The sequence below is a fragment of the Portunus trituberculatus genome, chromosome 15, assembly GCF_017591435.1.
Source record: "Portunus trituberculatus isolate SZX2019 chromosome 15, ASM1759143v1, whole genome shotgun sequence".
Taxonomy (NCBI): domain Eukaryota; kingdom Metazoa; phylum Arthropoda; class Malacostraca; order Decapoda; family Portunidae; genus Portunus; species Portunus trituberculatus.
The window spans coordinates 19,306,390-19,378,478 of NC_059269.1; the positions used below are offsets into that span (position 1 = coordinate 19,306,390).

At 40.4% G+C, this 72,089-nt stretch overlaps 1 long non-coding RNA gene across 1 annotated transcript; it reads left to right on the plus strand.

Annotated features, from left to right (window-relative positions):
• The first annotated feature begins 1,130 nt into the window (after nucleotides 1-1,130).
• Nucleotides 1,131-34,860, plus strand: LOC123504093. The gene is made up of 3 exons (XR_006674699.1): nucleotides 1,131-1,467; nucleotides 23,479-23,565; nucleotides 34,793-34,860. It is a non-coding gene; the product is annotated as an uncharacterized LOC123504093 (long non-coding RNA).
• Nucleotides 34,861-72,089: the final 37,229 nt, after the last annotated feature.

Here is a 72,089-nt window from a genome sequence, read left to right on the forward strand (position 1 = left end):
TTAAGGCAAGACCACCAACCAACACATCCAGCGTCTTTCTTCCCACTCAATATGCGCTGATCTGTTTGTTGGCTTTCGATCACTTTTCAATGCGTCGTTAGCAGTTACATGTGGTTATGATAACGACAGTATATAATAGTTACAAAAGCAGCAGTCAGAAGTTAATGGCCTCAATTGTAATAGTTCTTGCGTTTATATGCTGCCTTGTTATTTACTATCGTTATTTGTCATTTACTCGGTCATGGTGAGGTAATGATATTGACGAGAGGGGCGGTGGTGCAAGTGGACGGTGAATAAAGGGGTGTGGCGATGTTAATGGTGGAGAATGGGTAGTCAAGGTTGTACAACTTACTATCTATCCTGTTTTGCTTCTATATCCTTCCTCCCTTGTAAAGAATTCTGTAAGCTGATGAAGACAAATTTTATATCTCCTACATAGATGTGCAACAAACAAACAGTTAGTTCTTCAGAGTTTAGTGGTAAGAATATTCATAAACGACGATCATAGCAGTGAATAAATAACTCTGTTTTATCATCACTAAGTAGTTAAGTAGTTGTTAGTTAGTATGTTGTGAGTCATCATATAATGTACCCCTCCCTCCTCCCTATCCTTGCTTGTCTCAGCTATAGCGATCAAAAAAACTAACAACAGCGGGGCATAAGCTGCGGTAGAGTGGTTGGGTTGTGTTGGGAGAACGGGCAGGACCGGGACAGCAGCGGAACAAAGAACGGCGGGATGAGTTCCCACACACCGCCAGCAGTGCTCTCCTTAATGTACGTAGTGTTGCTTCATGAACTGCATTTCACTTTGGTTTCTTTTTGCGATACGTGTCAGTTACAATGAGATACGTAGAGTGAGTGTGTAGAATGAGGAAATGATAGATATGTTATGTTAGCATGTCCTTTGTTTTTCCTATACTCCCTTTCTGTCTGACGTCACGTCTTTCCTCTCAGTCCTCGCTCGCCGCCGCCTCAGGCGACATGCCACGCCTCCTGCCTCTCGTTTCGCTCGGTTTACACTTGTTGTGTATTGTGCTACCGTAAATACACTTTCATAATGGACTCAGGTGTCTCCATGCTACCCCTGTTTTACGACAAAAAAAAAAAAAACTACCACAATGTGTTGGGAAAAGAGGCAGCTGGCAACATGTACACGCCTAGATTAGAGTTACCACCTCTCACCAAGACATGAGTCGAGTATTTTGCCTTTAAATATCCCTCTAATACTATTGCTTTGTTTCGTAAATGCGTAAAAAATAAGACGTAATATCGACATCCAACCGCTACGTCTAATTAATCCGACTTTTACGAAGTGATAGTTTTGTTTGATTTATTTAGAACATGTTAAGCTTGTGGTAAACCCCGGGCTTATGGAGTGCTGGAACCCATCACGAGACCTCTAACTGCCGGTGAGGTGTTACGGTGTAACAAGAGGAACTCGGAGGAATTGTTCGGCGGACTGTTAAGGTAAAGGCATTTATGTTTTGCTGTTTGTATCATCTCTAAAGTGTTCGTATGCGCTCGAATCTGGCGGCGACAAATTCTAGTTAGTATCTGATTGAAGTGGATGGTATAGTATGTATGTAATAACTATAATTATAATGATTGTCTGGCCGTGAGATAGCCAAGCCCTGCCACACTAAATTACTCCTCGTTGCCGCTGTCGTCGGATAATTTTGCGACTTATTATATAATGTATTTCGGTCCTTTTGTGTGCTTTAGTTGAGCTTGCCCGGTCTGGCTGACTACTACGTCTTGCGACATCACACACCAAAGAGCTCAGAAGGTAATTAACTCCAGTTCACACGGTAATCGGAAAAAGTTGTGGGATCTGATCAAGTTCCCGCGGTTTCATTCTTTTGCCCCATGATTGGTTACGCCTTTCCTCGTAGCACCAATCACCAAGCAGCACTGTTTGTTGTCTTCCTTTCATACATTGCTGCTAAATTCCTGCATGAACACTTGATATTTAAAAGTACGTAATGCCCGAAGGTTGTCAATTGTCTCTGAAGCTACGTAAAGTCACAAAAAGATCCCAAAACCTCGTAAAAGGAGGTGGCTGCTGTTGCTATTACCGCCTTCCTCACCATCTCTCTCTCTCTCTCTCTCTCTCTCTCTCTCTCTCTCTACATCGACCAAGCCCGAGACTGCCAGAGGGAAGAAGGTATCACCACCCGGCATTACGACTCCTTTCGCCTCCACAATTACAAGTATCGTCGCAAAGGAGTCATGGTCCGGCGGCATTATGTGGTGTCCGCCAGGCTCCGCCTCGGTTACAGGCCGGTGTGGGAGGTCGCTGGCCTGCCAGACGTACCTCACTTCTCTTCCTGCCCCATGTGTGGTGCCCTCGACAGTAACACCTTGGAACACCATTGTCTCCACTGCCCTGAGGTCGAGGGTCTGCTGCCCAGAGGTGTTCCGCTTGTTGAGGTGTGTCGTCACCTCCTGAAGGGGGATACCTAGGACGTCGTCCTCGCGCGGTTCCCGAAGTTTGGCGGATGTCACTGTTTTGTTTTCTTATGTTTCCCTGTTTTTCACCTGCTTTATTTTCGTACTTTGTAAAATTTGTACTTTTCCAAGTTTTGTAATGTTTCTTTGTATTTCACTTTCGGTTTCTGTAATCGTACTTAGTCTTTTGAGCGCAATAAATTAAATCAAATCAAATCTCTCTCTCTCTCTCTCTCTCTCTCTCTCTCTCTCTCTCTCTCTCTCTCTCTCTCTCTCTCTCTCTCTCTCTCTCTCTCTTTCTGAGAGAGAGAGAGAGAGAGAGAGAGAGAGAGAGAGAGAGAGAGAGAGAGAATTTTAATTCCACTTGCATACAGAAAGTGCAGTGTGTGTGTGTGTGTGTGTGTGTTGCGTCGTTGGAATTTCCTATAGTTTCCAGCTTAGCATTTTACGGCTGCCTGTTCCTGCGTCTCATTGTTTCCCAGATGCTGTAAAAGGAACACTTCTCTTGGCTAACTCTGGTCCCGCACTTCCTGCTCTTGAATATAACGCTTTAGGCTCTTAACTGCAAGGCTTGAAAACACACACACACACACACACACACATACACACACACACACACACACACACACACACACACACACACACACACACACACACACAACGCTTTAGGCTGTTAACTGTAAGGCTTGAAAACACACACACACACACACACACACACACACACACACACACACACACACACACACACACACACACACAGTATCGTGGAATACCACTATAATATTTTTCAATCAGGTGAAGGTACGGATAAGAAATCCTTAAAATATGGAATATATTACTTGGGAATAGATATATTTCCTTGTGTTGTATCGTTTCAACATGGAGAAGCAAGTCAGTGCTAATGATCACACTCGACATGAACAGCTCTCTCTCAGGTGGAAGATTTCAAAGTGCCCTAAGTAATTGTGTGGCTGGGAGGGAAGAGGAAGGCTACAGGGAACACTTCGCTCACCCCACCACTCAGCTTTCTTTGCGTGTCTTCTGCTGCCTTTCATTATTTTGGAGTATTCTTTAGAAATGGAGACTGCGAACCACCTCCCTTCTCTTCTCATTTAAGCAAGATCTTATCGTAGTGAAGACACCACCGCGCATTTCATTATACCGGGATCAAGGAAATGGAAGGAGAGAGAGAGAGAGAGAGAGAGAGAGAGAGAGAGAGAGAGAGAGAGAGAGAGTCAAGAGGTTCACCCCCAATGCAATGCAACGTAAGTCATGGTGAAACTTGCTGGTGGTGACGTGACAAAGAAAGCAGATTAGTTTCTTTATCATGAAGGAAGTTGTGTGCTTGTGTGCAGGTAATTGCTTGGAGTGTGAAGGACGTCTGGTAACTACTGTGATGAGTTATTGAGGAGCTGTGTTGGCGGTGATAAGAAATCTGAGTGAGAGGTTTGCGTAAAAAGCTTTCAAAAATATATCTAGTTTTAACCATGTGTTCTTTATTATCGCTTATTACCAGCTTTTTGACTGCAGTTTAAGTTTAGTCATTCTGAGATCTCACTGATAGCTAACAGAGATAAAATCATTGATGCCTTTAATTAAGATCACGTAGTAATTTTGATGTTTATACAATCAATCTATACAAAACTACTGACACTACTCACTGGAGGTATATTGTAATTAAGTCAGAGTTAAAGAAATTTATTTTGTACCAGGATTTTGTTACATGCCATTTCCATCACTTCCTCCCTTCTCCATCTACTCATTTATCCTCCTTCTCCTCCTCCTCCTCCTCCTCCTCCTCCTCCTCCTCCTCCTCCTCCTCCTCCTCCTCCTCCTCTTCCTCCTCTTCCCCACCTCCTATTATTCCTCCTTATCTCTTTCGAACATATAATAGTAAAAGACCATACCTGATACAATAGATAGCCTGCTGCAGTCTTTCTTCAGTACTGTTAACTCCTTCAATTCGATGACCCGTTTTCATATTCATTCTACCTATTACTGGCGATGTGGGGATTAAAATGATGAAGACTGGGGCTATTAATCTTCTGACCTTAATAAATCCCTCCTAATGTCAATAAAATCGTCTAGTCACACCCAAAACGCATGGTAAAAACGCGTCTCAGTAATGAAGAGGTTAAGAAAACGCGGTGTATAATATCAGTAGATCAACACGTCAGAGATTCTAACAATGATCTCTTTTTCTACGTATCTGCAGCGAGTTGCCTTCCTTCCCTTCGTCTCTCTCTGGGCCTGCATGCATCACATTTTAGGGCGAGTGTAGTGTATATATTTTTATGACCAATATTTTTTTTTCAATGCTGTATTGATTTCTTGTGTTGTTTCGGTAGTTTTTTGGGTGGAAAATGACGAATTTAAGATCTGAGGCAATAAATGGTCTTGTAAAGTAAGTAATTGATATTTTTTCTTAGTGTATGAATATTTCTATACCATATTGCTGTATGGATGAGTCCCTTTCAATGGAAGTGATGGAATTAAGAGGTTAAGAAAAAAAATATGCTGTAATTCCTTATGATTAATGGATCCAATTAAGTGAATCCGGTTATAGTTTGAAGAGATGTGCTACTTTTCATGTATCGCATATTAAAGGAGGAACAATGCCTATTTTCCCCGTGGCAACACACTTTGTTAGTTCGCAACACGGAACGAAATTCAGGACTGAGGCTTTGTGAATGTTGAAATGTATACAAACGTATGTCGTTTTCATAAGAGTTGGTAAATAGCAGTTAAAGATACGAGTTGGAGTAAATATTTAGCCATTACTTGATGCTGGCCCTGAGAGAGAGAGAGAGAGAGAGAGAGAGAGAGAGAGAGAGAGAGAGAGAGAGAGAGAGAGAGAGAATTACGCGTGTGTGTGTGTGTGTGTGTGTGTGTGTGTGTGTGTGTGTCAGTGTCAGTGTGTCCGTGTGTGCAGGTTACGAGGCCACATAATTTTGGTCTCTCCATACCATAATCGTTTCGAAGAAGTGCGATGGTAGTGTTTCTTTCGCTCATTTAGAAAGGATGGGTAAACTGTGATGAATATTTCTCAGAAGCTTCCTAAGAAAACCTTACCAGTAGAACATATTCGAGAGGAAAAGTGAGATATATTTTTTCTGCTTATTTTTGTTCAGGAATACTATTACTTATCTATTATCTTTGCGCGGTTCCACAGATAGTGTTAAAAAAATACTTAGAAATATATAATGTTAGATGTCCATGTAAATTTAAAAGTCATAAACTTAAGTAAGAAAGTAACGTGAAGTACCTCCATGAATTAACCTCTTCAGTAGCATGACGCATTACCCTATTCATTCTGGTGATTTTATACAGCTTCAGAAACTCGTGTGGGGATTAAAATAGCCAAGACTGTGACCATTAATCTTCTGACTGCCATAGACCCTTCCTAACCGTCTAGTCATACTCAAAACTCAAGGTAGAAATGCGTTCCAGTACTGAAGGGGTTAAGAAAGCAGTAAATTTCAAGAATACTATCCCTTTTTTATATTTTTCCCATAGGGCTTTTTCTTGAGTTGGCCAGGTTCGTGAGTCGCAAGTCGAGATTGTCCCGGGAAACTTTGGATCAGGTCATTTCTTTGTGAGTCTGAGGCACAACAGAGGAACGTGATTTGGGATGAGCCGCGAGGTATCTGTGTAGGAGGGGGGTCATGTTGAGCTGGCCCAGTGAGAGAGAGAGAGAGAGAGAGAGAGAGAGAGAGAGAGAGAGAGAGAGAGAGAGAGATACTAACTGACTGACTGACTGACTGACTGTAGAGTGAGTGAGTGAAAGTGAGAGTGCAGGAGAAATTGTTTATACCCCATCAGTCAACCTTTCTCAAACTAAACTTACCGACTTCTCACACTCCCTCCAAGTTCCATGAAACATCACTTCAGAAAATACAGAAGTTTATGGAAGGATCACTAAAAACAGTACCCCTATATGAAATCTTTTTTTTCCTTACTCTCTTCCTCCACTTAATCTCCCTGCACACTCCCTAACCCAAGAATTAGAAGGAACTGCGGTCTCTTACCCTCTCAGTCACCGCTCCCTGTGTTCACTGACTCATTACTTACTCCTTTTTTCCCCCCTTGATGGTTCCATAACTCTGCTCCCGGAACTGATGCGGACATTTGCACGTATTTCCCTTCCTTCATTAGATCAGCAGGAATGAATAATGAGAATTTCAGTTCCTCGTCCATCGTTTTCATCACCACTGTCGGATTGGATGAAGAGTCTGGGGATAACTTTTGCAGCGGCCCCCTCTGATGTTGTCTTCCCACTTTGGTTTTCTGCTGGACTTATTTTCTACTTTATTTTCTTTCATCAATTTTTACTTTTCTTTTTTTTCTCTTTGTCAACTTTTTCCTATATTCTCCTGTTTTCTTTCACTATTAAATTTGAGGGAAAACCAGCCAAAGGAAACAAAAGATTAAAAAAAATAAAAGGCACACTTGAAATGCCAGTTCCCTTAAATGTTGATAGAGAATTAGCCATAAGTCAAGGACAAATAAATGTCTTTTCTCCTTTTCTTTCAGTGTCAGCTTTTATCTATTTTCTCCTTTCCTTTCACTATCTAACCTGTTCTCGTTTCTTTTCTCTTACCAAAAGTCATATACTATATTTTTTTGCGTTTTCAGTGTCTCGTCCTCCTTTTCCTCTCCTTCTTCTTACTCTTCTTCCTTTTCCTCTTCCTTTTTCCTTTTCTTCTTCCTCCTTTTTCCTTTTGCTTTCCCTCTTCCTTTCTTCCTTCTCGTAATCATCTTACTGGTTCTTTTCTCTTCCTTCCCATCCCTAAAATCGTCCTCGTTTCTCGAATCCCAATAATCTTAGATCCATTCGTTACCCAAACTGTTACTGGTAATGGGAAAGTATGGCAGACTTTAGAAAATGTAAGACTTGCTGATAAAATTTATATGAAGAAATACTGTGTGTGTGGGGGGGGGGGGTATGAAACGTATAACTTGGCAAACTCGTAATGTATTATTTTCCACACATTTTTTTTTTCATCTAGCTTACTGAAAAAAAAACTTTCTTTAATGCTGGATGTTAATTTCCGTTTAATAGATATATAATTTTAAATAGGTAATAATTTTTTTTATGATGTTACTGCTTCACCACGTCAAGTCACTTCACATGGGTTGCCGAGAGATGCGTTTTTACATATCTTGACTCGTGTATGGCAGACAGCGAAAACTGACACGCACTGCAGCTTGAATGACATACACGCACACACGCACACACACACAAAAAAAATATATGATTACAGAATTGATTGATCCCATTAATATAACGGACTACAAGACAGCAGATCGTCCGTTACTAATATCATCATTCATACAGTAAACGTAACATCTGAAATGCATTGGTACACTTCACTGATTAGGATCGAGATATCATTGTAGATACACGAACGATTTGCAATATGAATGCGGTTTGTCAACAATAACCGTTCATTTTATACAAGAATTGTGGAGAAATAATAACAAGCTGGCCCAGAATCTGTAGAAACTAGTCCGCAACACGTGGCTTTGAAGCATAGAGAAGAAAAAGTACATGAGAGAAAAACAGATATCTTCATTTTTCCTTCAGTGATATTAACGGGCAGGCAAGGTAAGCGGGATTCAGCGATTATGACAGCCTAAGAATGATAACACACTCCATTTTCAAGCCAAGGAGATTTTAAGGGCAAAATGAGGAAGAAGTTGGTGGAGGGAGGCAAGGAAGAATGGAGTGGGAGGGAGGGAGGGACATGTAAGTTATGAGCAGCCTCAAGCATGTCTGGAGTGGTTAAAAACGAATTAGTGAATGCATGTCTTCCTTACGAGCTTCAAGACATTCTAAGCTATAATATTGAAAATCCAGAATTATTTTACTAAACCAGTTAATTAATTTCTACAGTGATTAATTTCTACAGTGATTTAGAGGTAATAACAAACAAAAGCTAAGTTTTAAATGCGCAAGTTGTACATTTGTGCATCACGAAGACTGGGTCTGGAAATTAGTTTAAAGGAGGAATTAATTAATTTCTACAGTGAATTAGTGGTAGTAGCAGACAGGAAGGTCTAGTTTTAGTTACGCCAGTAGTGCATTTGTGTGTCACGAAGACTGAGAGCATCTGCACGTAAATTAGATCTAGAAATTAGTTTGTGAAAGCAAGTAATGAATTTATAAGCAGACAGAAATGTTTAATCTCATCCGAAAAATTAACCATATATCTCTGCAGCACATAGCAGATCTGATGAAGGATTTTCACGTGAGTAAGGGGATTTAGTGATAATACCAGACAGAAAAGATTTAGTCTTACTCACGAAACGAGTCGTGCATCTTCGTGGCGGGAACCTAGACTTGCTCTGAAGGGCTGCACGTGCCTGGATTTGAACGGCACGGAAGACTCGGCTCTCTCTTTATATGAAGGATATTTCTGCCTTGAAAGAGCGTACGTCCCTTAAAAGGACTTTATTATCTCCTGCTCGATTTGATATCATTAATATATCAGAGAGAGAGAGAGAGAGAGAGAGAGAGAGAGAGAGAGAGAGAGTGTCTTTATCCTTTAAATCCCGTGACCCGGACACAAAGGACAGACTTTCTTTGTGCCTCGCCTTGATGCGCGCACGGGCTCGCGAGGGAATGAAGTGCTGACGAGGGGGACTCGAGGTGCTAAGCCGGAATACTGATGCAAATACAACTCTTGACAGATGAGAGCAAACCGTGACTGGGACCATTCGGTACGGACCCTCAGTATTCATATATATCTGCTTCAATATTCGTATGGGATTTGTCATTATCACCCTTCTCACCCTTCTCTCGCCATAATTCTTCTTCCCTCTATTTTTTCCCTGTTATCCAGTCCTTCCCTATTGTGATACAAGCACGTCACATACATAACAACAGCGATACATATAATGCGATGAGCAACATTTGTGGGTAGCAAAGGAATTAGAATCGGTTTCTTTCAGTATTGGAAATCAATTACACTACAGTAGGTTAATTTTTGTTATGGAAGTCAAGAAATATATTACTGATGTGGAATTCATTTTTACGAGTTTCGATTTAGTGTAGGCATTCAAATGTGTGGACACTTACCAAGGTTCAATTTCGTGGAAGGAGAGCGATAGGTATAACTGATTGTAAACTGTTTTTGATAAGTCTGGATTTAGTTCGGTCATTAAAGAATATATTCCTACTCCAGTGAGTATTGATAGATAGGTGCAGGAAGAGTTACGGAGTATATAAGATGTAGCTATGTGTGTCTTTGGTTTCCCTATTTATTAGTAGCTGGAAAATGGAAAATGGGGTAATGTATATATGTAAAATATTTATAGAAATCCTAGCTGTCTTGGACGTGTACTCTTGTTATGAAACTATGCCGTGCTGGAAGACGTGCGTGTTAGTGTTGATCAAATTGCTCATTCAAGGGAATACTCGCCTGTTGGTGCCGTGAATGCATTACAATATTTTGGAAAGACTCCGCCGAGCACCACAATTAAGAGGAAAGCCGTTTATCCAACCATGAAAATTAATTCCTCTCTGCAATAACGAAAATTTCGCCTCAATTGCTTCGTGTAGTATGAAATATCCTCATATGTATTTCATTCTCTCTCTCTCTCTCTCTCTCTCTCTCTCTCTCTCTCTCTCTCTCTCTCTCTCTCTCTCTCTCTCACACACACACACACACACACACACACGCGCGGCGCTCGCTAGTGTAGTGGGTCTCTCTCTCTCTCTCTCTCTCTCTCTCTCTCTCTCTCTCTCTCTCTCTCTCTCTCTCTCTCTCTCTCTCTCTCTCTCTCTCTCTCTCTCTCTCTCTCTCTCCACAGCGGACTCCATTATCTGACTTATTACAAAAAAAGCCTAAGTGATCAGATGACTTTCTCTTATCTGTCTCAGTGGTACTCTCACTCCCTAAGCTGAACCCTGTGTGGGAAGCAATGACTTTAATGCTACACCTGCTGGGCCACCATTGTCATTACGAAATCATTATGAAATCATTACGAGCAACTTCAGTACATCTTCTTGGCCTTTCAACTTCCAATTTCCGTCGTGGTGATGTTAGCGTTGTCTTTTCTCTCATATCGTGATGGGTTTAAAGTCCACAGTACACGTATGGTGCTGATAGTTACCTTTACACACATACATTGTACTACCTAGTCATTTTGTTTATGATGTTTATATTTGTTCAACACACACATACACACACTCACACACACTGCGGGTAGGGCTTTCAATGTGCTGGTAGACGGATAAGATGAAGAGCATATTTCAAGAAGAAGTATTAATGTTTAATTTGTATTGGTGGGTCCATTTAGAAATTAGTTGTGCAAAGAAATTTTCAGTTATTTGTGAGGGTTGTAGTGAAGTGAATGCAGATTGGGAGTTTCTTGAAACGAGCCTTCAGCTTGTTGTAGTTGTTGTTGTTGTTGTTGTTGTTATCATCATCATCATCATCATCATCATCATCATCACCATTATTATCATCATCATCATCATCAGCAGCAGCAGCAGCAGCAGCACTAATACTACTGTTATTGCAGTGACTACTACTACTACTACTACGACTACTACGACTACTACGACTACTACTACTACGACTATTACAACCACTACTACTACTACTACTACTACTACTACTACTACTACTACTACGACTACTACGACTACTACGGCTACTACTACTACTACTACTGCGCTGCTGCTACTGCTGCACTAAGCTAGGTATTTACCAGAAATAAGTAGATAAACTTAGAAACATGTTAAGATATCACCAGCAATATTCTTTATAAACCACCTTTCAGCTTTAATAATTAACATAATTTTTCTCTTTTTTCATCCCTGTCGCGGGCGAGGTACTGGTGTATCCTCTCCCTCTATTCATTATTCACTCATGACCCATTTGTTTACATTACTCCATCATCACAGGAACCGTTTCCCACGCCCGTGTAGTTGCTCTCTTGGGAGACTGCCAGCTCGGCCCTTACACACTCGTCTCCCTCTCCGCCTCTCCTCTCGTTCTCTGGTGCTGCTTGGCCCTGACCTCTCTGCTCTGGTGAAGTTGAGGCTCTTCTCGTGAATGTGAATCCGCTCTTGAAGCACACAGAAACATGTCCATTAGTCTTGCTGTGATGGGTCGTGGCGTGCAGCAGTTTGTTCCCTATTGTCTCTCTGTTAGTGACGAAGACTTATGTGATTATGGTAGCTCTATTACTACTGATGCTTCTACTTCTGCTACTGCTACTGCTATTGCTGCTACTACTGCTACAACTACTATAACTACTATTACTTATAACCTGTTAACACGTATCAGTCTCAAAACGTCATTCAAACTGAAGGTCCTTAGAGTGTAGGCTCCTCACAACACGAGGAAAAAAGCACGAAATTAAAAAGACTTGTCTGCCTACTTAACAGCCAAGAGTTTTGCTTTCCCAGCGCCATTAGTGAGAGATTATTCCATTACCTCCTAATGCATGATATAAAACATCCTCAAAACTGTCGTGTATCATAATATTAGAATAACTTTGAAGCGCATTTCGTCAGACAAGCTGGACAAAAGGCATGGAGTGAGGTGGTTGCTGCAAAGATTCGCTGATTGCTAGGTAAAAAAAAAAACAAGGGTACAGGATCCCAAGACCTGGGCTCGTTTTAAGAAGAAACTTAACGTAATTAAAACTCGATCCAGGAACCTAATTTTCGAACTCACATCACATAGACTTCAGAGACGTAATCCCAATTGAGCAGAATGGAGAAGGGAAAAGTAAAAAAAAAAAGAAATTATTTGAGTAAAGGTAATTGATATTTGCTTGAAAATCCGACAATCTCGTATATTCTTGTAGTACATAAAGAAAATGAGCCATACAGTGTACTTCCGCAGCGATACAAGCCTCTGTAAATACAAATGAAGTTTTAGAAAGATGCTTAATTATGAAAGTGCAGAGGAAGTAAGTCAGACGTAGTGATGAAGTATGAGAGTATAAAAGTCATTAATGTTAGCAATCTGGTATTAATTTTTGGAGAATTTTGATTAATCAGGCGGTGAAAGAAAAAAAAAGTATATTAATGAATTTTGAAAGTAAAAAATAGGACTTTAATACACTGGTTAACTCCTTTATGTAGTGTTGATTTCTGGAGAAGTTTGATTCCCCAGATGAAGAAAAAACTTGAAATTACAAAGTAAAAATACGCATCGGAGATACTGGCCGGTGATAAATATTTAAAGTGGATGGAATAAAGATTGGAATATGCAACACATTCTTTCCCCTCTGCCTTGACTGATGCGAGGGACGGAAACACGCTCGTGAAATTCGAAAGAGCAGTAAACGTGGAAATACAAGCATATTGAATAGACCACAAGGGAAGCAGTTAACTGACGGGATGAGAGAGATTGATGGCGGTCTGATAAAAGAGGCGAATTTTATGGAACAAACAACCTCACCATCATTGTAAAGACTGCTGTGATAGTTACCTTCATCCCTGCCTCTTCCTGTCCTTCCTCTCTCTTTCTCTTCCCTTTCCCTCCTCACATATTCACTCCTTCCAGCAAGTTGTCTATTGTATATACTGTAGAGGCTGCCGATTGGTGAGCAGCATGAACTATAGAAATCTCGCAGGTTCACGGCAGTTGATTGATTTTTTTTTTTATACCATGTGGGCTTTTCACGGGAATTTATGGGCTGAAGGGGATACTTGTTGAGGTGGAAACGCATCACATGGATTTGATTCACCTGCTGTCACTTTTCTCTGACTTTTTTTTTCGTTTTGGTCATATATCAATTTTGCTAATGTCTACTTTCCATTGACTTCCCATAATTTTTATTTTATTTTCTGCTGCTGTATACACTTCCCATTAATTGACCATCCTTATATAAACATTTGTGTACGTGATTCTTTGTCTTCCTATGCTTTCTGGGTGGCTGTGATTGGTGATCCACTGTGCCGTCACCGACCATCACCCGTGGCTGGACTAGACCCTTCCCTCGGCTCAATGAAGACCAGAGTGATAGCGGCGGTGCAGGAAATTTATTGAGGTTTTCGATGCATCAGTCTGGCATGTTTGTTGCTCGCAGATTGGAATAGAACATGTTTTAAGTGAATTTTGGAGCGACATCGGATGGAATCGTATCTTGACGGGGATAACAATGATGAGAGGTTGATGTTGACTCTGAATTGTAGAGAAGTGGGTGAAATATGTTACAATTCAAGTTTAGTAAGTCGTCTTTGTTTAAAGAAAGCTGAATGTTATTAGCTATTGAACACAGAGAAGGACTCGAAAAATCACGAATTGAGGTAAAAGCGATGATTATTTGAAGAGATATGAAATTAATACATGGTGCGAAAGTTCCTCTGAAATTAAAGTTATGGGGAAGGAAATTACGAAATGATGAGAAAAGTTACATATTTCAAGTGTAAAGTTATAAACTGCATATTCCATGTTCAAAATACTTAACATGAAACGATACTGTAATGTAATGCTAAATATAGTGATGCTGAATATAGTGATGCCAAATATTGTGATGCTGAATATAGTGATGCTGAATATAGTGAGGCTGAATATAGTGAGGCTGAATATAGTGATGCTGAATATAGTGATGCTGAATATAGTGATGCTAAATATAGTGATGCTGAATATAGTGATGCTGAATATAGTGATGCTAAATATAGTGATGCTGAATATAGTGATGCTGAATATAGTGATGCTAAATATCTAAGGATTTATAATGGAACTATCGATTAATTACTGTCTCTCACTTCTTCTCCCACAAAGACAATACTGTGAGCCAAGATCTAACTTTCAATCCTTTTACTACAGGCTTAGCATCGCAAGATGGAGCCGCCTAGTTCGTGAATACCCCTAAGCCCTTTCCTCCCCTCGCAGTAATCCATCACCTCGATATCCTTCAAACCAAACCCACTAATACCTAAATAAACCTCCCAATGCACAGGCGGCCGCTTCATCATAGTTTTTCACCGTGACAGACTTCCATTAGTCATTCGTAAGAAGTAATACCCACCAAATGACCACAATAATGGCTTGATTTTTCCCTAACACGCCAATTAAAACCAGTGGATTCCTAATGGGTGGCGCTTGTGACGTAACCAGCGTGCCTGCAGCATAGGAGCGAGCGAGGCGTGTATATCGGCAGCGTTTCGTAAGAGAAAGGTGGAATAATAAGGCCAGAACAGAGGCGTTCGCACCGAGACTGGCCAATTGAGGCAGGGATTGGCGAGGTGTGTGGAAATGAAAGAGCGAAACGCAGACCTTGCAACAGAGATCTGGGAACGCACACACACACACGCACACGCACAGGCACAGGCACAGGCACACGCACGCACGCACGCACGCACGCACACACGAGGATTAAAATAGAAAATGAAACGAAAACAAGAAAAAACCTTAAACTAAAAAAAGAAAAACGGCAAACATAGAAAGGTCTTGAAATGGGAGAGAGAGAGAGAGAGAGAGAGAGAGAGAGAGAGAGAGAGAGAGAGAGAGAGAGTGTGTGTGTGTGTGTGTGTGTGTGTGTGTGAGTGTGAGTGTGTGTATTTGTAGATTTCCACCAGAGAACTACGTACAACCTATTATCAAATTAAAAATAAAAAAAGTTCAGTCTGTCTGGAATAAGCTCTTCTCAGCTATTCATCGTGCTACATAAAAATCGTCGTTGATAAGTGCGATGAAAAACAGTTTTACTTTTGAAGAAACTCCGTGTCTTGGAGAGCGCACATTGATATGCCCTCAGTAAATTTAATAGTAATCCTGCGACTAAATTAATGAAGTTTACGAGTATTTGGCAAACAAGCCTTAATTAAATGAAAGTTGGAAGTTATCTTGTACTTTGAATATTTTACTACCAATGACAAAACTAGTGAGGGATATGTTTCTAAGGATAGTAATGTAAAACGCAAGAACACAAGAAAAAAAATGGCACACTGCAAGATATCATGAGCCCTACACTGGAATTAAACTCCGTAGCAAGTCTTTCGAAAGATCCACCTTACGGGAGAAAGAAAAATTTAATAGACGTTTTATGAATGCAGTGGAAGAAAAGAAAATAATCTGACTGAAGAAATAAGAAAAATAGCGCACATTGGAGAAATAAACTGCTGTGGCAATCGTTTACAAGAGCGACCGAAAGAGAAATAGGGCAAGTATTAAAAGATTAATAGATGTTTTATGAATGCAGTGGAAGAAAATGAAATGATGTGTGTGACTGAAGAAGTAAGAAAAAATACCGCACATTGGAGAATACTTACGTGGTGTGGCAATCCTTTACAAGAGCGACCGAAAGAGAAATAGGGCAAGTAGTAATTCTTTTAAGTTAAACGCAGTGGAGACTCAATCTCTAAATTAAGTCGCAAATCACGTACTTTAAAACATAAAATCGATGCACGCAATTCTTGGTAGTTAAACACATTTACTTATTCACGTGTTAATTATCTCTATGCAATGATTAAACTCGCGCCTCGGCAGTGTAATCGGGCCAGGGCTTGTGTCTAGGCTGGAGGGCAAATGGGCGGCCGGGGAAGTATTGCATGATAAACTGTAGCAACCAGAAAGCCAGAGTGAGTCGTATGTCTCCAGGTAAAAAGTTCCTCCTTAGCATATGACCTCGTCTTGACCTAGATGTAGCTCTCTCTCTCTCTCTCTCTCTCTCTCTCTCTCTCTCTCTCTCTCTCTCTCTCTCTCTCTCTCTCTCTCTCTCTCTCTCTCTCTCTCTCTCTCTCTCTCTCTCTCTCTCTCTGCCGGAAGACAGAGTTCGGTGCATGATTAGGCGTGGCAGAGCAAGGCTGGGCAAGGCAAGGCTGGGAAGAACGGGAGGTGGTCATAAGAATAGCAGAGGAGGAGGAGAGGAGAAACTAGAGTCCAGCTTTAAGTGGCGGGGACAGAACAAGCAAATGGAGCATCAGTAGAGAGAGAAAAAAGACTGAGAGAACCCCACATACTTTATAATACGTGGATGGTCGGCAGCCACTGCGGGGAAGGGGAGAAAAAATGGTAAGAGTGGGAAGGGAAACCATAAGGAGAAAGCGAAGTGTACGGTATTTGATATATGGCAGGGTAAAAACAGGAGTCTGTGGTTGTGAACTGTCTGGAAATGTGATGGATGGTGATGGTGTGGGTGTGTGGGTGGTTGTTGGAGTGGGTGTAGTGGTAGCCCTTGTCACCTTGAGGCCTTGACGTATGCGCGCAGTTGCGGCTTATTGCAAGGAAGGGGAAGGGAAGAGCATGTGTAGATAAATGCCTAATGAACAGAGAGAGAGAGAGAGAGAGAGAGAGAGAGAGAGAGAGAGAGAGAGAGAGAGAGAGAGACGCGCATCACATTGGTATGCATGGCCTGAGGGAAACACCCTTCTCGTTACAGTGTCGACCGGATGTTATATAATTAACTCCTGCCCCTCCTTTCCCTCCTGAAAGCTCCTGAAGGTTACTGACGCTGGGATAAGACGGAATATCTTACCTGAGGAGAGTTTGAGTGCCACCATTGACAATCCAACTTGCACGATTTTCCTAACATTAATATGATACCTGATTTTTTTATTTTTTTTATTTATACCATGTGGGGGTTTTCACGGGAATTTATGGGCTAAAGGGGATACTTTTTGGGTACCTCCTATCTCAAAGCCCACCCGTTAGGAAACCGTTGCCTTGAGCGAGGAAGCCCAACCTATACTCGAACCGTGGACAGGATTCGAACCCGTGCACTTGGAGACCCCTCGGACCCCAAAGCATGCATGGATCCATTGTATTATTTAAGGAGATAGAACTGAAGGTACTGAAGGTAATGGAAGTTAAGATGCTAGAGTGCTTCAGTTAGGTAAAAAAAAATCATAGGTTTTAAATGTTCTAATAATGTGATGCTGTTTGACTACCACACAAAAGATCTCATAAGTATGGACGCTGAAAGGTTTAAACGGAAATACAGTATGAGTAATTTATAAGTAAAAATACTAATGGTTGTGAAATATTCTAATGGTATAAAATTAAAAGATTTGACGAGAAGTATTAAGAATGTAGAAGCAAAATAAAACACAGCCAGTAGAAGGTTATAACGAAAATATGACTTGCCGCTAAAAGGTATGAACAAAAATATAACTTGATCCTTTACAAATAATACTTAAATTCCTGGTTCCAGTTTTCATCTCCCGTATCTCGTTTACATTTACCAGCACACCACGCAGTACTCAGAGAATGTGGGGGACAGTTGCGAGTATTTGTTCTTTCATACTGTCTGACTGTCACCCTTTGATCCTACTTTTAAGACTCAACTCTCATTCTTTTTTTCACCACCTTCGGGCACACGCTTCTGAACGAACAAAATCCACCGCCCAGGGGATACTGCTTACTATTTTACGCGTACAGCTGCTTTTTCTGTTCCACGTGATGATGTATTTCTGATTTTTCGTTAATTTGAACCCGCACCTTAAAACTTTTCAATTTTACGCGTACAGCTGCTTTTTCTGTTCCACGTGATGATGTATTTCTGATTTTTCGTTAATTTGAACCCGTACCTTCTCAAAACCTCTCAATTTTTCACGCACAGCTGTTCTTTCTGTTCCACGTGATGAATTTCTACCTGATTTTTCGTTAATTTGAACCCGCATCTTCTTAAAACTTCTCAATTTTTCGCGCAAAGCTGCTATTTCTCTTCCACGTGATGTATTTCTACTTGATTTTTCGTTGATATGAAGCCGCACCTTCTCAAAACCTCTAATTTCAACTGTTCATAAGAAAAGTTCGGTTCATGCACTCAGCACCACATCACACACTCGCTTGTTTTACGACGTATTTCAAAGCTTTCTGTCTTTTGTTTCAGTTATATTTTTCTGACCATAAATGCGATCCCTCACCTGTTACTCTAAGTCTTTGAAAATATTTTCCTCTTTACAAGGGATTTTATGTTTTGTGTTGATGTTCACGAACCTTCATCGTATCTACATTTGAATGAGTAAAACTAATTTCCTCTTAAAAGCTTGAATCAAATTTTTTTCTCATAACGCTTCCTGCCTTTTTTTTGTAGTTATTTTTTTTCTTTCGTCTTAAGTCTTCATTTTGTGGCTTATTTTGACAGTATTGACTTTTGTTTGGTTTATATATAAGCTTTAATGAGTCCTTGGAAACATCATCTATAGGAATATTAGTCTTTTGAACAGGAAGTTTTGAAATGTTTATCTGACACGTTCTTAAAGGTGTTCCGTTGATATTCTTTGTTATGGAGTCATCCCGGAACATCAATGTTTTTTTTCTTCACTATTTCTCATTTATAGAAGATTTAAATGTTCATTCCCGTAAGTTCTCCGTTTCCGTGTTCATCTGTCTGCATTTTTCCAGTTGAGTTTGTTTAATGTTTTTTTTTTCCACCCTTACCTTTGACCGTCGCTAAATACAGCTTCCTCTTCTCTGGAAAGGTAATATCCTTCCACACCATTATTTATTTAATGTTGAAATACAAGTTTCGTAAATTTATTTCCATAAGACAGATTATTGTTTCTCTCCTCTATTTTTCACATCACGTTTCCCTTTCCCCTTTTCATCTGAACATCTTACTACACACCATATTCTATTCCATCTGCACCTCATTTTATATTCCATTATATTATTCCCTTCACCTGCATGATTCACCCATTCCTGGACAGGGTCTTTAAACAATGCCTTTGTAATACGTGCCTTTCTGTTCTGCTTGATATGGTGTTGTGAAGTTTGGTGCAATGTGGTTAGTGCGTTGGCTGCCGCCCCTGCTACTGTGAGTTATGTATTATGTACAGAATATATAACGATGTAATTTAGAATACAAAGTGTCGTGCATTAATATTTTTTGTTTGAATTTTTGTTTGAAGAAATTTTCAAATGATGATCTTTTTATGCGACAAAACAATTACTGAACTAGTAGTGTTAACTGTATATTTTAACAAAAACTACAGAATAAACAGCATATCTTAGTGAATACGGCTAATAGTGTACGCTGAAAAAATGGGATTAATAATATAAATTACCGAACCCAAAGAACTGACAGTGTATAGTGCTGAAACCCACTAATTAGCATATATAAATTAGGAAAAACCTCAGAATTCACAACAAGTATTGCCAAAAACCTTATATTTATCAGTATATATTGGTAAATAAAAAAAATAAAAAAAACACATACCAGTAAGTAGTTAGCCCAACGATTTCGCAGGTCACGGGACAAGCCAGGCGACAAGGAGTAGAATAAAGATGAAACATTCAAATGGTAAAGTGAAAGCGAAGCAAACATGAGCAAACTAGTGCATCCATTGTCAGATTTACTTGCTTAAATGGACAAAGAACCTCAGTACCTAACAGGACGGCTAAATTTGGTTGTCTATATAAAACACGTACCTTCATAACCTCCCCACACCCACCCAAAGAGTCTCGAAACCTAACAGGACGGCTAAATTTGGTTGTCTATGTAAAACACGTATCTTCATAATCTCCCTCACACCCACCCATATTGCGTCAACTCATTTTTATGACCGATGACTATTCGTGTAGTTTTATGATCCTAACACGAACCTATTTGGAAATTAAATGCAATCACTGACGTCATTTACTGGCATTGCGTCGTATCCGGCAGCTCTCTCTGGTCAACACTTTCTCTTACTCACCACATCACCAGCAGGTCATATCTACGTAATGGTGTAGAGAAAATAGAAAATTAATTCATGGTCGACTTTGCGTATTAAAGTGAATGGTGTGTACTTGAAGCATGAAGGGGAACAATAAATCTGTCTTTGATTATAATTAGGCCACACTCAAGGCTGCCATTAGAGCCAATGTGCGTGTATTAATGGCGGGTATTTCATCATTGTATTATTGTCCGTTCTGTTGTTATTAATGGTGGTGGTGGTGGTGGTGATGGTGTATTGTTTTCATATTCTTTTTCTTCTTGTTCTTGTTTTCTTCCTCGTTTTTCTCTTTTTTTCTTTACAGTCAGTGCTCTCATGTACTGCAACGACTACTGCTACTACTACTACTACTACTACTACTACTACTACTACTACTACTACTACTACTACTACTACTACTACTACTACTACAATAATCCCAACACAGTAACAAGCAATGGTTCTCTCCTAATTGTTCAGTTTGTAACCGCAGGGAGCAAGGATTAGCGAGGGGGCAGCGGAACCCTAGGGAGACAGGCAGGTAGGGTACGAAGGACGGAAGCATGTTGTGTGCTGTCCCTCGTTACTGCCTCACTGAAGAACATTAGGCGAGGCGTTGGGTGTTGGTGAGTGAGGCCCGAAATATGGCTCTGGTCGGGTAGTGGTGGTGGTGGTGGTGGTGGTTGTGGTGTTCAAAGGCCTCGGGTTTGTGCCGCCCAGGACGAGGAGCGGAAAATATTGCTGGCATAAATATCTGCGGTTACTGAAAGTGTAAACATGTGAGTGTGGCCCAAGGGGGCGTGGGAGGGGGGGGCTCACATTTTTCACATTGGTCGAACGAAGCCTTTTTGTTTGCTTGTTGTTTGTTTCATGTGTTTAGTAATGGCTGATGTGTTTTTTGTTTTAGTTAGTCATTATGGTTAGAGTCAGGTGTGTGTGTGTGTGTGTGTGTATGTGTGTGTGTGTGTGTGTGTGTGTGTGTGTGTGTGTTTGTGTGTGTGTGTATGTACGCGTGTGTGTGCGCGTGTTTGTGTGTTGTGTGAGTGAGTGTGTATGTGTGTGTGTGTGTGTGTGTGTGTGTGTGTGTGTGTGTGTGTGTGTGAGAGAGAGAGAGAGAGAGAGAGAGAGAGAGAGAGAGAGAGAGAGAGAGAGAGAGAAGGTGTTGGTGGTGTCAGAGAGTCTGTTCTGTTTTTCTGTGATCTGGATGTTGTTTTTCCTCCTTCAATCGGTCTACCTATTTTTTTGGTGGTCCCGTCTGCCTATTTCTGCGTCTTTTAGTCTTTGTTTGTCTGCTCGTGTGTCTGTGTTATCTATATAATTGTCTTCTTGTTTTTGTCTTACTGTCTGTGTTTTGTATGTTTCTTTTCCTCTTTGTCTGTCTCTCTGTCTGTCTTTGTTCTGCATATACATCTGTTCAGCTTTGTTCTTCCGTTTATCTGTGTGTGTGTGTGTGTGTGTGTGTGTGTGTGTGTTTGTGTTTGTGTTTTTGTTTCTGTCGCTTTATTCAACATGTTCATCTTTCTATCTGCCTATCCACCTCCGCGGTAGTCTGTCTATTCATCTAACCGTGTCTTTCTATCCGTCTATCTGTATTTTCGTCTGCCTGCATCTTTCCAGTTGTCCATCTGTCTGTATCTCTTTCCTTCCGTGTACATGTATCCATATTTTTCAGTGGTACATTAACTATTGATTGGCGGGTCATGTTTCACCACGGTTACTGCAGACTTCGCGTGTCCGGAAGCAATTTTACAAATCTTTCCCTTGTCTCAAAATATCACATGACATTACTATCCTTCACCATTGGTCTTTGTCGCTGGAGATTGTACGCAGCGGAGGCTCTCAATAAGTAAAAAAAATTCTACTGTCCTCTTTCACTAGCCGGTGCGCGTGGGGAAGGGAACCCGGGATCTCTTTTTGCCCTATTACTTGGGAAAGGTCCTTGAGTGTTTTGTGTTGACAACTTAGCTCAGTGTGTCCATCTCCTTGTGTATACTCTACCGTTTTGTTTTGCACTTCTCTTTGACTTGAGCTAAGACGCAATGTACTGATATACAAGAGAGAGAGCAAGAGCGAGAGAGAGCAAGAGCAAGAGAGAGCAAGAGCAAGAGAGAGCAAGAGAGACAGAGAGAGCAAGAGAGACAGAGAGAGCAAGAGAGACAGAGACAGACAGAGACAGAGACAGAGACAAGAGACAGAGACAGAGACAGAGACAGAGACAGAGACAGAGACAGAGACAGAGAGAGAGAGAGAGAGAGAGAGAGAGAGAGAGAGAGAGAGAGAGAGAGAGAGAGAGAGAGAGAGAGAGAGAGAGAGAGAGAGAGAATATTTCAGTGATATTTGTGACGTGAGACTTTTACATACGTGGACAGATATCACTTTTTTTTAGATCTATCACGGTGTGGCTGTCAGTCTATTGCACTCTCGCAGATGTGGCTGTGGACATTGATGTGTATATTTATTTATTTATGACGCGCGCAGGTTAGAGAAAAAATAAACAAATGAATAAATAGAATAAATAAAATGTAGTGTTTTTAATTGTCACTTTGTTTACGCTTGTGGTTTGTTTGAACACGTACGCATACAAGGTAACGTTATTTTCAGATTACTTTGCATTATGACGTGTTTTTAACCGCGTGGTAATGGCATTTGTTTGGTTCACAGGTGCGTGGTGCAAAGTAATGTTATTTTAGCCTGGAATTTTGTTTGTCTTCAGTCTTTGTCTATCCCCCAAATACAGTTTACTCTCGTTATCTGTACTGCTTTGTTCACGTTAGTGTGTGTGTGTGTGTGTGTGTGTGTGTGTGTGTGTGTGTGTGTGTGTGAGAAAGGCAACCGGAATTTAGACTTGCCATTATTGTCTCCCCCTTACTCCGTCCCCCGCCACATCCCCCCCCTCACACACACACACACACACACACACACACACACACACACACACACTTCAACCTAACCCAACCAGACACACCACACCATACCACATCACTACATACAACAAGATCGCTTTTTATATAATAAGAGAGAGAGAGAGAGAGAGAGAGAGAGAGAGAGAGAGAGAAAACGAAATTTAATAACCTTTTAGTTAACAATACATTTCCCCTGAAGAATATTTCCAAAAGACTGAGTGCTGGAAGGTCGCGAGCTCCGCCGTATCTGCCTCTCGCACCGCCAGGCAAGGGAGGCAGGAAACCAATGCCCACCGCACACTCCGACCGCCGCTGCTCCAGTGTGAACCCCTTATTCCGAAACAAAGAATCCAGTCCATAAAGAAATTATTGTTCGGTTCATTCCAAATGGGCAACTTTGTTTCTTTTATTTTCGCCTGTAGGGGAGAAGGGAAATTGATAAAAGAGTGCATGATTAATCTGGGAATTTAAAGTAGTGACTTCATTTCCTTAATTGGATTCCTTTTCTCTCAATAGATGGAGTGGAATGCTTCAGGCTCCCTGCCTCCCCTCCCCTTCAGCAGTTGCTGAACGAGGCAATACATGGCTCGACAAATACATCAGGTGGGTTAGCTTGTTGTATATGTTCGTATTTATCCTCCACAACTACGAGCTTCCACTGGGAATATTTTTATAGGGAGAAATTCACAGAAGTTAGTAGATACCGTGAGTTTGTAAGCAAGTACGTGAAGGGAGTGAATGTGTTCCATATGTGTGCGGCTATAATCCACGACGGAGAACCTACGCTGTGTATTTTTCTCATGGGGAGGAGATCAGAAGAAAACTTATCGAGGTAGTATGTTTTAGCTAGTCAGCAGTATAATACATCGGGTTAGCTATAGTTTGTTCCCTGTAGTGTTCGGATTTATAACCCCAGCAGTGCATTCTCTATAGGAAGGAATTCAGAAGGTAAGTTAGTAAGTACCGTGAGTTAGTTCGTAAGCAAGTTCTCCGCCACACACTGAAGGGGGCTTGGCAGATGCATTCGGATGTTTGTTTTGCGCGAACTGCACCCTCGAGATCTGGCCGTCAAGACCCATTTCTCTTCCACCCTGCTGGCTTGTAACTCGCCGCAACCGCTTGTTCGCGTTCCCCTTCCGCCAACATACAAAACACTAAGCCAACTGTGTGTGGAGGGAAGGTCACTGTGATTCTTCTCGTGGGATTTGAGCGAAGAGAGAGAGGGAGAAGGAGAGGGAGAGGGAGAGGGAGAGAGAGAGGGACAGGGACAGGAGGAAAAGGGAAGGGGGAAGGAATTGTAGGAGTCTGTTTGTGTGGATGTATATGTTGAGGAGGAGGAAACGGCGACACACTGGGTTTTATTGGCATTATTCACAATTTTCTTTATTCCTTTACCAGGAAATTAGTGTTTTTTCCCTTTTTTTTTTAGGTATTTTTCGTGGTAAATCCTGTTTGGTGATATATAGAGCGTATTATTTTCTTTTTGTAACCTGTTAGTGTGTGTGTGTGTGTGTGTGTGTGTGTGTGTGTGTGTGTGTGTGTGTGTGTGTGTGTCTGTGTCTGTGTCTGTGTGTGTGTGTGTGTGTGTGTGTACACACGAGTTTAATGCTCGAGGACATCCCAGGCATTTTTCACTCGCTGGAAAGAACAAACAGTATTTCCCAACCACACACGGAACGACAGATTTCTTCCGCCTCATTCTATTGCTTCTGGACTCTGGGAAGGAAGGAAGAAGGAGAGGAGAGGAGAGGAGAGAGAAAGGAAGGAGCAAATAAAAATGGCTGAGGTTGCGTAATTTCCAAGACTAGGTAGGTGGGTGGGAAGTGGGTGTGGAGGAGGCGGATGGATGGGAAGGTGAGTGAGTGAGTGAGTGGTGGGAAGAGAGAAGAAAGGTTTCTGTGGAGCTGGTCTATATACACTCCGGGAGCAGGGACTCTAGGCTTGCCAAACTGCCGTCCTTGTGGCTCCTAGCTTGATGTTGACTCGGGTTAATCGCTGCTGAGTTTGGAGGGCACAGTGCTTCGCCAGCTCATTGTGCCTGTACTTCCTCAGGTTGGGGTATTATGCCTCTGGAGTGTTTCCGCGCCGGGAGCACGGGAACGGGGCTTTGAGGAGCGGCCTTTGGGAAAGATTGCAAGGTGAAGATGGCGCTGCAAGGCTTGGCATAATAGCGCTGGTTTGTATCTCCGTGTTGTTGCGAGAGGGGACAAAGAACCTGGTGAGAGAGAGAGAGAGAGAGAGAGAGAGAGAGAGAGAGAGAGAGAGAGAGAGAGAGAGAGGGGAAACTTCAGAGTGTGGAGGCGACAAAATAAAAAAAAAAGTTTGTTTGGAGCAGGGGTGGTGGTGGTGGTGGCGCGAGGGACGGAGGTGGGCAGAGGCGCTTGGTAAATTAACTTGCACTCTCAGGAAAGGAAACAAAAGAAAACGTGTAAGAATTTTTAAGAAAGGGTGTTCGACAGAATGATAGAAAGAGAAAGTGAAAGCATATGAGGTGAATGAGAGAGAGAGAGAGAGAGAGAGAGAGAGAGAGAGAGAGAGAGAGAGAGAGAGAGAGAGAGAGAGAGAGAGAGAGAACCTTTTATCTTCAACACACAATCATTTCTCTCAAAGAGTTCAAACAAACAACAACAATATCCAGACACAGGCATAGAATGAGAGAGAGAGAGAGAGAGAGAGAGAGAGAGAGAGAGAGAGAGAGAGAGAGAGAGAGAGAGAGAGAGAGAGAGAATAGAGTAGGAAGGAGGAAGGAGAGGAGTTGAGACGTATCCAGAGCGACACGTAAGAAGACAAACAGAGACTAATAGTGTAGTGTTGGGAAGGAAAGAAATATAAGAAAAGTTTGGCCAAAAAATCAGCCTCTTTGTGGAAGCTGTGAAACTTTGGGAATTTGAGGTGAGGAGAAAAATTTAATATCGTCATCAGGGCTGCAGAAAATACAGAACCTCATTTAATAAGTGCTCTCTCTCTCTCTCTCTCTCTCTCTCTCTCTCTCTCTCTCTCTCTCTCTTATCTATGCGTCTTTCTTGTTGCTGGTTCGTTTTTCTTTAAATTTCCGTGTCCGTGTGTCTGCCCGTCCGTCAATCCGTCTGTCTGTCCGTCCGGCTGTAGAATGTTTTTCTTTGTCTGTGTCCGTCTGCCCTTCCGTCAGTCCGTCTGTCTGTAGTATGTTTTTCTTTATGTCTGTGTCCGTCTCTCTGTCCGTCCGTCAATCCGTCTGTCTGTCTGTCTGTCTGTCCGTCTGTAGTATGTGTGTGTCCGCCACTATTCGTTTCCCCAGCAGAGTTTTCTTTACAGTCTTTCCTTTCCGTTCCCGTTTTCTACGTCCATTCTTCCGCTGACGCTTTTTTTGGTCCTGACATTCGACATCCTTTGTCACCTGCAGGTCATATCTGTTGCCGCCCTTGTGTCGCCTTCAGACCACCTGCTCTCTCTCTCTCTCTCTCTCTCTCTCTCTCTCTCTCTCTCTCTCTCTCTCTCTCTCTCGTCCAGTAAGTTACAGGGTGGAGGGAAGAAAAAGGAGGTACACTGCAAGATATTTCTCCTCTTGTGCGACGAAGGGAGGAGTCACCAAGCTACTTTAAGTTACTTTGGCTCAGAGTAGAACACGAGGGGGAAGTGGAGCAAAGAAAAGTCACTGATTGGCAACCGTAAGTGTCCGGAAAGGGGAAGAGAATGACTGAAAGGAAGGAAGGAAGGAGGGGAGGAAGTAAGGGAAGCAGTAAAGAAAATGAAGGAAAAAGAGAAAAGGATGAGAGACAGAGAGAGAGAGAGAGAGAGAGAGAGAGAGAGAGAGAGAGAGAGAGGGGGGGAAGAAAAAAAGATCATTCGTCTTTGTGTGAGCGAGAAAGGGTGGAAAGTATATGATGATGAAAGGCGGACGTGAATGAACACATTATTTGTCGCTTTTACCGCTGTTGTTGTTGTCCTGGTTATTATTATTATTATTATTATTATTATTATTATTATTATTATTATTATTATTATTATTATTATTACCATTATTATCATTATCGAGCGCGTATGTCTTCCTTGATATCTCTTGACACTCATTAACCACTGTTCCGCTTCCATTCATTAACCACGATTCTTCTCACTAATGAACAAGTACCATTGATCACACGAGTGTCATCCCCACACTAACACGCTTCTCATCACCCACGAACACACACAGCGGGTATGAACTAGAACATTTTGTATCATATTCTTAAAAAAAAACTTACGCGTCACATCTCCATCACTTCAAGAACCTCTCGTTTACTGTTTTAGGTAGTGACAGATTAACAAGATTTCCACCGTCTTGAGAACCTGCTAATCATCTCTGTGATCTGGAAAAATACCCGCGGTGAGAGAGCAAAGGTTTCTGAATAATGACCTAAGTACTCGCTGCCACAAATCTTTCGCCAATCTCTCTCCACCGCTCCAGGTTTTCCGTGACCTTTAGCGCGTCCTGCCTTTCCAGTGCTGGTGGTATACATAGAAGTAATGTTTGCTCTCTGGTTACCTTATTATGATTTTTATTACTGGTATTTTCTACCGGCGTCTCTTACTGGTGTTTTTCTTGTGCGGTCACCGTTCACCTTGTTTACCGCTAATATATTTCAAGAATTTGTGTCTCATGCCACAAGGTTAAGGAAACGCGGCTGTAGTGTGTCCTGGCAAAGTGGCGGGAGTTGCTCTCTTGACCGCGATGGGTAGAGAGGTAAGACCTACGCTTCCTGGTTCCCGGAGCGACGCGCCCTACAGTGAACGTCGACTTTCTGGAGGAATAATAAGTTTCCCGCGAGGGATCAAAGCGGCTCGACATAAACAAACACGCGCGTATATATGAACGCACCTTTAATCTGTTTAATCATAGAGCGCAGTGCCTTTCTCATACGGAATTACCCGGGGAAATACAAATAACCTTTTACTTCCTCTTCCCACGTCTCTGCCACATTTGCTCCCATTGCCAGGCTATTTTGTTTCCTCACAACTCGGGCCTAGCGATAATGAAGTATAAGTTACCAGAGGATGTGACGTTAAGTACCTTGCTCGGTTAAACTTGGGACTTGGGTCAGTAGCAGGAGGGAGCTGGAATGGGGGTCATTGGTGGAGGGAACTGGAGGTTGGTGTGCAGCTGGCGGCGTCGGTAGAAGCGCGAGATGTTATTTAGAAGGGAACTCCGGGGATGTAGCGAGATGTAGGTGGAGTGTAACGTGGAAGACATCGGGTTCGAAATTGACGGGGCTGCAAGGATCAAATAGGTGAAATACAGCTTGGAAACTTGTTCGTCTGGGGAGGTGTAGCAGTTACCTTACACGCAATTACAGGCAGATGTGGATTTGCTAGGAGTTGTAACTGCTGGGCGAGGGGAAGTGGCGTGCGGTGGTGGTGGTGGTGGTGGTGGTGGTGGTAGCGGCGAAAGAGATGGGCAGGATAGGCTGGTCTGAAGTGTGTGGAGCGGGAACATACCATTTTTTCCCATCTGTTTGTTTCTTTGATGGTTGAAGGTTAGTAGTGCGCCTTGTTTTTTAATCGCCTTGGTACTGGTGTTTTATATCAAGCCTTTTCATGGAAGATAAGCAAAAGGCAGCTCGTGTCCATCGCTAACTTTCTCGGCAAGCTGAAGGTTATTAATGAGTTTTGGTGTTATTTACTTACATTTCGTATTCGAATTATGAACCAAAACTTACTTTGATACATACGAGTATTGTAAAAAAGGAAACTGACGATAATTGCGAGTGGTAGGCGTTCTAGGTTGCTAATGAGCCCTTGTTTTTAGTTGACTTCTTACTTGTGTTATGTATCAAGACACGGCTATGTATCAAGACTCGGCATAAAAGATACATGACACGCAGTAATACCAGGATTTAGTGTTCATTTATATTTCCTTTCATACTCGTGTTACGTATCTAGACTCACTGTGGTACAAGAGAGACACTTGCAGTAATAACAGAGTTTAACCTGCAACAATACGGAATGCTTGAAACTCTATAACCATTAGTGATACGAGAAACTTGACCCATATTGTATATATGTATACGAGTGCATTAATTAAGGATAACGGAAAGAAGGCTGATTTGATATTAATAGAAAAACAAATCATAGTACACGGTCAACACTTAATTAAGGGACTTACGTACTTACAGGTATACTCTTGTTGACTGAAGCCGCGGGTGTGATGCCTCGCGAGATGTAGTGCTGTGAAGTGTTGACGTTTCCTTATGATATCTTACAGGACTGCCATCATGAAGAGCCAGCGTATTCCTATCATGTCAGACAGACAGACAGACAGACAGACAGACAAACACAGACAGACACAGACAGACAGACAGAGAGAGAGAGAGAGAGAGAGAGAGAGAGAGAGAGAGAGAGAGAGAGAGAGAGAGATCCATTTCATGCGTATAAAAATACAAGTTAACATTAAGGGTAAGGAAAAAAATCGGATATTAAGATGAAAGGAAATGCCTTCATCTTTCAACTTGATTCAGAATGTATCCCATTTTGCTTTCCTCTCAGACTGGAAGAGTTCGTGGATCAAAGCAACACAGAAATGTTGTAGCAGTTGCTCAGTGTTCGCGTATGTGCTGCTGGGAAATAGAAATACCTCGGTCAGAAATGCATCACCTTCACTGGCAGGTTTAGGGCTAAAACACCGAACACTAGAAGCAACGTAATCCTCTACATTTAAATGCAACCATGAACCTTGTCAAATGTAATGCTTCTGCTTATGCCTTGATATTTATTTTTCACTCTCTATGTCCTCCAGTATGTACATATAATAAAAGATTCAGATCGTACTAGAGAAGCACGTTGTTCATCAAAACAAAATTCTGTGTCACTATTCTTATCATAGTTTTCTTTGGGGTCAATATGGTAGCAAAAAAGATTATCAGATAGCAAGTGAAGAGTAAGTTTAGAAATTAGCCAGCGATGAAAACTCTCTACGTCGCTACTTTTATTAAACAGTTTTTTCCAGTCAGTATGATAAGTGACAATTCTCAGATCATAAGAAGAAAGAATGTGACTACTTTTCGTTTTGTTTTCATTTACAGAAAAAGTTGGCTTCCGCTCGAACTCATTGTGTTGCTTTGTAATATAAGTTTTTTTTCCATATGCACTTGTATCTTGATGAGAAGCTTTCACTGACAACTATGTAAGTCGAGTGCACTTAAGTGTTGAAGGTACAACAGCAGCCTATATAGCAGTAGACAAGGCTAAAGCTGCTACGCCGTGGCCTGCAGAGCCAAGATCAAACTTTTCCAACCTGAAAACAAGTTGAAGGACTCTCGAACTTTTAACTTTTGTATCGTGCTTATAAAGTGGAGCAGGTGAGTTGTGTGTCCTTTACTTGTTAAGGCACTGAATAGGGCTCTTTTGAAAAGGTCGCAGTGTTCACGGAGGTAGAGTTGAAATCGTACCTCCTCTTACCAAACAGCTGTTGATATAATTGTGTTTCCTTGTTTATACCTTTCCTCAGCATAGTGCCTGGACACACCAATAAGCTTATGAGTGTGAGAGAAACAGATGCCTCCTTCTCAGGAGTCTGGCGTAAACCCTAACACGGATGACGTAACGTTGGTACCTTGTTGTTCCTGCAAAAATAGTAACTACAAATGTGTTTTTCAAATGCGTTTTGTTCGTCTATTTAAGTGAAAACTAGTATGTCAGTAGAAGAGAAGTTAAGTGATACATGAAAGGCTGTTCAGTTTGATAATTTGAAGTTTGTTTTCTGAAACGCTTTTGGAAAGATTAGATAACAAAAAACTAAGACATCAGACGTCACAAAATGAAATTATTAAATACTTTGTCATGTAGAATAAATGGTAAGAAATGAGCAGATGAAAAGATAAGAGATATAAGAACAAAAGCTGCTGTTTGAACCCTAAGGGAAGGTAGCCTGACTAGGTAAAGGGATGGGCAAACGGGAGGTGGAGAGATGAGATTGGAAACTTTGTAGCAAAACTTGGCTGAAACAGGAGAGTATGGCGACTTATGGCAGAAGATGGTCAGGAGGCCTTAACCCAACAGAAGTCTTGGCTGATGAAAAGGAAAATGGAAAGAAAGGAAGGAGTCAGGCAGACAGACTGACAGTAGTAGTAGTAGTAGTAGTAATAGTAGTAGGTGTAGGAGTAGTAGTAGTAGCAGTAGTAGTGTAATTCTTAGACTGATAGGCACACAGATAAGCAAACAGACAGACGGACAGAATAGTAATAATAACAGTAGTAGTATAATTTGTAGACACATAAAGTGGTAGTCAAATAGAATAGTAGTAGTAGTAGTAATAATATTATCACTTATAGACAAACAGACAAACGGAATGGATGTTAGTTAGTATTGTCGCTTAATAATATGACAGAGTAAAAAATAAAATGAATGGAAAATCAGAACAAGGAAATAGAAAACCATAAACAGTGTACGTTTCGGGAGGAGGTAGTGATCACGCGTCCAATCTTTTGTCCAGTCTCGCTTTGTCTTCTTTTTCCTTACTTTTCCCTTTAGGTGACCTGGCAAATGAACATCAGAGCGGTTGACTCACGGGAGCTTCAAGCGAGGGACACGTATTACTCCTTCCCGGATTACCTTCCAATTACAAGACTGCAAGAAACCTTTTTTTTTTCTAACTTAATTTCTGGCGTCGCTATGTAAGTCTTGCGCGCGAGGAAGTTGGGTTTAAGTGTGTTAGTCCTTTTGTGCTCTTATTTGCTTCCGATGTACTCGGGAACTTTGTGGATGCGGAAGTTGGGTAGTTGGATAGTTAGTTTAAGTACTGTTTGCTGGCGTGGGAATGCTGTACACACGGAAACCTGGTCTAAGTGAGATGGCTTTAGTTCCCTTATTTGCTTTTGGATTGTGAGTAGCCGAACCTTGCTTTAATAATAATTTATTTGGGGGTAAATTTTACAACCCAACCAGCTCACTTCTGGATTAAATGAATGTTTTCTGGTAGATCTCGACCGGTTTCGAATGAATACGCACTTTATATCCGTATGGATTTAATTCCCTTATTTGCTTAGGATATCGTGGGAAGTTTTCATTTAAGTAAGCAAAAATATGTTTCGTACTGGTAGAAAGGAACACACGCATACACGAGCATATAGTAGTATGTTTTTTTCTCTCCCTAATCTAATCTTTGACTACCAGACGTGCGTAACCTCTTCCTCTTAGCAGGAATATGAAGTATTTCTAATCGACACAGTGGCTTTTGTTCATTGTGGACGTGAGTTAATGAGGAGGTTGCTGGGAACGGAATTGAGGCGGTAATACCTAACCAGGAGATATCTTTTTTTGGATAGTGAGATGAGGAAGCAAGCGTAGGTTAATAACTACGCAAATACCTGGAAGTGTTAGTAGTAATAGTAGTTATCGTAGTAGTGTCGGTAATTATATTTATGGCGCTATTTCGCTGTAGTAAAAGGAATTATCGTGGTTCTTATGTTCTTTTAGTGCGATTAAAGCGTATAAATAGATGGTTGAGGTGTAACTCATATCGGAAATGTTCATAGGAGTATTAATTGAGTCTCATTAATTGCTTCTCTTTTATTTAATTGTATTGCCGGTCACTCTCTTGCGTCTCCGTGTCTTCCATCATTTCTCAGGTTACTGGCTTGATCTTTTCTCTCTTTCTTCCTGCACACGATATTATATTATTTTTTCACCTTTATCCTGGACACTTCACTAATGCAAGAGTTAGGCCGTTTACTCTCTTATCTCTTTCACTGGTAAAATCTAAAAGTGTTTGTCTCTCTTGTTTTCTGCTTACTATGTCTGCACATGATTTTCTATTCTTCACACCTTTATTCTGTCCGCTTCACTAATGCATTTCACTCTTCCCCCTTTCACTGGTAAAGCTTAAAAGTCTTTCCCTGTGTTTCTCTCCTTACTACGACTTGAACTAGGGGATTACCAAGGCATCGAAACTAAATGGGCTATTCTTTTTAAAAAACTCTTTTAGAAGACGCAATAAATTTAACTTTTCTCTATGTATTTTGTAACCAGCCTCCTTCACATGTAAAATATATTACCGTCATTTGGCTAAAAAAAATAATAGCTCCTCCCTTAATTACACAAGTTAATTACAACACGCAAACAACAGTATAGTATATACATAAATCAGATAAAACTATCAAAATTATCAACCAACAGATTTTGCATTATGTCAGTCATGGGGATGGAATTTTACCACCGTGTTTTGCTGCTTTATATCCTTCATGTGGGCGGCCAAAGCGTCCAAAGTCTGCTGGGGCTAGGTGTCCACTACTTACCTCAGCTGCTCCCTGCCCGACAGTGGTTGGGATGAAGGCACAGAAGCATGGAGACGTTTAAGTAACCTTTTGCTAGGTGGTGCTCCTTAATACTACTATATACAAGACATACGTGCAAAGACCTAGTGAATGTTCGTTGATGTCTGTCCTTCGGGGTTTGTAGTGTGTGTGTGTGTGTGTGTGTGTGTGTGCGCGTGCGTGCGTGCGTGCGTGTGTATTTTTTTTATGTACCTTCAAATATGGACACCCCATTACACAATCGCAATTTGAGCTTTTGATAGTTTCCATCAGTGAGCAAGGTATGTCGTAACTGAAATGTTTTAAGGCATGGCTAGTCTTGCTCTCTATCACCTAAAGGAATATGCTCCTGGTTCTTCCTACTGCTCCTGGTTCTTCCTATAACTTGACTTCTTTTAAGAGGGAGGTTTCAAGACATTTGTCCCTATCTTTTGGCTAATTCCTTTAACATTTTTAGGGATCCTGCAGTTTCAGTGGGCCTTTTTTTTTTAGTGTTTTGTTGTCCTTGGTAGGTCTCTCTCTTGTATGGAAAATAAAAAATTCGCCAGACAAAGTTCTCGCTGATTTGGTTTATAATTGATCGTGTGTACATAGTTAATGGATCTTAATTTTTATGAGAGTAAAGTTAATTTTGAGAGAAAGATAGTTATGCTGATTATTTTACCTTTTTTTTTTCTTCCTTCCCTTTTATCTAATTGCCTTTCCTCTCATTTTCTATATCCGTCCCGAGTTTCGTCCTCCTCCACGTGATTTTATTACTCGACATTTATCTGTATTGAATTCCATCTTCCTCGCTTGACTGCTTTCAAAAAGATCCTCGATATCGTCTTGCTGGGAGGAACGGCCGGCCTCACATCCATCCACCACACTCCTGAGCGATCTTGTTAATAATCTTGAAAGGAGAACATTAAGGTTAGTGAGGAAGAGAAAAAAAAGTACATGTAAATATCCTTTGATAGCTTGTCCAAAACAATGCACTTTTTCATGACAACACACTAAATACACATGTTTTTATACTCCTGGCAGTCGAAATCTCATTGATATGAAGAGAGAGAGTGGAAGCTCCTTCAGTTATTATTTCAACAATTTTTTTACCAGCGTCTTTCAGATAGCTTTTCCGTTCACTTGTTTGTATCCTCCATGATCATCAGACTTTCTGCCAGATCTGTCAATCTTATTTACTGATTCACTGCCTTGGCATATTGCTGTTAATTGCCCATTGTTTTATTTTCCACCGTATGGAGTTCAGATACACCAGGATTGTGTTATATTGGCTTTCAGCACGTGTATGTGCTCTTCTATACCTTTCGCATATATATGGCAGAATTTCTTTATTTTCGAGTAGAACAATCACATTTCAGATTTGTGTTTGTGCGCAAGGCATTGAAAGATTCGGTAAGGAAGGGTGTGGCTGGAGAAATAGGAAGTTCTAAAGGGAAAAGATCGATCATGCTCAGTCCTTGTTTGGATACCTCTTGTGTTCTTCCTGAACCTATTATTAGATTTTTTTTATATGATTATTTGTAGCGCCTTAGAACAACTTGATGTCTTTCACTTCCTTCTCACAGGTAACCCCGACAACGCCACGTCCTCCGTCCTCGTCGCTCCTTTCCTGAAGCGTGAGTAAGAACTTTGCTAGGTATTATTTTACTGTGTTTTCCATTTCTGTGATTTTAATTTACTGCTGTTTCGGGTTTCTAATGCTTTGATACATTCACTGCATGGAAGAATGCTGATATTGAGAGTGGGATAAAGAAAAGTTGGTCAAGAAACGTCTTATGGTTCCAAAGAAGCGAACTCTGATCAAGCGGACTCTAAGGCGAGTATATGAAGAACCTTATTTGTTGCAGAATTTTATGGTTACACGCACAGAGAATACTTATTTCAGCCAAACCCTAACGTAGCTCCTGATTCGGAATTTGGAAGGGAGATTGGAGGATGGGGTAGCTCCTTCCTGGGGGTCCTTAAGTGATACGGTGATGAGAGGGTGACAGTGGAATGATTGCATTGCTTGGTGATGGCGCGGTAGTATGGTAATGCTTACTTAATGCTTTAACAATGCAATTATCTGTGGTTGAGTGGCAGCGGCGTGGCGGTGGCGGGATAGCAGTAGTGGCGGCATGACGATGAATCCCATCAACATTCGTTAACAAATTTATTGCATAGATTACAGTCCATCAGAGAACAGTCACGGTTGCTGGCAATGGTAATGGTGGGTCTCTCCTCCGTGCAGTGCTGCCTATACATTACTTATTGGTTAAATCTGGCTGGAATGGCGCCGAAAAAAGTTTTAGCTGTAAATTACGTCGCAAAAGTTTACAAGTTGAAAAAATCTTAATATTATTAGGTGTCTAAAACCATCTTACTTATACCTAGTTTAGAGATCTGCACGAGTGATTCTCTTGTATAAGGAATGACCTGGCTAAGGACTAGAATCAGACAAAAGCAAAAGATTAGATGAGCCAATAAGTGGCTTGAAATCATCACCTTAAAATCACGAAATGAAGTAAAAGGAGTCTACAATATCTTGACATGAATTTCTTATTGTAATGGAATTGTGTAACCGTAATTTTGTTAGAGTTCTATTATTGAATCTCTTCGTTAAGTTGATTAAAGAATTATCATATATATATATTTTTTCTTTTATATTGATTCTATTAAGGTCCAAATCTTCGGTAAATATTCAAAATTTCTAGTTCCCAGAAAAGCTTTGTGATTTTGCAGAGCCATTTCTCAGTTAAAAAAGGTGAAAAAGGAAATTTACTGGCTTAAAAAAAACTCTCTTCCGACATCACAGGCAGGGCGCGTAGAAAAAACGAATGCGATTTAAAGTGAATTTACACAGGCAAAAAGCTTTCCCTTATAAGTTCAGCGAATGTTTCCAAGCCTTTATTAATTCTTTGCATTATTCATCTTGCTAATGTCCAAGTTTTTTTTTATCGTTTGGGTTTGTGCTCTCTTCAGTCCCTAACTTGTATAAAAAATCGTCCAAAGTTTCCGTTTCCAGAAAAGCGCAGTGATTTTGCAGAACCGTTCCTCAGGTAGAGAGATAAAAAGGAGGAAAAGAGAGAGGGAAAAAATATATATGAACTTGAAAAATCTTTTGCGACATCACAGGACTGGCGCTGAGAGACGAATGCAATTTATACGGAATTTAGGAAGGCAAAAGTGGCCGGAGTGTGTGAATTACTGACCTCTTAGCCATACCTAGAGAGCGATAGGCCAAGCGAAGCGTGACTAAAGAAATACACTAAGTTCTGTAAAAGATATAGGCAAGTGAGAACAATTAAATCTCATCTTGTTTTACACTAGGTTAATATGAGCCATAGAGAGAGAAAGATGCTTCGATAGATAGATGGATAGATAGATAGACAGAAAAGTGGATAGATAGATGGATATATAAATAGGAAAACGGGTAGATAGATAGATACATAGATGAATAGATAGATAGGTTGATAGTTTATTAAATCGACGCCCTCAGTTTCACACAATGATAACTGAACTAGAACCTTTTAAGCCTATAAGTGACAACGCTAATTAAACACAAGTATTTACAAGTAAATGTCTTTCCCATAGAACTTACCTTGTCTTGATATCAGTGTTCAGATATTAACCAAATATTAGGAATCTTACACACACACACACACACACACACAGGCCATGATGGTGTGGACTGGTTCAGTGTCGCATCGGCTCGCCTGAGTGAGCTAATCTGATCATGCAGCGCGATAATTCCAGCGCCTGTTACGTTGTTTAAACTTTAAAAGACTTTTCTGAGTTTGAAATATGCAAGCGTTTGTTGACTCCTATCAGGTGTGAGTTTGCTCTGCGTTAAGTTTTTGCCTCCATTTTTAACTTCCCTGGATACCTTTTTTTTTTCTCTCTCTTTTATTTTAAGTTTTCGCCACTATTATCGTCAGTTCCTAAGAGGTGGCAGTAAAAATCACCTTTTCTCTCATTCTCCTTGTGTAATGTCTCCATAATGTCTTCAATTCTCCCACCGGAAGGCTTCCTGTCCTCACATCCCTTGACGACAGTCGCTGTGTTAGCTGTGGTCACGACAGCGGTCCGCGCCCCCTCACGCGAGCTGCCACATGTGTAACCTTCATGCACGCACACTCTCTTGCGCCTGTTGCTGTTATTGTGTGCATGTGTGGGAAAATGGTAATAATGATATTAATAATGATAATAGTAATAATGATAATAATAATAATGATAGTAATGATAATAATAGTAAGGATAACAACAACAATAATAATAATAATAATAATAATAATAATAATAATAATAATAATAATAATGATAATAATAGTAAGGATAACAACAATAATAATAATAATAATAATAATAATAATAATAATAATAATAATAATAATAACAGTGATAATAATAACAATAATAATAATGATAATGATAATGGGTGGTTTATCTATGACGCAGTGGTAACACAGAAAACTTACATTTTTATTGAGGTAAGGGTAATCTTACTTAACTGTGTGTGTGTGTGTGTGTGTGTGTGTGTGTGTGTGTGTGTGTGTGTGTGTGTGTGTGTGTGTGTGTGTGTGTGTGTGTGTGTGTGTGTCTGTCATTTCCTTTTTTCCTGTATGTCCTTTCAATTTCATATATACGAGCGACACGAGGCAATGGAAATAAATCCCGACATGAGCTTTGATGTGCGGGACTTGAAAGGGCAGCATGACATACACCGTCCGCGGATGTCTTAATGATCGCAACTCAGGTCCCGGAGAGCTCGGCGTGGCCCGGGGTACAATTCTTGGATGAAGCTCTTAGTGGCCACTTTCCTCCCCTTGTTTGGCGTCCCTAGAGACCGGGGACGCGGAGCAAATTGCCCCATTTCCCTCTTCCTCCTCTCTTGGGAGCCAGAAGCAAGATCATAAAATGGTTGAGTTTTATATCTCTCGGGCAGAAGAAAAAGTACAGCAGAGCGACGATTTTGCTTAATTTTTACTTGAACCCTGGACGAAATATGCATGGGTGGATATACAAAACTTTGGAGCAGTAAATATCCTTCAAAGGAATGCCTTTACGGTCACCAAGCTCGTTGGAAGACATGTTCACTTTTTCATCAAAGGAAGAAGTCTGTTAATACATACGGTCATGAATCCTAACAGTCGCTTATAAACTGCACCTCATTTTTTTATTTGGGAACAATTCATGAGTATTTGTATTACGTAATGGGGCTACATGGACGTAATTTTACATCACTTAGACTTGGCAGTGAAATGCCTAAAAAAAATTGGTATTTACAGCAAATCATAAGACTGGTAGTGTCGACAAAAAAAAAAAAAAAAAAAAAAAAAAAAAAATAGAAAATGAGAGGGAATGTATTTTTCTCTTTGACCTGTTTAGCATCTGCTCCTAAAGGTATGAAAGCAACTAAATAATAAATTGTGTTTTGCTGGGATTTAGGCCAGTCATTCGAGGAGGAGAAACCAAAGCTACAGTAAAGGAATAACTGACAGAGGGTTCGAGGTGTTGGTTAACTCGTATGGCAAAAACATGAACAGAATAGTTATGATCTGACGGGATATAAATTATGATCACTTCAGCTAAAGGAGGAAATTTAGATCAGTAATACAAGATGAAGACAGGAGTTAAGTTTAACAGAATATAATACATAAGGGAATGAAGGCGCTGGGTAACTCATAGGAGAATTATGACCAAACTAGTGATAATATGAAGGGATAGGATTATTAACCCCCAAAGCCAAGTGGGAAGAGGATAAAGGTCAAGGTCTGGAATTAAGGCACATTCTCAGCAAGTCATTACCACATAACTGCACTTGATTTCAGGAGAAGCACCAAAGCAGTGGAATTGCAAAGACTTTAGGGAAGTGGTGGTGTAAAATTCATGAAACTCGATGGGATGAACTCTGATGCTTACGACACATCACTGAAAATCTTTTACCTTCCATTTTTTTTTCAAATGACGTGTCAGGATACGAAAAAAATATATATATATAAATAAAAAAAGAAATTCAAGCTTTTATTTAATTTTATTTTCATATTTTTTAAGTTCACCAAAATACACAACATCAGAAAGAAAAAAAAGTAAACAAAAATGCTGTTTTTCTTTCCTTCACATCGTCCATATTTTTCGTTCCCCCTTCTCTTTGTTTGTCATTCTCCCTCCTCACTTTTCCACCACTCGTTTCTAGGGCGTCCATCATGGAAAGCTGGGGGAGAAGTGCTACATAAGTTCAGGCTCACCTATGGGACATGGAGAGGAACCAACAGACGGTAACAAGTCCACCAGACGACAACAGATAATATGGAAATATGGCATTTTTTTAAAGCCCTGTTTCCTGTTCAGATTAGAATTATGGAGCCATGTGAAGAGGTAGATGCGGATTGTGGATAGGAGTGTGGAGAATGGAGGATAAGAAGATATATCAAAAGGCATGGTGTGTGTGGATAACAGGTGGTTAGAGAGAGAGAGAGAGAGAGAGAGAGAGAGAGAGAGAGAGAGAGAGAGAGAGAGAGAGAGAGAGAGAGAGAGAGACAGAGACAGAGACAGAGAGAGAAATGAGAATGTGCGTGTGTTTTCATACATGTTTGCTCGTGTTTGTACATGTAATGATGGTGCACGAGTACATGTTTCCACGTGTAGTACATCCGGTGCTTTTCTTTACCACAACTGAACTTGACAAATGGAAAAAAACAAAGCGTCATTGAAAGAGTGTACAGTCTTTTCCCTTGCCTAAGTAACTGCACCTCCACTTTAACGTTAAATTTAGTCATCGAATCTGCTCTTTTATTCGCCCTCAGTTTTTTTTACTTACGCTTGTCAACGAGAAGTGGGAGAAATTCTTGTTGACTGGCCCCAAATCTGCCTCGTGTTGGACATATGAGCGAATGGAGGTAACAACACAATGCCTCAAGGGATGATCCTTCTAACTCCAGACAGTGTGCTCTTCCCTGGTTCGGTTTGCCTTGGATGGTGGGCAGTAGTTGCTTGATGCTGTTGTTGGTTTTAAAGAACTTAAAATATTTTGGATATATATTTGATCGGTGTTTATATATGCAGGTAATCGCTCTCTCAGAACACTATTGTATATTTATAGAGTTTAGTTTTGTGTTAAATTATGCACCCCACGTCCTCTTGCAAGCTCTGATTCAGGTAGGTTTGGAAGACAAGAATATCAAGGAGAGGTCATTGGCATCTCATCGCTACTATTGATATTTTCTAATGATCCCATGAATAAAACTCGGCAGGTTAACTCTAAAATTTGGCCCAATGTTAAAATATATTGGCAAGAGTTCTGCTATAGCTCTGATTCAACTGGTTAGGAAAGCATTGGAATACCCAGAAATGGATATTGGAGTTTGATCATTTCTAGTTTCCCAAGGTTATCCCTGTCTGAGGGTACGGCCGATTAGGTGTTAAATCACGAACGACGACACTACGAAGGCTATTTTTCAGCTTGATAAAACCATTGGAATACTTGGAAATGCTTATAGGCTTTTAATCGCTGGTAGTTACTTAAGTCGCCGTGGTACAGTGGAACCATGCGTGCTTTGGGGTCCGAGGGTTCTCCAAGTTCACGGGTTCGAATTAGGTCCACGGTCCGAGTGCAGGTTGGGCTTCCTCACTCGGGGCAAAGGTTTCCTAACGAGTGGGTTTTGAGATAGGAGGTACCCCTAAAAGTATTCCCTTTAGCCCATAAAGTCCCGTGAAAAGACCACAAGGTATAAAGAAAAATTATTTACGTGATGGGAAACAACTGGTTAGCTTTAGAATCGAGTTACGCGATCCTGTATCCACAATTTCTGCAAAGGCATTTCAGTTAGATAAGAATAAATAATTGAGACTGGAAACGCACCTCAAGGATAAACATGTCAACTGGATCCGCCTGAAATCTGCAGCGTGCGAGGTGAGATGAGCAGTGAAGTTCAGAGGGCGGAGTGAACAAAGAATCATGAAAATAAAAAGGATTCCTGTTCTTCAGTTTGGGGTATATGATTGTTTGAAATTTGACCTTTGCCTCAGTGTGCGGTGCTGTGTGGCGCTGTGATGTCCGAAGGTGAAGAACATGCTCAAAGTGTGTTTTTTTATATGTAGGAAAGAGGGACTGCTAAGGGCAACAAAATATTAAAAAAAGGGCACACTTGAATTCTGGTCCTGAAGAAAAGTAAAGGGTTAGCCAAAATTAATAACCAAAGTAACTAAACGAATGACTGGTGAAAAATTGGTGATGTTTTGTACAGAGGCTGTCACATGTAGACTTGGTGATTTCTTGCACCAACCATTATTTCATTATAGTCTTAAGAAAGGAGAGATTAAGCTGAAAATTTCGTAGACAGTTGTTTTGCGAGTTATGATGTATGTGTTTTTCTCTCTCTCTCTCTCTCTCTCTCTCTCTCTCTCTCTCTCTCTCTCTCTCTCTCTCTCTCTCTCTCTCTCTCTCTCTCTCTCCCATAAAATTCTGTTGCGTATCAAAATTTCCGTTTTCATTCCCTCTTCCCCGCAGGATATACTGATGAATCATTGGCAGTCTCACAAAGCTTTGCCAGACTTATGAGTAAATCCATGTGTTGTCTGCTCAAACACTGAAACGATCTACCTCCGTATTCATTGATTTGCTTCATCTTTCTGTGTGTGTGTGTGTGTGTGTGTGTGTGTGTGTGTGTGTGTGTGTGTGTGTGTGTGTGTGTGTGTGTGTGTGTGTGTGTGTGTGTGTAGGTGTGTTTATACGTTTGTGGAACATGACCTAAATACTGTTATTATTCTCTGTAAGTCTATGACAGCGAGACTTGTTTTTGTTCGGCGTCCCGTCAAAACATGCAGAAAATAAAATATAGCCAGTGTGTTTCCTTTCCTATACGCATCAGTCAAGGATTTCACATCTGACTTATTCTTTCCCCTACACTCAACAAATGATGAGCAGCTGCAGTATCAGCAGCAGCAGCAGCAGCAGTTCACTCTTTTTACGATGATTGTCTCAAAAGAATATTAGTTTAAAGTAATAGCAGTAACAGCATCAATTTTAGTAGTAGTTGTAGTAGTAATAATAGTTGTAGTAGTAATAGTAGTAGTAGCAGTCAATTCTTTTTACGATGAATGTCTCAAAAGAATATTAGTTTAAAGTAACAGCAGCAACAGCAGCAGCAATAGTAGTAGTAGTAGTAGTAGTAGCAGTAATAGTACTAGTAGTAGTACTAGTAGTAGGAATAGGACTAATTAAAGAAGGAGCAGAGGCAGGAGGAGGGAGAATAATTGTAGTGAAATTGATTATAATCGACAAGAGAATTATGAAGTCATAGAAGAAGCAGTGAGACGACCTAATCAACATACACAGATTGGCTGAAATCCTAAGAGACGCATTCGAAACTTGTTCCATTTTTCTCCACTTTATAGATTTCACGTTTCCTCCACTAGCGCAAGGGAGCTGAGCCTTACGATGTCACTCCCTAATTCACTCTGCCATTATTTTAGCATCACGTGCCACGATACAATGACTGGAAGCTGTGTCTAGCATGTCCAGAACTAAGGTCGAAGCGTGTTGTTTTTTTTATTCCTCCACAGTCTCATCACAAACAGAAAGAAAGGAAGGGAAGGAAAAATTCATACTCGACCATTATTTTTCCCCTTTCATATCGACGGTATTTTTTCTCCCCTTTGTCTGTGCCTTCCCCTCGTCTCTTTCCACATCATGCAGAGAGGGAAAATTGTGGGGCAGGGGAAGGAAGGGAGGTGCCGAGAGGAAAGCCGAAAGAGGCGTAGCAAGGTGACGGGTGGTGAACGCGGGCTGCTGTTGATGTGTTTTAGGTCACGCGTGTTTGGTGAGACTTCGCAGGCCTGGAATATTTACGCAAATTTTAACCTTTCCCTTGCTATTTTCACGCATCTTTCCGTGTTTTCCAACTAGTTTTGAGACTTCAATTATTTCACGACCCCATCAAAACATTCCTTTCCTTTAAAGAAAATTGAAACTGTAAAATCTATTGTTATTCATCCTCGTGAATGTAGCTACGTACAAATTCCATATATATACATATTTTATTTTTGCTGTTGTATCTTGTTGCACGTCGATATGAAAGGTTATACTTAAGAAATATAGACGAAAAGTAGAGGAATGTGGAAGCGTGGTGATAAAATAGTAGTGGGATGAACAGGAAAGGGTGTGGGACTGAGGAGAGAAACAGGAACAAAGAAAATAATAACGAAGGGAAGAATGGACACGAAAGAAAGGAAGGACTGAAAAGGAGAAAGAGAGAAAGAGTAATATGGATGCCAGATCAATACGAGAGAGAGAGAGAGAGAGAGAGAGAGAGAGAGAGAGAGAGAGAGAGAGAGAGAGAGAGAGAGAGAGAGAGAGAGAGAGCCGAGTATAGAATAAGAAAAATAAAAAGTAATAAGATATGAGAAGAGAAATAACAAATAAAAAAGGAAGAAGAAAGAGAGCAATAAGAAGACGAAGAGCCTAGAAGAGCGGGAAGAAGTCAGGAAGTTTTTCAAGGCCGTTTTTTGTATCCGAGCTCCTCTTTCTCTCCCACCACCACCACCACCACCACCACCACCACCACCACCACTACTATTTACTCCACCTCCCCTCTACCACCACCATGTCCTCCACCTCCTCCTCCTCCTCCTCCTCCTCCTCCAACTCTACCTTCTCCCACATGCGACCTCAACCGCCGCAGTGAGACAGTATTGTGTATCTTTTCCAGGACATATTTTGTTGTTCTTTGTTCTTTTTAGATTGCCAGGAAGTGAGGTGTATTATCTGAGAGGACGCCTTGTGACTGATGGGTCCCTGGCGTGCGTGGTGCGGTGACTCCAGAGAAAATATTGGTGTGTTCGATAAAGTAATGGCACGGGAATGCTTGGGAAATCATGACGCTCTCCGTTTTCTTTATTTTTTCTAACGGGAGACTAAAAAGTTTTGAAAAAATGAGATGTTTTGATTTCTGGGTATGATGTTATTATTTAAAGAATAAAGTGGAAATGTTTGAAGAGTCATGCCATTTTCTATCTATCTTATTGTTTTGTGTTAGAGGGAATAATGTACAGAAATAGAACAGCGGAATGAGACACGGTGCGAGGGTGTGATGTATGTTGTTTTCAGTATATGTTGAAAGTTTTTATTGATCTATTTTGGCATAGAAGATTGGGGCGGAGGTGTTTGTGAAATTCTTACTGCCTGTTTCTTTATTCCTTCACGGGGCGTGGTTAAAGGAAGAGGGAAATATAGTTATGCATTATGTACAATGTGTGTGTGTTATAAATACGTTGTTTTCAGAATTCCACGAGTTGTTTTGTGTGATCGGAGTTAAATTAGTTAAGTTTCATAGTCTATTTTTTCTTCTTTTTTGAATTGTAACGAGAGAAAAAAAACATCGTTAATATATTGAAACAAATGAGAAAATGGTTATATAATTTGTACTGGCACGGAAAGAGCAAGTTAGAGCGTGAATGTGCCGTGAGTATGTTCAGCAGGACATTGACTGAAATCCTCTTTAGTAAAAGTTTCTCGAGTTTGCTAATGAAGTTGTAGTTTTGAAACATTCTCGGTGTTTACAGTTTTATATCTTCCCAACCACTCATTTTATTCCACCGAGATACTTTTTCTGAATTAGTTATAGTTTACCAAGAAATAGGAGGACTGAGTGCGCGGGTAAACACAAAGCCTCGTCATTCTAGGCTGCAGGTGTTCATCAGTTGACATGTCTGGTTCATCATCCCGTGTGCGCCGCTTGGATACAAACATGACGCTCCCTGTCATCGCAACCTAAATGAAGCAGGTGTGGTGAGGCGCCAGATGCACCACCTCGCTGCAGGGGCGTCACGCTGGGAAGTGTCATTCTTATCCGGTGGAAAGCAAGGATAAAATTTTCCTTAAGGTTTGCTAGTGGACAACGATGTATATGAGAGTGGAAGGAGTGTGTGTGGTTTTCTTAAAGAATACCACAGAATATAATTCATTTTGCATATTCACGGTAGAGGAACAAAAATAAATATGTTCGCTGTTACAGGAATGAAAATATTTGTTATTTCATGTATCATGGTTAAGGAACAAAAATATTTGAGTTATTTCACGTAACACGGAAGATGAGAAAATATGAATCATCGTGTTGGATTTTTGAGGATGAGAGCAAGAGGGGGAAGCGTGTGAAGGTTTAACAGGAGCCTTCTATGTGTGATTTTTCCACAAAGATAACAAGAATGTGTCGGTAGAGGAGGAAATATATATATATTGTGTAGATACCTTTTATTTTTTGTGCAGAGAGGCAAGAGGGGAAGTGTGAAGGTGGAGTAAGAGCTTCCTCAGGACTAGATATTGAAGGGTAGCTGGGAAGGCGTGTGTAACATTGCGTGCTGACCCTTCACTGCTCTGTGTGGGAGGCTGAGCTGGCCCTACTCACCCGCTCAGAGCCGCCTTCAGCCTGCACGTTTTCCTGTGTGTGTGTGTGTGTGTGTGTGTGTGTGTGTGTGTGTGTGTGTGTGTCGCTAAAATTCTTTCCCTTTCAAACATAAAATAAATACTTAGTAAAAGGTTTCAACAACGTAAAAAAATAAAGCGACTGTAAATTGGCTGCATCATTATTTTACATTTTACGATCTCATTAATGATATATGCACTCGCAAAGACGTACTTGAATAGTTACAAGTTCTTTCATTATTCCATGAAAAAGAAAAAAAAATGTAATGCGTTGCTTTGGAAGTCTGCGGTTGAGTTCCTGATTTCATTTACAAAACTAAAGAACCAGAAATGACAGTAGTTACCAGCGCCAGCAGGTCAGTGTTTTGAACAGTGTGGAAAAATGATCACATACTTTTGTTTTCGTATCATGTGAGTGAGGGAAGGTTGTTAGTGCAGAGAAGCAATGATGAATAATGTGTGTGTGTGTGTGTGTGTGTGTGTGTGTGTGTGTGTGTGTGTGTGTGTGTGTGTGTGTGTGTGTGTGTGTGTGTGTGTGTGTGTGTGTGTGTGTGTGTGTGTGTGTGTGTGTTTGTGTGTAGTAAAAAAAAAAATTGGAAACAAACAAAAATAGAAAAAAAAAAGCTATTTGAAAGAAGGAAATATAACTACAAAAGAAAGAAAAACGTATCTTGTGGATAGTATTACAAGAGTAGAAACAGGAATAACTGCAATGTCCCACCTCCACAAATACCTTAGTATGTGACGCACACACTCTTTCATTCACAGATGGACCTGATAAAAGCATCGCGAGAAGGTGTAATGATAAGAACGATTTAGCACTTCACTTCAAAACGTTCATCTATTCGAAAGCAACGATGGATGGGAGGGAGAGAGAGAGAGAGAATGCAGCTTTTGAGGGCACTGTTGCTTCCTTGTATTTTAGGGAAACACATAAACCTGTCTTGTAATGTCGTGGAATATCATGTGTGGCTTGAGGTAACCAAGGAAAGCAGTGGAGATTAGTGCATGAATATGTGGCATCTCACGTGGCTGAAGTTAATGAAGAAAACCAGTAGGGCTTAATGCATTGGACAAGCACGGGAACGCATCTTATATTGTGAAAATGTATGTGCTTTTTACACTCAAATTAACAAAGGACACCAGTTCAGTTTAGTGTAAGAATGCACCTTTTAAACCACACCCAGTAACCGAGTCACAACGAAATAAAACTCCACGTGAAGTACCTATCCACAAAACACAATAAAATATAGATGAAATAAACCAAAGAAATTAATGAAAAAAAAAATGGTCCTCATTGTTCTTGAGAAACACGTGTAGCGATTGTTGCAAGTCAGGCGAGGGTGAAAAAATATGTTTAAAAATACACCTTGGTACGCACATGCAGAGCAGCAGCGTGAGGGTAAAGAAAATGGAGGGGGAAATGTCAGAGTTGTCCAATTAGTCTCTGGTAAAGGTCTGGGTGAGGAGTTGCACTGAGGACGAGCCGACAAAGCAGCCCAAATAAAGGATCGCCAAAACGAAGAGGTGGTGTCGAGCTCGGGGGAACAGTTGCAATTCGCTTTTATTAATACGACTTTTACTTATGGGTTTTCTTTTGCCCGCTTGACACTCAGAAGAAAAGAAGGAAAAAACAACTGGTGGTGAATAATTTTTCTTTTGGGGGGGAGTAATTTTCTGTGAAGTAATTGGTAAGACTAGCAAATTTTTGGCGATCTTCCCACTTATGATTGGAAGTCGCGGAATGAAATAGAAAGTGAGCCCAACGTTAATTTTTTGTTCTGCAGGGAAGAAATATCAGTAAGTGAAATGTGCTTAAGTATTACAGACATTAGCTTTTTCGTTTTTCTGTTATGGAAAGAGAGAGAGAGAGAGAGAGAGAGAGAGAGAGAGAGAGAGAGAGAGAGAGAGAGAGAGAGAGAGACATTGCATCTTGTCTGGATCACTTTATCTTTGTGTAGTTTGCCATGTCTCTACGAGGGAAGATTCATAAGCTGTAGGAGAGTAACTTAATATTGTATCAAACCATTTCACTCATAATTACTGTTATCCTACTTTGTTACCCCTCAACAGCTTGTTAGATACATTTTTGCTGTTTTTCTATTTTTTTAGTTCTTCTGTACCGTACAATGAAGTTAACCTATTGTTCTGTTACTTTAGTGCCTTTCTGTGCAAATATCTTTTTAGGATAATATTAATGTTAAAAATTATAATTACAGAGTTAGAAGATTTGGAAAAAAATCTTGGGAACAACCGAGAGGCAGATCCCAAGATGATCAACGGAAGAGACGCGAGAATGTTATGGTATTTAGTCCTATTTTGGGCCACAATAATAGTCAATGCGTATAAAGTATAATGAAAGACTTCGAAAGTACAGAACATAGAAAGAAAAACCCTGCATTTTCCGGACAATATGAAAGAGAGAGATACCTAACACCAATTAGAATCCTAGTGACAGAGTACAATGCTTTAGCTTGAAAACTGTACAGGAATGTTGTCGTTTTGGAGCGTGACGTGTACAAAGACTTAATTACAGGAAGTAAGACAAACACATCTGTAGTCAGAGGAGGAGAGGGAGAATATGGTGTGGTAGTCAGGATGATGGACGTAAGAGTAAGTCAGCAGCAATAGCGACGTGTGGGAAGACGAATGTTGTGTTTGTGTGTTTCATGGATGTTATTAGGCGTGGTGGATTTGCGAGAGAGAGAGAGAGAGAGAGAGAGAGAGAGAGAGAGAGAGAGTGAGAGTGAGAGTGTTTGTGAGTGAGCATGCAAGGAGTAGGTAACCTTAGAAGATATAAAACGAAAAAAGAAAAAAGATCATAAGAAGAAAAAGGAGATGGATGCATGTGTGTATAGCTGCAGGGAGGGCGGGTGGGTGAGTCTGTACGTGCGTATATGCGTATACCCACAAACGTGACGAGGCCCCTGTGCACGTGTCGGCGTCTTGTGTGGACACGTGAGGTGGAAGTGGCTTGCCGTGTCTGAAGTAGAGACAATTGTAGACCTTGGATCGGGAGTGTTAAGCCTCTTCACGGTTTCTTATGCTTCCTGAAAGGCAGTGAAACCTTCTCTGCTCTTTTCTAGGCACTCTGCTTCCCTTTGTGACCCCGCTTACACAGACTGCAGGATATACAACGTTGCCTTTCACAATTACCTTAACTTACTGCTGTGCCATATCCTCCTGGACGTGGGCAACCATGGACTTCCACCCACTTCTATCCCTCGTGGCTCTGATGAACTGTCCACTCGTCATGTGTCCGCGTGCCAGCTTGACCAATCCGTCCGTGTATTTCACTCTCGGTCTTCCCTTTCCTCTTTCACAATTATCCACGCTAATATAACACGTGAAGGTGAAAGTACTGCATCCTGCTCTCTGGTCTGGAGTTCTGGGATAAACATACATTCCCACAGTGGACTATTTCCTGAAACACTTCTGCTTGTATCGTGACTACATTCAAAAGGCTTTTATTTATTTATTATTTTTGTGACAGTTTTTTAGGGTGTCTTTATGATTAAAGTGACAGATTTACTGAATTTATACATTACTTAAAAAAATAACCATGATAATCTAAGTGGGATATAAAAATAGTCTTTGGTAATGACAACGCAGTGAGTTTATAAATACTGGACATGCTTGCTTCTCCTTCCCTTGAGGTGCCTTTAAATTCTTGAGTCATTATGTCTTTTGGAATATCGTTACATACACATTGACGTTGATTGCACTAATTATGCTGAATTATTAAAGTTAATAACAGTAAGTTACCTAATCACCAACACCGATGTTAAGGTAAATGCCAAAGTTTGTTGCTGCAGAGCCTTCAGTACATTGCCAGTAATTGTAGTTTGCCAGTACGAGTGCTTGTTGTATATCCACGACAGGTATGACAGACGATATGGTTCATACAACAGAAGGACTGAAGTTATTCTGTAGTTGACTTCGTGGCGTGAATCGTGACATTCTAACTGTGTACAAGGCGTTTCTTTAACCTGAATAAGCGTCTTACAATTCAATGTAAAGGTGTGTGTAGGAGGAGTACGGTGCGTTCTGACAAGTTTGTATAAATAAATGGAATAGCAGAGAAAGAAAAGAAGATTGCCGAAATTAACTGATAAAATGAAAGAGCAACATAGAAAGTCGCACAAACATATAAGAATAATGAATATCAGCACATACCCATATAAACTTTATCACGAATATACAGACCTAGAAACACAGACAATCAAGAGGAACCATAAACAAGGAGACAGACAAAAGCCAGAAACGTAAACAGGCAGACAAGAAGTGTGGGGAAACACTCACATGGGCAGACAGACAGACAGCCGGCCAGGGAAACGGAATTAAAGCAGAAGGTTCAGGCGCACACGAGAATTGTAAGGGAGGTCTTAGGAGGAACAACAAATGCCCAGCAACGTCCCACTTAAGCAATAAACAGCTTTCAATTGTACGCGCGTGGAAGGTGTTCAGTGTACAATGAATCCCAGCTTGAGAGGTTTATGGAGCACTTGGTCGCTGGCGTTGGTAATAACAGGCAAAATGTAGACCCAAAGGAAATTTATGTTTATTATTTAATACCTGAAATTTACGAGGCACGGCTGAGTGTGAGCCTCGTCCTGAACCGGTGATGCTGCAGTGAAGACTAAACCCCAGGGAAGTCTTACCCAGAAGCCACATCCTCGCCCTTTCACTGCTTGACCATTTCCTACGCGATTATCTGGAAATTTATAGATCCTTTTTTGTAATTGTCACTTAAATGTTTCTCTAGCCCTTAGGAAAAAAATAACTTGGCATCCTTTCGTTTCCCTTGTTCTTTTTAAACAAACATTTTTTTAACACTTCCGGATGTTAAGTGTCCATATGAAAGGGTTTAAGAGGTGGCTTATCACTTTAATCGTTCTCTTCTCGTTTCTTTCTCTGTTCTTGAAAGCAATTTTTTACTTAGTTAACAAGTGACCACAGCAGTGAAAAGATTAAAGGAAAGGCTTGGTAGTGCGTTCATAGGCGTTACGTGTGTCTCTCATATTGAACACTGCATTGTAGAGTCTAATCGATGTCCTTAATTATCTTGGCTGCATCTGATTACCGCGAGGAGGAAGTGCAGTTGTGTCGTAGTGTCTGCCGCAGGTATGTCTGCTTTGCTTGCTGTTATTGGGTCTCCTCCCTAATAATGAATGTTATTAGTGCGAGAAAGGGAATGAAAATTAATCGTACTGTAAGAAGTAGTCGACATATTGTGACTAGAGGGAGGCAAAGAGGAAGCAAAAAACATACTGTAAGAATCTCTATCTAATCTTTATATATTCTTACCGGGAGGAAGAAATTATTCCTGAAACGAAGGTATTGTACAGTATTGTGAGAAATAGTCAGTACATTGTGATTGGAACGGAGAAAGGAAACCTGAAACATACACTCACATTATTTGAGGTGATGTATTGTTACGAAGACAAAGGAATTAACTCATAATCAAGTCGTGGAAAGAAATGGAAGCATGGTCACAGGAACAGAAAGCGGAATAGAAGTACTTTGACAGTGAGAACTTTGGATTTGAGCAAGAAAAGGGCTATGAAAGAAAAGACATCCTTGATATTGAGTAGATGAGAAAGTGTTACCGGAACGGAGGAATGAAGCTAGAACCATATTTTAGATAATGCTCGACACGTGGCTAAACGATAAAGAATTTAAAGTCAAAACCATATGAGAACTAATCAACACTTGTTATTTGAGCCGAGAAACCTAGAAGCAGATTCGAAAGTCGACGAAAAAGAAAATCATTCTGGTGCAGTTCAAGGAGATGTGAAGTCAAAGGGAAATCATAATCACAAGTTTCATCAGCACTCGCCTTTAAGATTCATGTCGAAACTAACAGGCCTCCTCTTCTCTGGCGGGTTTCTCCCAAACTTTAGCTGCTCCCGAGATAGCTTCAGCCACCAATAATTCCCTGTGATAATACATACACCCGAGAAATTCCTGAACCAAGTTGGAAGGATAAGGCAACGGTGGGGAGAGACATGAAAGCTCTGCCGGACTTCCTGAAACTCAGAGGGTTGGTGGCAAATCATCTCCAGCTTGTGATTTTTTTCTCCGTTCGTCAGTTCTGCAATAGTCTGGTCCCCGTGTCACGTGTTCAGGGCGACGAGAGGCAGCCAGTCGATGAAATGAGCGCACGATGATACTCCAGGAAGGATGCGGCGGCTCCGTCCTCATTAGAAGGCAGACTCACTCACTCCTCCCTCCCTCCCTCCCTCCCTCCCTCGCTCCATCTCTCTCTCTCTCTCTCTTCCTATCCTCATTCCTCTCCCGTTCTCATTTAAGTCTCTTTTTCATTTACTTGCTCTTACTTGCACGGTTTCTAATCCCATTCTGCATGATGTGATTATATTGTTCTTGTTACATGGATGTCGTTATTGTTATTAGTGTTTATTACCATTATTATTATTATTATTATTATTATTATTATTATTATTATTATTATTATTATTATTGTTATTATTATTATTATTATTATTATTTTCTGATTATTGTTGTTACTAGTACTACTGCTACTGCTACTACTTGTACTCCTACTACTACTACTACTACTACTACTACTACTACTACTACTACTACTACTACTACTACTACTACTACTACTACTACTACTACTACTATCTCAGGCTTTTCCGTCCGCAACATTTCAAGAACAATTATTTTATTCCCGTTCCGTTGTTTTTTTTTTTTTTTTCCTTTCTCAAAACTTTTCCAGTCAAAACACATCTGAAATCCCAGACTTTATTCCACACTCCAAGGCTTTGAATAATAAAACATGGCCTCTTGGCTGATGCCCAGAGAACGAGTGAAATAGAAAAAGAAAAAAAAAAAACCTTTCATTAGTAAGTATACATATTCTACGGTAAAATATTAATAGTTGTTCTGTAAAGAATTGGATGCTGGCAGTTTTCCTCGTTAGGATACTGGAGTTTATATAATTTTCTATATCTTTGACCTTTGTCTTGCGTATAAGGAAAAGGTTATTAACTCTTGATTCAGTGGTGTAACTGTGTCCTTTAGCTAAGTTTCTAAGCAGGGTATAATCTTACTTCAACTTAATCTTGTCTCTCTCTCTCTCTCTCTCTCTCTCTCTCTCTCTCTCTCTCTCTCTCTCTCTCTCTCTCTCTCTCTCTCTCTCTCTCTCTCTCTCTCTCTCAAGTATACAACCCTTTCTATAAACTTTGAACGACCAATACCTTCCGTGATCACACCGTCTCCTCGCTGCCGCCGTTCAGGATGGGGAGGCGAACCCGAAAGTACGTGCTTGTAGTATAATGTGAATAGAACGAGATGTTGTCTTGAGGAAACAGGCTCTGGTGCTGCTGATAACGTGGAGGGAGAAAGTCTGAGATGACACAGGGAGGCTGGACGATTACCTTATAACACTCCTTTCACCTTCCCATATGCAACGCCGCCGCTACCGTGTGTTCATTTACGTGCCCAGAGTGCTTTATGAATAGTTACGTGCTGTGTGTATATGACTACAGCTAGAAACAAAAGCGCTAGTCGACAGCTCAGTTTCTTCCATTCCCAAGCTCATGGATGTGGGGTTTAGCTTACAAAGACTGCCAGAAGATTTGACTCGGATGCACTGGGGCAGAGGGCGGAAATTACAGGGATAAGCAGAATGTTTACCTAAAGTTGTTAAATGCACACTGAGGAAGTCCTGGATATGACCATAACGTTCATCTGAAGGTGTTGACAGGCAGGAAGTCCTCTGCCAAGTTCAAGGGAAATTAATGAACTTCAATTATAATTCATAGATATTAAGGTTTGCTTCATTGAGTGAAGGTAACTGCTTCTCAGATGTGTTTGGGAGATTGTTTTCATCCCTTCCAATTAAAACTGTCAAAATTTTTGTTGCTTCCTGTATATGAATTTAACTCTTTTAGAGGAGAGGCGTCAAGGGAGCTCTGGAACTAAATTGATCCAATCTTTTGTTTCTTAAGTGGACAGTTATAATAAGTGTCTTTTTCTCATATTCTATACCATGAGCCAGATCCTTGACACGAAAATAAAATAAAAAATAAAACAGCAGTACCACAAGATCATTGATACACTGTACTCCAGAAGGCTCCTTACTTCAGCACTAATCAGGTTGCGTGTTGCTTCCTCCCTAGCGTAGAACTATCGGTAGAGGAAGTTTCTTATTGCCTGATAAAACCCAACTTTGTACACAAGACCAAGGCCTGCGTGTGGAGACAATAAGGCCACGTGTATTGAAAGAAACCGTAAAAGTTCATAAAAGCAAATAGTTTTCTTTTCTTTTTTTCTTAAAAGTGGAACTCTTTCTTCCAGGAAATCGTCGGAACCGAGGAAAGGAAGAAAAATTGCTGATACACTATTTGAAAGTTTACCGGTACGGGGCATGACATTGCGGTATTGGGAACTCGTATTTAAAGTATTGATGGAAAGTGCACGAAATATGTAGCAGTCGTGCCCAGGGAGGACACACAGGAGGTACATAACACGTGCAGGTGGAAGATTTTCAAGAAAGTATGAAGCATCGTGATATAATTCTACGGTGAAATGTTATGTACTGCCATTGCTCTGTACATATAAATGATCCAGTGCGTAAGATACTTCATATAAGAATGAGCGAGGCATCTACGTAAGGTCAGGAATTCAATAGGAGAAGGAATATTAAACAAGTAATTGAGAAAGTTTGAATTGCTGAAGTTTACTGAGATGTGAGATGTAAAGTTTTTAGATGACCACATTTTTTAATACTCGTGTGTAGTAAATACTTTGCCAGAAAGGAAAGGAAGAGACGGTGTTGTTTCAGAACATCTTTCTCATTTTTAAAGCTTGAATATTATTTTTGATCGCATCCATGAAACTGTATACCGTGATTATAGATATTTCCTGCATGAAATTCTCGTTTACATGATCTTCTATATCTCCTTTTTATTTTCTGTCTAAAATTATTTCCCTTTCTTTCCCGTTTTGTTTGAATTTCCAAGTATAATTATTTGTTTTTTTCTTTCTTTTCTCTTTCTTTTTTATTTCTTATCTATTCCTGCAGTGAAATTCTCGTTTACATGATCGTCTGTTAAATTGATATAGGAAGCATAAACAGTATTTCATGCATATCAGTTTTACAATTCTGCGATAAAAAAAGATAACTCGCTCGGATGGTCGTATGTTTAATGATTAGAGAAAATACGAAGTGCAGTCGTGTGTATGATTGGGCAAGAAATTTAATTTGATTAATTTAATGATCATCACCCAAAAAAACTGGAATAGATTATGGAGACAGAAAGCTGTAACATACTGTAAGCTGATAAGGAAAGCATATGTCGTTTTGACACCACTTCAAAAACTGAGAATAGGAAAAATGTTATGAGAAAAAGAGAAAAAAACAGAAAATAAAAAGAAATACGGGAGAATGTGAAAAATGAAGTAAGAAAAAAAAAGAAATGCAGTAAGGAAATATGCAACCTAAAGTGAAGGTTTTATAAAAGGTGAGACCTCTACGTAATTGTTGTTAAGAATAATAATGAATGAAAAAGTGCAAAACTGGTGAATTAATATGGTAGGTGATGACACCTTTATATATTCCTTACATAATTATCAGGAACAGTGAATAATATAAGAAATAAAGTCATGAAGAAAACAAGAAACAAAAACATGCGAATTACACTGAAGATTATAATTATCAAACTGTATCACACCCTTACATGATTCTCGATAAGAACATTGTACAAAAGTATTCATAAAAAAATAAAGGACGAAACATGAGAATTAAAAGAAAGACGTGGCAAGGCGCCCCTCAAGATCCACGTACGAAGCCAGGTCCTGGTGATTGCAAAGAGCATAGCTTGCTGATTAATGCTGACAGAATTAAAGCAATCAGTCCGTGGCATGCGGGCGGTGAATCGCACTGTCATACACGTAATAATACACTTGATTAGTTTCGAGGATAGCGGATCCGTAATCATAAGGATCAATCATGTCCTACCTCTTGGATCTTCGGTATCTAATTAACTTAATTACATATCAGCCAACCGAACGCGCCTCGTTTTCGTCTGCACTTCAATCACTGCTCACCACTTCGATTCATTCTATCCTCGACTCGACACCAATGCATGAGTGTTAATTCAGATACATTGTCTAGCATATGCATTGTTATTTACTAGACTCAAGTGGCCTGCTGTGAGCCATGACCGTGCGTTGTCTGTCATGGGAATAGTGTAACACTTGATAATGATGCACCGGCAATCCCCAGTCTAGGTCTTAATGAGATGATTGATTGTGATGCGAGTGGTGCGGTGTGTGATGCTGGCAAGGTGTGTGCTGGTGTGTAATGCTGGCAAGGTGGTGTAATGCTGGCAAGGTGTGTGCTGGTGTGTGATGCTGGCAAGGTGTGTGCTGGTGTGTGATGCTGGCAAGGTGTGTGCTGGTATGTGATGCTGGCAAGGTGTGTGCTGGTATGTGATGCTGGCAAGGTGTGTGCTGGTGTGTGATGCTGGCAAGGTGTGTGCTGATGAGTGATGCTAGCAAGATGTGTGCTGGTGTGTGATGCTGGCAAGGTGTGTGCTGGTATGTGATGCTGGCAAAGTGTGTGCTGGTATGTGATGCTGGCAAGGTGATGCTGCAAGGTGTGTGCTGGTGTGTGATGCTGGCAAGGTGTGTGCTGATGAGTGATGCTAGCAAGATGTGTGCTGGTGTGTGATGCTGGCAAGGTGTGTGCTGGTGTGTGATGCTCGCTGGCAAGGTGTGTGATGGTGTCATGTGGCATGTGTTGTTACCCTCTCAACACCAATGGAATCTTCTTTTCCAGTGATACTCTTTTGTGGTTGATTAAGTGTTTTTTTTTTATTTTTTCAATTTTTTTTTTCGTATTTTTGTCCAGACTCCTCCACACTCAAATATTCATAAAAAAGATACAGATACTGGTGTCATGTGGCGCGTATTGCTACTCTCTTGACACCAGTGGAGTTTTTTCCATGAAGCTTTTTTCCTTCGTGGTTGGCAATTAAGTACGTTTCTTTTTTTATGCCAGCTTTTACCAAGTTCCACCACGCGTGAAAATTATAAAAGGGATAAATGAAAGTAAAGCCTTTGCTATTCACTCCGCTAAGCTGCACTAATTTTACAAATCAGTGGTTTGATTCGAAAAATGACCCGGTGACTATTTTGCCTCGTGAAGAGAAGGAACATGAGGCTTCCCAGCACTCTGCTTGGCTCGGGAATATTGGCTCCAGGCTCTATCTCCTGTTGGTGGGTGCTGCTGCTGCTGCTGCCGCTGGTGCGCCACTCAGGTGATGCAGGAGCGGCCCCAGGCACATACTTCAGCTGAATGTCTTCGTATAAGGCTCCATAAGACGAAATTAGACTGGATTTGACGCAAGACCACCAGGCATGGGGAAGGTGTGGCCCCTCCACCACCACCACCACCACCACCACCACCACCACCACCTACTCCAGACATAAGAGATCTCAGTGACTTTTTCCTTAATATTAATATTTTATCTGGGAGACAGTCACTATCGCACTGCAGGAACATAACTAGTACATTATTAACGCTGAGACTTCTGGATTATATCTGCGTGAATTAAATTTGTTATTATTATGCAATGAAACTGCAGTCATTCCCACCGGCCGACCAAGGTCAGTACCCACAAATCCCTGCCTCTCTTAACTCCTCTCCTCTCCCTTTCCCCTTCCAGCCCTCCCAGTAACTCCTCCCTCTCCCTTTCCCCTTCCGGCCATCTCCCTAACTCCTCTCTGTCCCTCCCCTTCCGGCCCTCCCCGCCTCCCGGGCATGCCTGGACACACACCAGAGTTAAGGGCGGAATTCCTGGCCCGAGCTGCTCCTTCCGCGGAAGAGTCTGGCGGTGGCCTCGCATGTTTCTGGCTCAGGGCCGAGTGTGGCTCCACTGCAGTGTCGTAAGGGAATTTGTGGGTGGCCGCGAGGACTGGCTGGCAGCAGCGGAAGCTGTGTTAATGGCCCTTGTTATTAGCTCCGTTACCCTTGCCACATTCTCATTAGCACGATACGTTAGACGAGTTTGATAGATTTATGGAAAAACAACTTCACTCTATATATTCTAAAGTGTACCTTATTCTTTCATTTAAATGTTAATGTAATTTGTTTCCACATTCTTATAGCTACAATGTGTTAGCATGTCTTAAAAGATTTCTATAAATTTCCTAATCCACGCATTCTAGATTATACACTTTTATCTATTTTCTTTCATGTTATATAATTTTTAGTATAATAATGTGGGTGAGTAACGTACCACACTCACTCGCACTGGAATACTCGAGCTGTTTCCACTCTGAAAGTTGTGACTCTTAAAACTATCTGAAGACTGAGTGTCGGCAGATCAGAGGACTTCAGTCTGATGGAAAGCGACATAGTGAAAGTAAGTGCGGCATGTTACTCCATTATTGTCCATGAAGGTATGTCTCCCTGAACAGGCAAAGCATGTGGTGAAGACTTTAAGACATGTAAAGGTGCTGAAGATTCTTTGTACGTTGATGCATAGATAACATATAATTCAGGTTAAAAGAAAACACATCTATAGCAAGTGAATATGGTCATTTATTGAATTATTACAATGCTTATGAGAAAGTCGAGAAACTGTTGATTTTATGAACTATCTTTTGACTAGAAGTGTGACAAATGGGACCAAAACAAATCAAAATAAAAAATAAAAAAACTCTTTAATTTTTTTACGTATTGTAACAAATGGGACGAAATTAAAGTAAGAAATTGAAACTTCATTGATTTTTTTTCCATATCAAACGCAATTTTAACACAGATTTGCCCTTTTGCTAAATAATACAAGACTACTATATTCCTGAAGGAGAGAGAGAGAGAGAGAGAGAGAGAGAGAGAGAGAGAGAGAGAGAGAGAGAGAGAGAGAGAGAGAGAGCAGTTGCAACCCTTGGCGGCCTCACAGCACAGGGCGAAACATGATACGTGACCGGGCGGCTTAACTTCGTAATTATTATGTGCAACTTTTCTGATGAGCAAAAGTTTAAATTTCTCATCGACTGTAGAGATGCGTGATGTTGCTATGATGTTCTAGATCGTGAAATAATGGGTGACGAGGCTTATGTGTTCGTCCATATCTTTCGTATGTACAAACACACACACACACACACACACACACACACACACACACACACACACACACACACACACACACACACACACACACACACACACACACACACACACACACACACACACACACACACACACACACACACAAATGTAAACGTAGCATGCCATTCCCGATTATATGAGAGGTATGCTTAAAGTTTTCAGTAGATATGATAGTAGTAGTAGTAGTAGTAGTAGTAGTAGTAGTAGTAGCAGTAGTAGTAGTAGTAGTAGTAGTAGTAGTAGTAGTAGTAGTAGTAGTAGTAGTAAGAATAGTAGTAAGAATATTATTATTATTATTATTATTATTATTATTATTAGTAGTAGTAGTAGTAGTAGTAGTAGTAGTAGTAGTAGTAGTAGTAGTAGTAGTAGTAGTAGTAGTAGGAATAGTAGGAATAGTATTAGTAGTGGAAGTAATAGTAGTAATAATATTAGTATTAGTAGTAAAAAGTAGTAGTAGTAGTAGTAGTAGTAGTAGTAGTAGTAGTAGTAGTAGTAGTGGTAGTGGTGATGGTGGTGGTAGTAATAGTGAAAACAACCACCCAAAACAGCAAAATAATAATACCAAACATTTTTACCTGACTCGCGCCCTGTAAAGAATGGTCTCTGCCTCCCCCCACAACACATAATGGTGCGCTCCTAATGCATTTCCGTAACACAAAGAAATACCGAAAACAATTGTGCGCGTCACTCCTGTCCTAGCGGCCTGAAGAATGGCCCCGCTTACCTGCCCGACACCAGCGGCGTCCTGAACATGGCTAGATACTTGTGGCATATCCAACTTACGAAGGGAGAGGTAGTAGTCAATAGATGAATGGATAGATAGATAGGTAACGGACCGATGGCAGAGCTCGTGTAAGGAAGGAGAGATGATTTTGATTGATAAATAGATAGATAGGTAGATAGATGGATGGGCATTTATCCAGCTACGTCTACTGATAGCTTTTCCGCAGAAGAAGGAAGGAGAGGTAACACACACACACACACACACACACACACACACACACACACACACACACACACACACACACACACACACACACACACACACACACACACACACACACACCACAAGTTCAACACCACTTCCCTGTTGTTAGTGAAAGAGAAATTCAATACATTCATTGTAGTTTGCTCCGTAGTTCCATAACACCCATTACCTGACTGCTGCATTCTTCATCTCCCCTTATGAGGCTCAGCACTGCGCCTTTGAGAATGTAACTATATTAGAACGCAATGATGAAAGTGATTGACTCTAGATGGTTAACTTTCACTGCCTTATATTAGAACGGAATGATGAAACTGATTGACTCTAGATGGTTAACATTCATTGCTTTCATAATACTGTGCTTTTATCTGGAAGTCAAAATGATTCACCGTAATGTTAGTATAGAATCGACAGTTTGGTTCAGGTTGTGTAAGTAAGGAGTGGGAACGGATATGAAGGAGGAAATACTGGACGAGGGAAGAAGTATTTTATTCTCTAATGTTTCGTAATGTTTCGTGTATTGTCTGCTTCAGGGAGAATGCAAGCCATCAAACCTGCCATTCTATCCAGTCTGCGCATACGGTAAGGAAAGCAACAGCCGAACCAGATTAGAGGCTAAGCTGCTTCCTTCGTCACACGTTTCATTTCACCATCAGATTCCACGTATCCTGTTTCGAGTTTGGGTTTGATAAGCTTCTTCTAACGCCACCTACTGCGAAACTGGTAGACTATTTCTGCCATATGTTCTCCCCGAGTCTTCAAATGCCGTGTATAGATTTCCATCTTCTAAGCAGTTGAGTTATTTTACAAATTTCTTTTAGTTCAGTTATGGCTTGATTAATTGAAGAGTAAGTCTGATAGAGGTGTTCGAGTAGCAGAAGAGTTATAATAAGTGAGGTATATATAACATTGCTAGAACTTATGCTTATGTACCTGCATTTGATAGAGAACGCTTAGATTTAGTGTGGCTTGATGGAAGTAGGTAAGTGACATGTGGGATACAATAAATATGATGTACAAAATTGCTGGTGGATAATAATCAGGATAAGACTAGAAGTAATGCGTTCAGGTCTGAGAGAAAAGGAATCTTCTGGATCTCTTGCATCTTTCAGTTCCTTGTTGCTTTTATTCTATCCATATTTTCTTCCCAATTTGTATGTTTTATTATATATTCTTTAATTTGAATCGTAATATCTGTGCTCTTTCTTTCACCCAATTTGCCTCCCGTACAATAACACCAAAAATAATAATCGAAAACGAAAAAAAAAAACATAATGAAAGACGAAGAAATAGAGTACCATCTAGCGGTTCCATTGTCGAGGTATTACACAATCACACGCCGCGTTTGCCTGGCTCTGGTGTTCAAATGTTCGCAGTGCTGAGGGAACCTGGATGCCGCCTCTGCTACCCCTCCGCCACCTCCGCCACCTCCACCACTTACACTTCCACCACTCCTGGCTTCTGGGTCGGCGCGTGTTTGACCTAAAATCTCCCCGCGACGTGACACCCTCCCTCCACCTCACTGTTATTTGTCCCTCCGCTGGTTGGGTTTCATTTTTTTTTGGAACTAATACCTTCTCCAGGGATATTCTAACTGGTGCACGTCATACTCCAATCAATAACAGGATATAAAGTGGCACGGATTTAATGTTTGTAAGGTTGTCACGTATGAATATCTGCGTTTTCATTCAGCAATCAATGACGGAGTATGGATGTGATGTTTATTTTTTTTTTTGTTGTTGTTGTTGTTATCGTAATGTTTTCTTAGTTGTTTTAAGATCCTGGTGAAGTTTTCGTTGTTATTTATCGTATGAGGTGTGTGTGTGTGTGTGTGTGTGTGTGTGTGTGTGTGTGTGTGTGTGAAGTCTAGACGCATTATTATCTTCGCTTTGATATTGGGTGAAGCTTTCGTATATATTCTCCAGTAACGTGTGTGGTGTGTCGGTGGTCAGGGTGGGCGAGCATGGACGGGAGCGATGAAAAGGCGTTTCCTCAACACCTGCGGTTCGTCATATGTTTATTGGGAAACATCGCACAACTATTATTTTCAAGTGTTCGGTTGCCTTTGCAGCCGCGCCCTTCACCGCCCCTCGCCTGCGCTGCCTCAGACTCTTATATTCACATTTCTCGCTCTCGGTGTAAATGGAAAAAATATCGAGAAAAAATTGCTCTGCACTTCCCCGAATCTATATTTTTACGTGTTGTGGCTTTGAAAGCTATTTTTAATTTAACTCCTTTTTTCAAGAAACGAGTTTTTTTTGCATATTGATGTTAGTCGCGCTGGAAACCTTTTTATTTATTGTTCTTTCTCGTTTCAGGTTCTCGTAAAGTAGTGAGAATGGGCTACTAATAAGTGGATTCTAATGTAGATGAATAAAAGTTCATTTTAACCAATTATGCATCGGTCACTTATATCGTTCGTTCTCGTGGAGCAGTTTGATTTAAATTGACAATAATGTTTCAGTGATAATATCTGATTATTTTTTTTTTCTCCTTTATTGTTGGATTATGTTCCTGTCCGAGTCTTTGTCAGGCAACAGATGATTTCACATTATTCTTGATAGTGAATCATTACTTTTATTGTCATGGCTGCGGTATTTATCTCATTAATTATATTTTTGCGAAATGTCGTTCGCTTTTTCAGCATTTCTTTTCTCGTCTTTATCAAGAACTGTCACGTCTCACTTCCGTATTTTGGTCAGAACTTTCTTGGTAAAAGTTATAAAGTAAGTGGTGATATTCAGTCAGTGACTTTGGCAACACTTTTCCAGCATTCCAGTCTTAACTTTTTTCATTTTCGAGGTTGGGGAGGATATTTATTTTATTATTTTTCTACTTTATTTTAAGCCACGGGGAAGGGTATTTATTTTGTTATTTTGCCTACTTTCTTTAAGCCAATATTTCAACTTTTGAAACGACCATGTAAATATCAACGGTCAACTGAAATTTCATTAACACTGGATCCCAGACTATTTGAATAAGTTAACAAACATGTGGTGAAATTTATTCGTCTGTGTTATTTCGTTTAAGGTAATTTCTTTGAAACCGTTGACAGTAAACAAAACACAATCTGTTTAGTAGCTCTCCCATAATTAGTGAGTATTGGCACTGACGGAAATAGTGGAATATGATATTTTCAAACTAGACAAAGAAGCAAACTCTTTCTTTTTTTAGCATTTGTTGAAATCTTGAGAAATCTCCTACTGAATAAAAATAGTATGGACTAAAATCTTTCATGACATTTTCTATGCATTGGATACAAAGACAAATAAATTATCCAAGTAAAGACAGAATGGAGGAGCCTTTCGTCGCTTAGGATTGGGATGGTGTGACAAATTGAGTACAAATGGAGAGCTTTCAGATGTTATCTATGTGAAGGATGGACTGTAAAGTAGTAAACCACTGCCGTATAGATAAAGAACGGAATGTAAGGAGGCGGTGGCGTTGTGGATAAGGTGTTGAGCGTAGGATCGAACAGACGTCCACACGTAGGTCCGAATCCCCCCATACTGCCTTGAAACTTTGCCATTTGTCGAATGGGCTAACGTTACCTACATGTCACCATGATACCCAGGTTCTAGGTGGTTACACCAAAGATGCGCCTGGGTGGTGATATGGATACCACTATAAGTAAAATTGCTTGTGCTACTATAGGGTAGAAGGTGAACAGCGCTTCCCATATATACTCTTCAAGTTACCTACGGGCGCTATAAGCCAAAACATAAGAAAAAGAAAAGAAAAAGAGAAAAATCCTTTAGTAGTGTTTAATGTTTTTGAAGGTATGACAAACTTCAGTGTTGATATAGAATGGACAAGCCCAAAGTCTCGCTATATTTATGTGAAATGAAGTGACATAGAAAAGTGTACATTAGAAAGTTTCAACAGATGGATGTGCAGAATAAAGAAGCTTGATTTTTTTATGTCTATATGGATTCTAAGGCAAATATATCACAAATGAGTTAGTGTATCTGGAATCTAGAATATATGAATGTCGTCTGAAAGAAGATATCAATGATGAAGATACGGAATAAAGAACCTTGCATTCTTTATAACTGGGAACGATCACATGGCAAATTAGAGGTGACAGGTGCAGGGTAAGTAAAAAAAAGAAGTCTAGAATATATTACAGACACCTAATGAAATTGATGAAAATATTGAAAAACATCTCGTCAGTGTGAGGATTTTAATGACAAAACCAACAGGTGGTGCATAAATGGAAAATAAATAACTGACGTCTCTGTGAAAAATGTCCTGAAGATACAAAAAAGAAGAAAGATTAGAGTACATTGTTGTGTGGAATTGAACGACATAACTTGCGAACAAATAAATTTCTTCAGTGTGTGGATTTGAACGACAAATAAAGAAACAAATGAAGTACAAATTCCGCGTGGCCGGAGCTGCAAGAAGACGCAATGGCCACGTTCCTTGTCGCCTCGTGAGAGTCATAAACACCCCCCCATCACGTATCCTCCGCTTCCGCTGGGCTTCCTCCATAAACCTCTGGGTAAACAGTGGCCGTGGAGTTGGAAAATTCTCCCTCGTGCTGAATTCTTTACCTTAAAGTTCTGTTTCATTATCTCGTATTTGATGTCAACTAATTACACAGCATTTGTTTATATTTTTCCAACCCAAGGAGTGTAATTATGTTCTGCACAGCGTTACAGTATTCTAGTCAACCAGTGGAAGAACTGCGTATAAAGATCTGGTTGACAGTTTCCCTATTACTGCTTTCTCACTTGTAATGCTAAAACTGTGAGTAGAATACACGTACAGTTAAAACATTAATTCAGTCATCGCAGAAACTACAATACAACGCATGCATAGATAACAACGAGTCAAGGAAAGGTGTTAAGTTTTTGTTAGTCAACTGGAATATAGCGCATACAATAGGAAGTCTGGAAATAGCTTTGAAATTTATGCATGTAATTTCTAGGGGCACATAATACATAGGTGAATGAGTCTTCAAAGCAAAGAAAGCAGTAATACGTACAGTGATAAGGGAGTCAAACAGTAGCAGTGCAGTATTGTATCAAAGGTCCTTTAGTGTAGTGCGGCGTAACTAAGTTTTCTTGCAACGTGGACTGGCAAATCTAGCGTTAGTATCTTCATCCAACTCCTGCTTGGATGATGGTTCGCCGTAAATATCATTGTGCGCGCGCCAGCAGGAAGTAGTATATCTCGAGCCGCGTGCCTTACAACGCTGTCAGCTCCAAATTCGCGTTTCTGGAGATTGCACTGCAGCCAATCTCCATTATATTACCAAGGGTTACACCTCCTGTCCTCCCCCACCCGCCACTATGAGGAGAGTCACTATCATATCATACACTCTCCAATTTCCTTCACCTATAACTCCCACGAAGACCCAAATACGAATTATTGTCCATATATTGTGTAACAGATGAAACTCTTGCTTGTGTCCTTCCGTCTGTCCAACACGTCCGTGAAATAAGTATATAGATAATTTAGTTAACTCTATTCATTGTAACTATGGGAGTTCTAGGTGTGTGTGTGTGTGTGTGTGTGTGTGTGTGTGTGTGTGTGTGTGTGTGTGTGTGTGTGTGTGTGTGCGTGACCTCTCGCTGAATAGGATATGAGTCAAGTTTGAAGAATATTTGCACTTCATGAAATAAGGGTAGCTGCAAGATGCCATCAGATCTACAAGTGACAGTCTCAGTATGAAATATATCTACCTACTTCCACCTATTGTCCACATCCATAATTTATTTTGTCTTCTTTTAAAACTTCCACTGCGATACAAAACAATTCCCAGCACCAGAAGTAATGCATGAGATCTTTATAAGCATCTGTAATAAAGAATGAGATGAAGAGAAGAGATTTTACAATTTCTACACAGTTTAAAGATTGGAGATAGCTGTAGAGCAAATAAAGATGTTTCGGAGTGATAAGTAATATGGAAAGATGTACCAGATAGTTGGCAAAGAGTCTATTCCAATCACCTACCACTCTTTTTGAGAAGCTATTTCAATCATATACCACTTTTTCTGAGAAGCGGGTTTCATTTATGGAAAGAGAACCTGACAGTGAGATAAGGAGCTGTGCACACTCTTTCAGATACTTTATTATTCATTAGTAACCTTCTCTCGTCAGTCAGCGTCCTTTTCTCTCTGACACTGATGACTACTCTCCTTTGCATGGCTGAGGCGAAAAGGGAGATTGTTTTGTGGTGCGAATGTGACAGTAAAGAGTAATGAGTAGTGGAAGTTATTTCAAGTACTTTTTTATTCATTAGTGACCTTTACTTGTGAAAACCTATGCAAGTTGTTGTTGATGGCTGTACTCTGCACTTGCATGACGGCGCTGAGGTGTAGATTCTGTTTTTTGGAGCTCCTTCATGATTCATTACTGACCTTCTCAGTCTACGTCATTGATTATTTTTCACTTGAGCTCATAGTTTTACTTTGCTGCTTTTGACATTTTTTATCTAGGATATTTGTGTACGATATTAAAAAGAAAAGAAAGAAAAAAGGACACACGATTAATATTTATATCACCGTCTGAATAAAGAAAAGGGAACTACATATGTAATGTTTACTGCTGCAAAAAATAACATTTTCAGGTACACCACCTTATGTTAAAATGAATAACGAAAGTATGCTATTAAAAAAGAACACCAGACAATTAATTCATGACATGAATAATGGCATACGTATATTATTAATTAAGATCAGCTGCAGTCTGTACAACCTCTATCTAATGTGTTCCTTTTTAAACATTTTTTCATCATAATGGTTCCATGACAGAGAGGAGTGTCGCAAGTGGCGGAAATCTTGAACAGTATTCCAGGCAAAATTTTACTTTAAGGTGTAAATGAAGCGTGAGGGATGGTGGAGCAGACGCAGAAAGACTCGCAACCACGGCATTTCATTAGCGGAGGTAACATCGTCAAACACGCAGCAAGCTCCGTAAAGGCGCAACTCACTACCCATTAGCACCAAACTGCAAGAAATGTAGACCTTCCAAATGTTTTCTGAAATAGATGCATGTAGAAATTGTAAGCATCATTAGTGTAATTATCAAAAGAATGTTTTTAACTTCGTATTGATTTACCATTTGTTTCATCATCTGGCATTATACTTTCTGTGAATATAAGGAAGAGAGGGAGAGCTGTAGGACTGAAGATGAGAGATAATGATGTGAGCTGGAGTGACGCGTATAATATTAAGAAACTCTCATCGTCACTGCGTCTAGTGTGACTGAATACAGTTAAAAGCAAGAAAAGAAGCAATCATCAGCTCTTCATATCCCGGAAGGAACATCACGGGAATAATTAGTGAAGAAATGCCTCTGATGAGAATAACACACCCTGAAAAACCAAAGGCAAAGTTCTGTATATGCATAGGACTAAATGACTTGTAAGGTAGCATGTCCCTTTACAGAGAAGACAGACAGAGGAACGTACGCCCACTACTCACCACGTCTCGACCCACACTCCCATAGTCACACTCTCTGGTCATCAGTTGCCGTTATTGTTATTGTCTTTATTGTTGTTACTGGTAGCGTCTGTCGTTGATGCTACTGTTTGTTCCTCTCCATGTCGTTGTTGTTTAGGGTTGTTATGGTGTTCTTATTGGTGATGGCAGTTTGTAATGGAAGCAGCGGTGGGGGTGAAATGCACGTGTTGAGGTCATAATGGTGATGAGGTAAGTTCGAGTTAGTGATGGTTGTAGTGATTTTTTTTTCAATACAAGACAGTTATGGTTTTGATTTTTGTTACGATGTTACTAGGATTGGAATTGTGAGTATGTAGAAAGGTGTTATAGAAGTTATCGTTAAGTGCTGTAGTTAGTGTTTACCTGTTACATGATGTTTTGTATCTGAAATGGCATTTTTATGGGACTATTTTCTTTTTCTACATCAAATGGTATAAAGAAATGAAATATTTATCAAAAAATATTTTTACGTCAAAACACGATACGAAAGTAGAAAGGATTAGAAATTTTCGTTCTTATAGCCAGAAATAAAAAAAGGAAAAAAGATTCTCACTATGAAACTCAATCATCAAGGAAGTCTTTTAATTTAGAGATAGTTATGAACAATCCATGGTTGAAAACTCCCAATTCCATTTCTAGAGCTTCTTGGAAAAAGATAATGTAAGGGTTCCTCTCCGCTAACAAGATAAACAAACGGCAAAAGGACAGTGTTGGTATTGGCAGGCGGTGGATCTCCTGTTGATGCCCTGTGGAGGGAAAAAAATGCTGTATAAACCACTCTGGAAACTGAAAGAAACATATAAAAGAAAAATAAACAGGCATTATCCCTTTAGAATCATTAACAAAGATTAATAGGAAGCATAGAACAAAGATACAAGGAGACAATGTTGTGCATTGAATTAATATATTTAGTAGGAGTTACTGTGGCTGCCATTAAAGGCCGCCATTAAGAAGAGGAAAGGCCGAGGCCAGGTCACTTTACGAGTAAAACTGACAACAGATGGACAATTAGGTGGACAGAATGGCAACACTGGCCTGGCACATGAGCTAGAGACACACATAACCCAAATGGAGAGAGAGAGAGAGAGAGAGAGAGAGAGAGAGAGAGAGAGAGAGAGAGAGAGAGAGAGAGAGAGAGAGAGAGAGAACATTTCTCTATATCACAGAGTCAACATTAAACGATTCAATTAAAAACAAAGATAACTCAGAAAACCAAGAGACTGTGTGTGCTCTGTCAGGCATCTCATCACTCCAATAATGATCGTGGTGACGAGATTGTGACGACAGGGATGACAAAAGGCAGGTGAGTTTGCCGTATGCTGTGTATGTTTTTGTACCGATAACTGAGGTGGTAGTGGCGGCGGTGATGGAGAGAGTTGTGACGATTATACTGCAATGATGGTGGCACTAATGGCGAGGCGACTCAACCTGCACTAATGAACTGGACCGTAAAGAACATGCTTATGTTATCCTGACCTCGCGTGGAGTAAGCGCCGCAGCGTCACTTTTTACGGGAGTTAAATTGCTGAAGATGTAATGTGTCTGTGTGTGTAAATTGCTGAATATATAAAGTGTCTGTGTGTATAAATTGCTGAAGATTTAATGTGTCTGTGTCTGTAAATTGCTGAATATATAATGTGTCTGTGTGTGTCTGTGTCTATGTGTAGGGGGGAGTATGGTTGGTGGTGGGTTATTTACTCTTCGTAATACGTGTATGGTTTACGCTGTAGCAATGCGTTTGATGTATAAGCGAGAGAGAGAGAGAGAGAGAGAGAGAGAGAGAGAGAGAGAGAGAGCGAGAGACTAACGGAATAAAAAGCACACACAGGCACAAACACACAAAACTTAAAGACAAGAAGACAAAAGAACTCGTGGAAAGACTCGGCTTGAAGGATCTTGGAGGTTGGTTGGGGGATGGGAGAGGGAACAGCCAGAAAGACAGACGAATCAACAGAGAAAGGCGAGCAAAATAAACTGAGGGAGAAGTTTCCGCTAACTTTGAGCATGAAGAAAAATAAGTTAACGCTAGCAATGTCAGAAAGGTGGAAGCAATATACGTGGTAGAGCAAACACTTAAGGATAATTGGGGATGGGGAGAAGGATACAGAGCCGAGGTGAACGAGGAATGCTGGTGAGAAAGAATGTGGAAACAAGAGATAAAACTATATATTAAATGACATACATAATTCATCAAAATGACACGGTAAAATTGATGAGGAGGAAGGAAAAATAGATCACGAATGAATTTGAGAAACTGGTAAGAAAGAGAAAGAAAGAAAAAGAGAAAAGAAAAGAGGTTAGAAACGTATATCTGTGGTAGTTGTCGTAAAACAGGGGTAGCATGGAGACACCTGAGTCCATTATGAAAGTGTATTTACGGTAGCACAATACACAACAAGTGTAAACCGAGCGAAACGAGAGGCAGGAGGCGTAGCGTGTCGTCTGAGGCGGCGGCGAGCGAGGACTGAGGGGAAAGACAGAAAGGGAGTATGGGAAAAACAAAGGACATGCTAACATATATCTAGAAATTATAAACAGGAATGAAATTGGGTTTAAAGATGAACGGGAGGGAGAAACGGAGACAGAAAGAAAGACGAGAAGAAAGTACAAGTGTATAAATATAATAATAATAATAATAATAATAATAATAATATAACATGGAAAAATGTGTCAGAATAAAAATCAAGCGAGAGAGAGAGAGAGAGAGAGAGAGAGAGAGAGAGAGAGAGAGAGAGAGAGAGAGAGAGAAAGGAGACGTGAGAAAAGTATATATAAAAAACGTTGGGATTTTGACTCAGTGGTATCAGATTAAAAAAGTTTGTGGACGCATGATTGCTCGCGTGTGTAGGGATGAGAAGAGAAGGGAATGAGAGGACTCCCCTAACTTTTGTATACTCTCACACTAAACTCCAAGCTGCTGCATACCAATCTACCAAGGAAATCTTTTACTAGTAACAGTGGTGCTCGTGATGGTAATGGTGATGATGTTATTGTGTTATTTTTTTGCCTCATTATTATAGGGAATGAGAGGACTTTCTAAATTTTGTACACTCTCACCCTACACTCCACGGTGCTGCATACCAATCTACCAAGGAATTATTTTAGTAGTAACAGCAATAGTGGTGTTGGTGATGGTTGTGGTGATGATATTGTTACTGTATTTATTTTTGCCTCATTATTAAAGGGAATGAGAGGACTTCCTAAATTTTGTATACTCTCATTACCACTAGAATACTCTTTTTTTTTTTTTTATTTTCGCATCACTAAGTTTTTATTTTCCTTGTCTTCACCACTTACTCTTGTCAAGAAGTGCTGTTTTTTTTCTTATTTGATCTATTTATTCATTTATCTATCTTTATTTTATGTATTATTTTTCATAGTGATGTTATGATTTTAGTAACAGCAAGACTTCTACATTACAAACTTAAGAAACACTCGTGACAGTCTGGCTGATCATGTCCGTGACTTTTTTATTTTTTTATTTATACCATGTGGGCTTTTCACGGGAATTTCTGGGCTTAAGGTGATACTTTTTTGGGGTACCTCCTATCTAAAGGCCCACCCGCTAAGAAACCGTTGCCCCGAGTGAGGAAGCCCAACCTACATTCGGACCGTGGACAGGATTCGAACCCGTGCGCTTGGAGACCCCGCGGACCCCAAAACATGCATTGTTCCACTGTACCACGGCAGCCCCTTCGCTTCTAGAAATTGTTGTGGTGGGGATAGCAAAGAGGACGTATCACCGTGTCTGCCTTTCTCCTTTCACTCCCTCCCATTCCCCGCATATGCAGCTCGCCCTGTGCTCTGGGACACTCCCTAACCATGATGCAGTGGTTTCATCTCGCGCAGTAACGGGATGCGACGGTGGAAAAATGGATTCATCTGTTAGGTATCACTTATCAAAATGACGTGACTGAATTAAAACGGCGGTAGGATTTTCGTATTGGCTGGCAACACTGCACTGTGGGTAACCTATATTCTCATTCTCTCTCTCTCTCTCTCTCTCTCTCTCTCTCTCTCTCTCTCTCTCTCTCTCTCTCAAAGGTAAATGTGTTTTTACCACTTAATCTCTCTCTCTCTCTCTCTCTCTCTCTCTCTCTCTCTCTCTCTCTCTCTCTCTCTCTCTCTCTCTCTCTCTCTCTCAATAATACTTTCAAAGGTAAAATGTTGCGTTTTTACCACTTAACAATTAATAAAGCTTTTAAAAATGTATATAAAGTTTGAAAGCTTAACTTCCTGATTGTATTATTTGGCAAAAGCGTAAATGTTTGAATAGTATTGAGTGGAACATTAAAAAAATTACACTGATGTAGTTATTTGGTTACGAAGTCTCTCTCTCTCTCTCTCTCTCTCTCTCTCTCTCTCTCTCTCTCTCTCTCTCTCTCTCTCTCTCTCTCTCTCTCTCTCTTGTTGGTTGTATTTACTTTAATTTCTTTTCTTTTCTCTACGAATATTTTTAAGACCATGTTTGCTATCAATATTACCAGTCATGTTTATGTGAAAGTCTCTCTCTCTCTCTCTCTCTCTCTCTCTCTCTCTCTCTCTCTCTCTCTCTCTCTCTCTCTCTCTCTCTCTCTCTCTCTCTCTCTCTCTCTCTCTCTCTCTCTCTCTCTCTCTCTCTCTCTCTCTCTCTCTCCACAGATAAAAAAAAAAAAAGCTTTTCAGAACACCACTGATCAATAACATGAATATCAAATGTCCCGTGAATAAAAAGCTCTGATGACTGGAAGAAAGGTGATGTGTTTGAGCGCCTCAGTTAGCATCAACCTGCCCTTGCCTCGTTAAGTGAATGATAATATACGGGAGGTGGAGATGGTGGTGGTGGTGGTGGTGGTGGTGGTGGTAAGGTATGTGATATGGTAACTCATCTTTAGGT